At 35.8% G+C, this 72,089-nt stretch overlaps 4 protein-coding genes and 1 non-coding gene across 14 annotated transcripts; 2 read left to right on the top strand and 3 right to left on the bottom strand.

Moving 5' to 3' along the window:
- The first annotated feature begins 961 nt into the window (after positions 1-961).
- LOC112028060 (putative pentatricopeptide repeat-containing protein At5g47460) lies at positions 962-3,132 on the top strand. The gene has a single exon (XM_024060713.2). It carries the CDS (start codon positions 1,147-1,149, stop codon positions 2,911-2,913), a length of 1,767 nt encoding a protein of 588 aa, XP_023916481.1. The 5' UTR covers positions 962-1,146; the 3' UTR covers positions 2,914-3,132.
- Positions 3,133-5,674: 2,542 nt separating this feature from the next.
- On the bottom strand, positions 5,675-9,903 carry LOC112028041 (protein NONRESPONDING TO OXYLIPINS 2, mitochondrial). Of its 10 annotated transcripts, XR_002884581.2 has the most exons (5): positions 9,580-9,902; positions 9,311-9,492; positions 8,817-8,880; positions 6,415-6,456; positions 5,675-6,116 (listed from the first exon to the last, which is right to left on the bottom strand). XR_002884581.2 is itself a non-coding variant. In XM_024060690.2 (4 exons), exons 1-3 carry the CDS (start codon positions 9,729-9,731, stop codon positions 6,437-6,439), a joined length of 291 nt encoding a protein of 96 aa, XP_023916458.1. In that variant the 5' UTR covers positions 9,732-9,903; the 3' UTR covers positions 5,675-6,116; positions 6,415-6,436. The 10 variants fall into 10 exon arrangements, 5 of the variants coding, with proteins under 5 accessions (XP_023916458.1, XP_023916455.1, XP_023916457.1 ...); XR_002884580.2 differs by lacking the exon at positions 8,817-8,880 and having other exon boundaries at positions 9,580-9,903; XR_010630226.1 differs by lacking the exon at positions 6,415-6,456.
- A 21,829-nt stretch (positions 9,904-31,732) lies between these two features.
- Positions 31,733-33,315, bottom strand: LOC112028061 (metalloendoproteinase 4-MMP). The gene has a single exon (XM_024060714.2). The coding sequence runs from the start codon at positions 32,951-32,953 to the stop codon at positions 31,874-31,876; it is 1,080 nt and encodes a 359-aa protein (XP_023916482.1). The 5' UTR covers positions 32,954-33,315; the 3' UTR covers positions 31,733-31,873.
- Positions 33,316-55,372: 22,057 nt separating this feature from the next.
- On the bottom strand, positions 55,373-56,320 carry LOC136068924 (uncharacterized). Its single transcript, XM_065776783.1, has 3 exons — positions 56,153-56,320; positions 55,940-56,062; positions 55,373-55,837 (listed from the first exon to the last, which is right to left on the bottom strand). The coding sequence occupies exons 1-3, from the start codon at positions 56,318-56,320 to the stop codon at positions 55,373-55,375; spliced, it is 756 nt and encodes a 251-aa protein (XP_065632855.1).
- Positions 56,321-61,306: 4,986 nt separating this feature from the next.
- On the top strand, positions 61,307-61,396 carry TRNAY-GUA (transfer RNA tyrosine (anticodon GUA)). The gene is given in 2 exon segments: positions 61,307-61,343; positions 61,361-61,396. It is a non-coding gene; the product is annotated as a tRNA-Tyr (tRNA).
- The last annotated feature ends 10,693 nt before the right edge of the window (positions 61,397-72,089 follow it).

Raw genomic sequence — 72,089 nt, 5'->3', positions numbered from 1 at the left:
AGAGACAAATGAAAAAGAAAAACGACCTTGCCAGACTGTTGAGCTTGAGCTGCGTCTTATTATACAAGTTTTAGGCCCTTGTTCATGTTCTCTCTCTCCCACAGGCCCACCAAAAACCTTCCCTGTTTAGCTGCACCCATGATTCCAAGGCCTTTTTATTATTATTTTAAATTTATGATGTTGTTTTCGTAATAATTTTTTCATCATCACACTAAGAGCTTAACACATTAATTGATTTTTGGTATAAACAGAAGTTGAATCTTAGGTCTTTTATTTGAGACAAAAAATTTTATTACTTGAATTAACTAAAACTTGCATATTTCAACTCCCTCTTTAGTTGCTCAAAATATTTTATGAAAATTTTTCTTTAAAAAATAATAAAGGTAGAAAGTTCCAAATTATCTCATAGGTTGTAAATTGTAATATGATATATCTCAATATTTAATAAGAACAAAGTTTACCTAGAAAACTAGTTGTAACATGGGGTTACAATCTTACTTAATAAAATTAACATTATTATATACTTTTAAAATCTAACTGTTGAATTGCATATTCTTTACGTTCTTATTATACATATCAAATTTTGTGTCAATCGAATATTATTTACTATATAATCTATAAGCTTATATTTTATGTATAATTTTTAAATATAAAAACTTACATTTTAAAAAATTTATTGATGACATAACTATTGGACTTTAATTTTTTAGAAATTTTTGCAAACATGAAGTATATAAGAAGAAGATGTAATCTAATAATAGATTTTCTAAAATTCACCTCTCATAAAAAGATGGGTAAAGGTATAGTCTAATGGTACAGTGTATAATTGGTAGAGGAGTATTTATTACCCACTTTTTACACACATTAACATTCACGCGGAAAAAACTACTGAAATCATGACTTGAAATTTTGACTTAATTTTTTTACTTTAACAGTTTTTTCACCGTTGGCTGCTTCCTTTGCCAGCTGATATATGTTTCTTTGCTATTTCCAAGTTGTTTTGGTATTCTTCCAAATACCTATTTAATAAACCTTTCAAAAACGAGAAATCTTTTTTCTGGGTCCAAAATTCTTAATCATTCCCCCGCGCCTTTGTGATATTGAGCGTAAAGGTGCGGATAACGCTATGTTTACAATTACAAAGCTATGCAACAATTTCTCTTAAAGAGTATCCAAAAGTGCCTACAAAAACAAAAACATTCCCAACTACTACTAACAAAATTCATTAGTACACATTTTGACTCATGGAACAATCTCATTTTGGCACTAGCCCAAGGTAGCTCCAACACAGAGTTGGCCTTATATGAGGCCTCTTGTGAGCTCAACTATGGCACCAAACCAAATGCATATGCTCTGGTTCACCTTGTCCGAGCTTCTACGAACCTGGGCTACTACTCTTATGGAAACCAGCTCCATAGCTACATTCTACGATCTGGGTTTGTTTCCAATGTCTTTGTCTCCGCTGCCCTTGTCAGATTTTACGTAAAAGATTCATTGAGTGACGCCCACAAATTGTTCGCTGAAATTCCTCAACCAAGTGTGGTTTCTTGGAATACTTTGATTTCTGGATACGTTCACTCTGGGCGGTTTAGTAAGGCATTGGATTTGTTTATTCAGCTGGAAAGGTCTGACATTTTTGCAGACTCGTTTACATTTACGGCTGCTTTAGCTGCTTGTGGCCAATTGTGTTTGTTGCAACTAGGTAAGTCAATTCACACCAAGATAGTGAAATTTGGTGTACAATGCAGCATTTTTGTTGCCAATTGCTTGATTGATATGTATGGGAAATGTGGTGATGTTGATAGTGCAATCCTTGTGTTTAACAAGATGAAAGACAAGGATACCATTTCTTGGAATTCAGTTATAGCAGCAAGTGCTAGAAATGGATTGCTAGTTCAAGCATTTGGCTTTTTGCAGCAGATGCCTAACCCTGACACAATCTCATACAATGAGCTGATAAACGGTTTGGCTCATTTTGGTGACATAGAAGATGCTATTCATATTATGTCAACCATGCCAAGTCCAAATTCATCTTCCTGGAATTCAATAATAACAGGTTATGTAAACCGAGATAGAGCACGAGAAGCTCTGAACTTTTTCTGTAGAATGCACTCAAAGGACATAGAAATGGATCAGTTCACATTTTCAAGCATCTTAAGTGGAATTGCTGGTCTATCAGCTTTAACATGGGGGATGCTGATTCATTGTTGTACAATAAAATGCGGTTTGGGTACATCCATAGTTGTGGGAAGCGCTTTAGTTGATGTGTACTCCAAATGTGGAAGGGTAAAGAATGCTGAGTTCATGTTTCAGTCACTACCCATAAAGAACTTGGTAACATGGAATGCAATGATATCTGGCTTTGCACTAAATGGTGATTCTACAAAAGTGATCCAACTCTTTGAGCAGCTAAAAATGGAGAGGGATGTGAAACCAGATGGGATCACATTTCTTAATGTTTTATCTGCATGTTCACATAACCAAGTGTCATTAGAAATTGCTACCCAATACTTTGAATCAATGATGGAGGATTATGGGATTGAACCAACTGCTGAGCATTGTTGTTCTATGATCCGGCTTATGGGACAAAGGGGGGAGGTGTGGAGAGCAGAGAGGATGATCTTTGAGCTGGGTTTTGGGTCATGTGGATTGGTCTGGAGGGCTTTGCTTGGTGCTTGTGGGGCTTGTGGGAATCTGAAGCTTGCAAGGACTGCAGCTTCAATGGTTTTAAAGTTGGAAGGTGATGATGATTATGTATATGTTATGCTATCTAATATATATGCACTCTATGGAAAATGGGGACATGTAAGGGAAGTCAGGGAGTCAATGAGGAAGAAACAGGTGAGAAAAGAAGCTGGTCGTAGTTGGATTGTGGTGGATAATGTTAATGCAAATCTTTCCTTCTTGCGATGATAACTTTAACATTTTTTATGCAACTTAATGTTTCAAGACTGACATCAAAGATCACCACCTAGCTTTTGGACTGGCATTTGTTTGCCTTAAGGATCCAAAGCATGCCCAAGACATCGGCAAGTAAAAAGTAAAAACCATAGCAACTAGGAAAAATAATGTTCTCTAGGCAACCAAGGGTGTTGTAGAATTTATAGGTTTACTAGCCAATTTAGCATAATATAAATAAACATTGAACGGCCAATTTTATTTGTCACGGTGGTGGTCTCTAAAATGTCAACTTGGATGTGACATACCATGCTCTAAATCAACAAGGAATAGAAAGACTTACTAGATCATAAGCGCATGAAATAAATACCAGTCTGTTCAGACAGACAAAGAATACATTGAAGCATAGATGAAAGGAGTCCACCTCCCTATCAAAGCCCACGTATCACAAACCATCAATTCCAGCTCTTATCTGGAGATGCTGACCAAAATGTCACCTTGGATTTGGCAGACCAAGGTCTAAATAAACAAGGAATAGAAAGACTATTTTTTTGGATGAATAAGAATTTATTCAACTAAATGAGAAAAAAAAAAATACTACAGATACATCACAAGCAGCAAAAGCTGCAAACCACAGAGCAACTGATCGCTACGTTCTATCCTTGATCAATCAGACAACAACAACGGAGCACGTAATTCTCAAAATACAACACAACGCACCCCTTTTTGAATCGAATTTTTAACCTTCGTCCTAGCTGCCATCCTTGCCCTTACATCAACTATGGTAGATTTCAGCAACTCCACTTCATTTCTAGCTCTTCCATTCTGAATTCTTGCTTCTTATCCATCCAAACAAGATAAATGGTTGCTGCTCAAGACATCTTGCATACTGTATGCTTCAAAGCCTTCAAATGATTATCCGATTCAGCTCTTCATCCTTACTGCCGATATGCCTAAAAAAAAAAAAAAACAAAAAATAAACACTTCCTCAGCACTTGCAACTTCTCTTTCTAAAAGAGCATTCAAAGACGAATGGTCTCTTGTTTCCAATCCACTCCTGTAGAAGATACATATCACGACACCCTTATAACCCCATTTAACTAACCTTTCTCTTCTTGTTAGCCAATCCTATTCCTATATAGTCAACCAAGAAATGAAAGAATGTTTAGGAATATGGCCAGTAAAACATTTGCTTTTCACCATGCAACATTTAATAACCTCCCAAATTTGAATGCTTATCAGGTGCAGTAGGAAGTCAGATAACTTCATCTTAAATACGCCTGATCTGTACTTCATATTTCTTGCTTTGGATTAATACGAATTCTTATGATCTTGTTGGAGGCTAGAACCAACTTCCAATTATGAATGACACTCAAAAGATTAGCTATCATGGTGCTAGAAGCATATAAATATCTATGCCCAAGGTTCTGGTAGGGTGGCTCTTTTGGATGTCAATTATCATGACTCAGATAAAACTTTGAATCACCCTTGCCTATTATAAACTTCATCAGAGCTCTAACTTCATCCCTCAAACGATGCAGCTTTCTTCATGCCCATGAGCTCTCTTGATATAGAAACCACCCAAAAACTTCTTCTAAATGGAACCACCAACTTGATCAAACAGGAAACTCTATTCCAATCCCCATTCTTAAACCCAAACTACCCTCCTGCTTTGAAATAGTTGATACCTCCCAAGCAACTCAATCAAGCCCCAACTGCCTTCTCAGCTTTCCTAATCTACAAGTGTTGATTGAATCTTTGTTCAACCAATTTGATAACTCTTTTTGGCAAAATTAATAAGCCAGCCCAATACACTTGAATACTGTTAAGACTTTCTTAATCGCCAGCTACTTACAAAAGACAGCACCTCAGCATAATTAGCATTTACACTTCAATACACTTGAACTAGTACTTTCTTCTTACTATAACATGATTTTCTGCTCTACATTTTTTTTTTTTTTTTTTTTTTGTTGGCTGAACTATTATTATCTTCCTATTAGGATCCGTGTATTTCCCAGCTGTTCTCATAGAACTAAACAGCCATCTTCTTTTTTTTTATTAAATGCAATTTTGTCAATTCCATTGCCTTGAATATCATATAAACATTCAATAGTATTTCTAGCAGCTTTCATCTTCACTACTCGGAAAATATGCAGAATTCCAGTCTCGTAGATTTAGCCAATCATTCCTTGATTTCTGCTTCATGTAAGCCTTAACAGATCATGGGAAATATTAACTAATACCCTAAGGGTATTGATTTAGAAAATATTTTTAGAATCCTTTTATGTAAAAAAAAAAAAAAAAATTGTGACAGCTTTCTATATTCCCCATCAAAATGGTATTAAAACTTTTTTAAATGGTCTATTACTATTACCAAAAGTTCTGAAAGCACCGTTAACAACGTACCCATTAACTGGACCCATAGATCATAAGCACATGTGAGCCTGCTTGGATGGACAAAAAAAAATAGGTAAAGATGAAGAGCCCACTAGGCCACCACCTTGGTACTGCGCACGTCTAAAGATCCATCAATTCCATCAGGAGACATTTTCCCCATCATATGATCCATTTGGCGCATTTTGGTTTTCTTAATTTATCTTGCCCCATAAAAACGGAAAAAAGAAATGTGACCTTTTTTATTAAAAAAAAAATTTATTGGTATCTGCCTTCATTTTCATTTTATTTTATATGATAAGTAGATAGTGGGGAAGGGGGGAGAAGTATTGAACATAAACATGGAATACCACAAAGGATGTCTTATTTGAATACACGGTAATGGCTGATAAATTTCTTGAAAAACTAAGCACTGGGAACAATATAAGTTCACTTATATTGACATCAAATGTCACCACGCTGGCTTAGGACTGTATTTCTTGGCTTTGGGGATCCAAAGGAATTGCAACAAGTTTGCAAGTAAAAAGCAAGAACCAGGAAGGAAGAATACAAAATGATGCAGACGGGGAAAGCCAGGGTGTGTCATCTGGAGATACAGACTTGACAATTAAACATAATGAATAGCTACAGAACAAATATCTCTGTGCTGGGAAGAATCAAATTCAGTTTCACTGCTTTAAGGCTCAAGCAGTATCCTTTAAAATAACTGAACCTTGAAAAACAAAAACTACAAAATCTTGCTGAAAGATTTTCCATTCCTGTGTAGACAAGCTCTTGTCGTGGTGGACTGCTATATATTCACCTTGGAACCGACTGACCAAGCTCTAAACCAACAAAGAATAAAAAAAGACATCAGAAGAAACATACCAGTAAAACCGCATTATTTAAGTGGAAAATAACAGAGATGGTAGCATTCAGATCTCATCCAAGTGAAGATTCCTATGTGCTCTCATATGTAATAATTCTGCAAATATTGTAAATGATGTGCGTTTAGGGAAGAAACAGCTAAATTAGCCCCCAGATTCCCCTGTAATCAAGAATGACAAGTGACTCGTATCTTCTAATGTAGTTTATCACATTGTTTTAATTTCAATAAATCGGAGCATAGATGACAGGGCCCACCTCCAAATACGGCACACACGTCTCACGTACCATCAATTCCATCTGAGAAAAGGAGCAGCTATGTTACCACAGAATTCTTAGTCACTTGTAAATGATTCACTCTATGTGAAACAAATTCAAGCCAAAACACCTAGATTTGGAATATCATTGGATTATGCACTCTATTTACTGATCTTGCAATGTCAACTTTGAATTTCTTCAACTTGTTATGATTTCCAATTTATTGGATCTTTTCATGGTAACTGTTGATTTTGGTTTCCTTGCATTGCTTCATTAAAAAGCTATAGGCAACGGTTTACTAAAATATGTCTAGTGTAACAAATTAGGATTATAGGATACAGTGTAACTTCCACCAAAAATCTGGATGCCTAATTCTGAACTTACCATATTTCAAAAATATAAAAACTATTGTGGATGGGAGCAATAAAAAAGCTAATAAAGAACATGGCGAATTCAATGAAGTACCCGCCAAAATGTCAAGAGCAGCTTTTCACCAGAATGTATCCTCTATTTATTAGTACTGGGTAGGAAAACCTATTTAAACTTAGCAAATTCAAGAGCAACTTTTCTCCATAACACATCCTCTACCTATTGGTACTTGGTAGGAAAACCTTTTTCAACTTAGCAAAACAAATAATTTTTAATCCAATGCAGATGAAAAAAATAACATTTAGGCTGTGAGACTATGGTAGAGGTAGCTGATAACTCACAAGATGTTCTAGTGGAAGCTGTTTACTATAAGATATCGGAATAAAAGCTGTGCTGGCTTAAAAAATAAAATGGAATGAGTGAAGCACAAAAGTGAATAGAATATTATGGACAAGAAAAGGCTAGGTGTTGGCATCAAAGAACTGAATGAGTGAAGCACAAAAGCAAAGAGAATAAAAACAAAAATAATGGCCTCAATACTGAACATCATTTATGTACAATCTGTATGGGAGATTTTCTTGCAAATTTGTCTTTTTATGCCAGCCCTCATGCTCGCTCTGTATTTGGCAATGCTTTAGGAATTAGTACACTGCAAAATGTTTGCTCAAGAAACCTACTTCTGGCAAGAATTTAAGCTTCATTTTCCATAGGAAACATTGTGCCTTGGAAAAGAAAATTATCACTCACACTATGTATGCAAGTTTTAAAAGAAAGGAATAGGAAGGATACTTATCCATATGGAAAGGAAATGAATGAAAAGGATAGACAATGATCCTCTTCTTGTTTGGTTCTTCATGATGCAAAGTTGGGAAAAGGATCATCCATTCCGTGGTTAAGGAGAGATTAGGAAATGAAAGGAAAAAAGTATATTTTGATTTATACCATTAAACCTTTTATGTAAATAATTTGTGTTGGGAGAAGTATTTTCATGAATAAAGAAAATTTCTTTCCCACTCAAATCCATTTGTTTTGAGTGAAAAGAAAATCCTTCAAAAGGATGTTCAATTTTCCTTGCAAATCCCAACCTCTCCCTACTTAAGAATCCCAAAAGGAGAAAATACAATTCCGACATTATTTTCCATCCATTTTCTTTTCTTCCCATCTAAATCCTTTCTCCCAAATGTATTGTAAGGTTTCAGGAGAGGCTATAGAGTATACTACTAAATAAGTTTCACAAAAAGTTAAAACTTTTTTCCAGGAAAATTACAGGCAAATAAGATGAATTTTTAAGCAGCATGCATTAGCAAGAGAAATAATTGACACCAGATTTAGAATAATTATTTATTTACTTATTTTTCTAGGTATTATACTCACACACTTGAGGGGACTCGAAACCCCAGTCAGAGTCTCTGACCCACCACCCTATAATTATGTGGGGGGGGTGGGGGGTGTGGAGATGCCATTTGAACTAAAGGCTATTTGCTACAGTACACAACTGCTAGTGAGCAATAAGCAAATGAAGCAAGGACTGACAATCATATAAACTGATTGAACAGTGTTTTGCGTCTCATAATATGAACAGTGTTTTGCTACACAGATAAGTCTGTCCTTGCACTGGACACTACAAAGTAATGTGATTGATTGGTTCATATAAATTCCCACATAATACATGGTTAGTAGATGAGTAGAAGCTGAACACTACTCATACAAATTTTAAAGGTACAATCCAACCAAACAAACTGCAAAACTACTTTACCCATTGAGAAAATCAAAATTAACTACCAAGAATAACTAATCCAAAAGGTAGTAAGAAACTGACACATCAGAAGAAAATGCATAAATTTAAAAAAAAAAAAAAACATTAACTTGTATATGTTACAATCAAGGGCCACTTTCCCCATATAACATTTTGCGAGTATCAATACAATTCAAAGATCAAAATTCCAGATAAACCTGAAACACGAGTCTCTATCCTTGTATAACTAAAGTTCTAAATAGTCTTAATGCCACTAAGAGAGCACTCATTTTCATACTTGATTATTGGCAGGTCCCGCAAATTCCCAATTTATTTCTTTCAACCATAGTCAAGTTATGTGCCTGCAGGAACCAAAATACTCCAGTCAGATAGCGTTTTAAGATCCTCCACTGAATCACTTCCACTCCCAAACCATTGCCCAATTAATTTCCACTCACGAAATCAAGAGCACGAAACCAACAACAACAAAAATCTAATAACTATGCTGCCTCGATATCCCTCCCACCCTACTTCTAAATTACTCCGAAAAGTTTGTTATCCTAACACAACAATGACACTAAAACTTACAATGTACTAAATTACCCGTCACTTTAACCAGCCAGCATATTAGGATTTTAATTTTAAACATGTTGGTCTTTCCATTTCCATTTCCATTATTTTGTTTTATAACTCAAAGCAAACAATGGGAAATCAAAGACGGAAAAGTAGGCGAGCAATTTAAAGTGAGAGAGCAAGAAAATTAGTAGGGGAAAGCAAGCAAAATCTACTCACAGTTAAAAAGAAAGGGAAAAAATTTGTTATATTAGAGGCCTGGAGAGGTGCAGCAGAGTGTACCCTGTGAAAGCGCTCGGCAACTCCTCGATGTTGTGCTCAGGCACGACGTCATTCTCGCCGTCGCCACCGCGCTGTGAAGTGGCAACAGTGACTGTACGCCTCCCAATTCCACTGGAATTCTGCCAATATCATCATATTTATTAGTAATGTTGAAAAAAATAACATAGATTTGAAGAGAGAGAGAGAGAGAGAGAGTCTGTATTTACCGGGAGAGTGAGAATCGGCGAAGAGGAATGGAAGTGGAGGTGGAAGTGGCGGATTTGGTGAAGCTTGGAGATGTACGGACGTTGGATCTGATGGCGGATTTGATGGACGATAAAGATGTTCTGCTCACGAATCTGTTGCAAGCTGAAGCCATTATTGAATTATTGAACAGAATGGAAATGATGATGTGAAAAATGATTCGAAGGAGAAGGAAGTTTGGGTTTCACGGCGGCAGGGTTTAGGGTTTAGGGTTTTAGGCAACAGAACCGAGTGCAACTTTATCGCCTCTGACTTGTACAAGGCTTAATTCGGGTTTGGAGCTTGGACCCGCTAGTTTTTTTTTTTTTTTTTTTTTCCCTTCATTTTTTTTTTTTGTTTGATTAATTATCATTTTTGACCTCAAATTTTGATGGTCCATTTGAATTTAGAGTAAGGAGTGAGAATTTAGAGTAAAGAGTGAGAGCAAAGTAGAGTAGAGTAAATTTAGCACAAAATTAATTTATTTTTAACTAATTCTACTCTATTCTCTTCCACTCCTCCTCCTTCTCCTCTTCATCCCTCTATCCAAACAGGTTATTAATGTTTATAATTAATCTCTTGAACCTTTTAAATTGATATTAAAAAGTTAGGCATTTTTGGATATACACCACTGTAAATTTTTAAAAAAAATCTTCTAATTTCTCTCCGTGTGTGTGTTAAAAAATATTTAGTATTCTCAAAAAAAATTGAATTACTACTTTAATTCCTACATTTTCTATATAAATTTTTTTCCTAAATTTTCAAAATTTACAATTAACTCCCTGAATTTTAAAAAAATTTACTATAATTTTGGCCTACTTGAGTTTGTTTTATTTAAAAGCAAACAACATCTTAACATCATTTAGGAATAGTTAATGGAATTTGATGGGAGTCCAAATTGACATTAATTTGATAATGATGGGTTTAATAACAAGTTTTGTAATTTAAGGGATCAAAATGGTAACTACACTACAGTTAGAACAAATAAAATGTATTTTAGCCCTTCAAATATGGGTTATATTTGATTTTGGTCACTCAAATTTAAAGAGTTCTAACTAGGGGTGTGCAAAATATCCACTTAACCCGCCAACCCGCACCCGACCCGCCCGCCCCGTGCGGGTCATTAAGTTAGGCGATTTGGGTTGGGCGAGTTAGACCCCTAAAATTGCGGATTGGATTGGGTTATAGATTGAAAAATTGCCAACCCATTACAACCCGATCCACCCGTTTAATTATACATACATAAAAAATAAAATATATTAGTTCAGATTGTTAAGTATTTAAAGTTAATCAATTCACCTAATAAAATTTTTCAACTGATCAATAATCAATTCCATCCCTAAATAGAACTGGCCTTCAAAAAATTCCTTAAACAAAATTTAAAAAGTCAGCATTGAAACCTTAAACACCCCTACCTACCACCTATCCCATTTACTTTAGCCGTGTATACAGTATACACTTTGTGGCTCTAGGTGTCACTTTTTCTTCTTGCCTTTCACTTTTGGCTTTCACCTTACACCATTGTCTTTACCTTCCTCTTTCTTCTTTAACCTTTGAATTTGTTGATTTAATTTTCCCAAGTTGTAAGGCAAAGCCTACTATTTTTTAATTTCCTAAGTGTGAGGTAGAGCCTACTTTTACTAGAGATGGTATATCTCTTTTTCATTGACCCTATGTTTATATGTTAGAATTGAGATTATTCATTGAAATCTACCTTTAGTTTTTTTTTTTTTTTTTTTTTAGTGCATTAGTTATATTTTGAGATTATTTAATAAAAAATTGTAGTTTGTGATTTTTTTTTTAAATATTATTAACGTCAACCCGCCCAACCCACCTAATCCACCAAGTTGAAACCACCAAAATTTGTAACCAATCCACCGGATTTAGACTTTGGTGGGTTGGTAGCGGATTGAAATTTTCCCAACCCGCTAGTGGTGGATTGGATAGAAAAATTGGCGTTTACCCACCCAATCCAACCTACGCACACCCCTAGTTCTAACAATCATTTTTTTTTTAATTTTTTTTATAAGTTTTAACTATCCTTTATAAATTTAGAAAAGTGATTTTTTTTTTAAGAATTAAAAAAGTGATTAATTGTTTTTTTTGCAATTTAAAGGATCAAAATCAAATAAACCTTATATTTGAGGACGAAAATTGAAATTTACCCATTTGTTTCCTTTTTTGTTGTGGAATGCTCTCTATTTTTTGTTTTTTGTTTTTTTTTTTTAAAGTGAAAGTTCATATTACTTAGTTTCTTATATTATTTTTACCTTTTCAATTTAAAAAAGTAAAAAATTATGTCTTTCTTTTTTATAATTCCTAGTGTGCGAGGTTGGAACACATCTGTCCCATAGACTTTGGGCCAAAGAAGAAAGACCAAAGAGATACTCTCAAAATAAGGACTCGGCCTAAATCCAAACACAAAAAAGCCCAAGTCCAAAAAAAAGATAGACCATCTGGACCAACTATTGAGGTAATCTAAGGAACAAGTTTATCCCAAGATATGATAGACTAACTGAGAAATAATCAACGAATTCACCAAGGACGCAACTTCAGCTCCCATCCCCAAGGAACGCGAAGAAGACAACGCAGAACCCAACATAACAGTCACTTCTGCATTAATTGTGTGTTCTTACCTAATGTCAACCTCATTAAATGCTGAATGACTAGCTTGAACAGTAGAGATATCTTAAAAGTCTGCCTTAATGATCAAGAAATGGCTGAAAAAGTGTCTAATGGAACATGTATCTCCACAAATCTAGTTAAGAGATATACAACTGAAAAGGAAGAAGGGAGGAGGATAAAAGAAGGAGATAGCCAACAAGAAAGAGGATCTAGAGAAAAACCAAAAAAGAAAAACAAGAGAGAGAAAAAGGGATAGCAAGAACTTGTATTTTCTTTTGATTCATTCATTGTACCTCAAGGACACAATTTTTCTCAATCAAAGTGCTTATTTTTTATTATCTTTGCCTTCAATCATCTGTCCAATCTTCCCATTGTGAAGTTTTACCTATTTTTACCTAGAAATTACTTGTATTGATCAAAAACTCAAGCACTGTTCTTCATAGCTAGTGTTTTTGACCCCTACACCTTGTTAAAATAAAAGATATTTTTTTCAAGATTTTTACCTTTTTAATTTAAAAAAGTGAAAAATTATGTCTTTCTTTTGTATAATTCCTAGCATAAAATAGAAGATTTTTTTTTTTCAAAAATATATTTTCATATTCTCTAGTAAAATTATTTTAAACCAAAACATTTAATGAAAAGAAAGTACATATATACTTTTTGTGTTTTTTGGAAAATGAAAAGGATGATTTTGTTGTTTTCAAGACCTCGATATTATTTTAATGCTAACTAAAATACGATATATGTTCTTTAAAAATTTTGGTTGAAAGTATGATGAGATCAAGAAATAAAGAGGAACTGGGCCCTCTAGCTGATATTGGCAAGGCATTCTGAGTTGTGTATTAACTTTATTCCTTTTCTTTTTTTGTTTGATGAGTTAACTTCATTCCTTACGTCAATGTGGTATTGCACTTGCATACCTAGTTCCTTGTCTTATTATAAAGTTTAGTTTAATGATTAGTAAAGTTGACTTCATAGATTAATGGCATTATAGTTTTGGTTACATGTCCTTGCTTTAAAAAATAGAGATTTATTGTTTATCTACTTTGCTATGAAACTATCATGATGTTAACTATGTCTCATTTTTTATGTTTTCATTTTATACTCCACCAATCACAACTTGTCATCTATTATATATAACTAGTGTGTGTGGCTCTATGCATATACACTGATACAATTAAAAACAATCACAATTATTATTATTATTTTTTTTGTTAGAAGAGATTCAAATTATATATAGTATTACCTTATATATTTTTTTAAACCATACATTTTTAAAATATGTAAGGGTTTCTCGTTATATATATATATATATATGATTTAGAATTTAATTGGATTTAAACTTTTCAGTTTTTTCACCTAATAATTCATTTGCTACAAAAATTAAATAAATAAATAGACACGTGGTAGAAAATTAGACTCCAATTAAAATCCAATTTAGAATCTAATTGGATTTAGACTCTTCGATTTTTACACTCAATAATTCACTTGGCACAAAATTAAAAACTAAACAGGACACATCAAAATTGAAATTAAAATCTAATTGGATTTTTTCTGAGTTTGGCTATTAATATATATATATATATATACAGATGATGATGATGTGCAAAATCATCAGTGAGTCTCTTGTCCACATGCATAATGACTGAAGATACCTGAAGAACAAAAGGTGAAAAACCTACAGAGAGCATCGGTTAAATGTCAATCAAAGACCCTCTAAAGGTTAAGTCAGTAATAAAAGAATCTCCAATAACTCTAAAAGTATGAGAGCTAGGAAATTTCACGTACCTTGGAGAAGAATAGGCTTGACACTTATATAGTGGTGTAGGACTAAGATCCCATAAACGTAGGATCTTCCCTTGTAGGGAAGATATAGAGTTAATGTTCTGAGATCTCTAGGCTTAATTTCCCATATTTAGAGGATACAATTATGTAGAAGGATCTTTGGGCATGGTGCGCAAGTTCTTTCCATGTGGGGATGTACGAGTGGAGAACAAGTAAATGGCATGGATCTAAGTACAACGATCGTCAGTATGGTGATGATTGTCATAACATGGGGTGGTTTGATGAGTCCTTGTCAACATGGGGCTTGTGGCATGGGAGACATGAAAATCCCTTGAGAGACCAACAATGCTAATGACCTTTGATGAAGCACATAATTGCCTCATCAATATGTTCCTCATCGATGCCAATGGATGAACTTGGTTACCTGCTAAGAACAAAAGGAGTAAGAGTGGAAAACACCGGGATGGTGCCAGCCAAAGGCCCTCCGATGCTTAAGTTAAAAAATCTCTTTTGTCTCAACTAAAGAATCTAGATAATGTGTAGTGATATCAAGTGTTCATGAGATTTCTTACTTAAGCTAGTTGGCTTTATATAGCCTAGCTTTGGATTAATGTGCTTGTCTGTTGCATCTGAGTGGATTATGCATTGATGGCAATGAATTCCCTCTAATAATGGGAGTTTGTAATGTCCAGGAAACTCATCAAGGTTGTTGTAACAGTCCTTCTGTCGTTGCACATTAGTAGCTGGTTTAATGGAGTTATTTCTGCCATCAATGCGTCTGTCATCATTTTCCATAATGACGATCATAATGTGTCTATAGTCATCCATGTTAACGGATGACCATTTATTCACATATTTGTTAGTTGCCCCCTATTCCATTGTCGTCCAAGTAATGGACGAGAACTGGAATATGATCAGAGGTGATGGTTTGCAATTTTTTGATTCCCGAAGTCCTTCTGTTACAATAAATATGACTCGGCCTCTTTGCTAGATGACGAACACGTGTCTCTGTTTTATTTGCGGTGTGTACGAAATTTTCTCGGTTTTGGCGCGCCTTAATTTCAGTTTTCTCTTTTTTAGAAAAAATTGTTTCCTCTCCCTTTGTCTTATTTTTTCTATGCCTGAATCTTTCAAAGGATTTTCAAATTTCAAACTTTTTCCTGGTAAGGTCTCTCTTCTTCATGCTCACTTGATGGTTGATTTTGATTTCGTTAGATAGGAGTGCCCATCTATTTCTTTTTTCTTTGCCAGATTAGGAGTCTTTCTTGAGTATTCTTCTAGTCGGCGTCCTCAAGTAAGTTTTTTTGTGTCTCGTTTTACTGCACTTAAACCCGTTTTACTCTCCCTTTATCCATTGATTCACCATTCTTTGATTAACCACCATTTAGAGATGACCACTGTAGAATATACGAAAGATGACGTTAGGTCTAGTGAGTTAGAGATAGGGCTATCGTCAAATGTTGAATCCTTATGTAAGGAGGTTGACATGGCTGTGTCGAAATTGCCCTCGTCTTCCTCTTCAACTCCTTTGCATGCCCTTTCTGAATTTTGTTCCTTGAAAGAGAAGCACTTGAAGGGGTTTAGAAAGAGATTTCAATTTCCTAAAGGTACCACCCTTCACTTGCCCTGTTCTAACAAAAAAGCTTGTAATTTTGCCCATGGAGAAGTGTGCTTTTATGAAGCTGCTTTTCTATGTGGCCTTTGTTTCCCCATCCATCCATTCGTGATGCAACTTCTTTATAACTTCCAGATTGCCCCTAGCCAACTCGTCCTTAATGCTTAGAGGACGATCATAAGTTGTGTGTCGATTTGGGTGTCTGCCTGCGAAGGGGATATGGTAACGTTGAACGAGTTTCTGTTTTTATACCATCTAAAAGCTTCCACCCATTATGGGTATTTTAGGCTTTTACCCTGGGATAGAAAATCTAGGGTTGTCTCTAGATTTCCTTCCTCTTTTCATGACTATTTTTTTCATCTCTGGAACTAGTTGGGAAACCATGTTTGACGACCTCTGGGGTGAAGACCCAAGGTTATTGTAGAAATGGGAAGTTCCAGCACTTGGTGTGTACTTTCATCATTTTTCTTAATTTCTTCATCTAATCGTTACATGTATAATATTTTTTATCTCCTGATCTCTATAGTTTCTGATCGTCCAAAGTTAAAGAACCAGCATTGTGAACAGGTTCAAACTACCCTTGCTTTTGCTTGAGAGATTGAGGATTTTGTTGCTTGTTTAACTGCTGTCTTGGGCCTAAGCCTTCGGATTACGTGTTGGAAAAAATTCATCGAGAAGAAAAGAGTAAGTTCGTCTCTGTAAGTCTTTTCATCATTCTGTATGATCACTCACTTCCTTTTTTTTATTAACAAAAATGGCCACCAGATATAGTAAGGAGAAGTATACTCACATTAAAGGGATGAAGAATGAACCTTTGTCTCAGCTTGCTGTAGATTCAAAGAAACGAAAACTTAATGACGAGAATGGTGATACCATAGTCCCCCCCGCCGGTTCAGACTATCCCGTCTTCTCTAACTCCATCTCTTGAAGTTACAACTTTCACTCCCCCCACCACTCGCTTAAAGAGAAAGGGCAAGGCAGGGAAGAGCATTTAGGATGACCCGACTATAGCTCTTGGACAGGCTCATAATGTTTTTACTGATGATGAGCTTAGGAGTTTGGCGCCTATTCCTTCCCATAAGCTAGATAGTCATCATATCCACAAGTTGGTTCAGGTACCCTTTTTATATGGACCTTACTGTGACTATCCATCTTTCTTACTGTAACCTTCTCCCTTGTTCTTTGTAGGTCCTTGGGGAGTCTTTGCATTTAACAACGGATTACCTTGGCGCCGAAAAGAAGGTCGTGGTGACCAATTCCAAGCTAGAGTTTGTTGAAGCAGAAAGCTTAAGATTGAGGAAAGACCTGATCACTGCTATGGATGAGACAAACAAAGTGAATGAGAAAATTAAGGAACTTAAAGAAGCCTTGCGAGTGGAGAAAATGTTGGTCATCCAGAAAGATGGCGAGATTCAGGTTGCTCTTTTAAGAACCAACGTTGAGCGAGAAAAAGTCATCCAACAGTTCACGCAATCTAAACAATTTTCTAATCTCCAGTTCATTCAGTGTTTCAAGGGCTTTAAACTTCTACAAAGGTGGACGATGAAACATCATAGTCTTGCTATGGATTTTTCGAACCTTGATTTTGAAACTATAGATATAGAAATTCTTGCATACAAGGCTAAAGAGCGAGAGGAAGTAGCTGCTACTGGAGGGACTGACGCCGCTGTTACTGAAGGGACGGACCTAGGCCAAGGGGATGAGACTGTTGCTCCTTCTACTTAGTATAATTTACCATATTTTCTGAACACTGGTTGCCTCTTTGTTTTGAGGCCTCTTTAACTTTACTTAAGAACAATGGTTTCCTCTTTGTTTTGAGGTTTTATGTTGCTTTAATACGTTTCTTCTAAACATTTGATTTAGTCGAGCTTTTTGTCTATCAGTGACTTTTCACATGACTAAGGTCTTTTTGTAGGAATACTCCTTTGAGCTTGATGATCCTATGCTTGAGAATTTCATGCCTTGAACTCATCTAGATTGAGATGTTGAGTTTTTGATAAGCACAACTTTGAACCTTTTTTTTTTTTTTTAAACGAAGTTTTTCTTTTCTCGTTATTGGTAGATCTAAACTCATCATTGGTAGACGGAGTTTTTACCATGAACTTTGTGATTTTAACTTGTCTTTGGTAGACTGAGTTTTTACCATGAACTTTGTGATTTAAACTCGTCATTGGTAGACTGAGTTTTTACCATAAATTTTATGATTTAAATTCGTCACTGGTAGACGAAGTTTTTACAACGAATTTTATGATTTAAACTCGTCACTGGTAGACTGAGTTTTTAACATGAATTTTATGGTCTAGAGACTTTCACCAATATGCTTGCTTTGGATAGCCCATTAATATACTTGCAGATTGTGGACTTAGTCTTTAAAAAGAGATGGCTTAACGATTCCTTATTTGCTTTTATTCACCCTTGCTTACTAAAGTATTACAAAGGTAGAACTTTAACAAAAAGAAATGCTAACTCAATAAAGGAAAAAATAACAAAAATAGGGAATGCTTGCAAGTGAAATAAATTCTCGCTTATCTGTTAGTGATTAAAACGAGGTATTCCAGGTGTTGGAATTTATTGAATCTGGTACTTTTACTGATAATACTTCTTGAGATGCTCCACATTCCATGGACGAGGTAGGGCCTTTCCATCGAGGTCTTCTAGGTAATAACTTCCTCTTCTAGAGTAGTGGATGACCTTGTATAGACCTTTCTAATTAGGACCCAGCTTCCCCTGTGTTCGGTCTTTGGTAGCATGTGAGACTTTTTGTGATACCATATCCCCAGGATTAAACCTTCTTAGCTTCACCTTTTGATTGTGGTACTTCGTCATTCTCTAATGGTACAAAGCCATCCTTTGAGCTGCATCATCCCTAACCTCAAATAAACAATCCAAAGCAAGCTTCAACTCCTCATCGTTGTTACGGTCGTCGTAATGCGTTTGTCTAATGCTTGACATCCCAACTTCAATAGGGATCATTGCTTCAGTCCCAAATGTTAGCTTGAATGGTGTTTCTCCTGTTGGTGTCCTTGTCATTGTCCAGTAAGCCCACAGGACTCTTGAAAGCTCTTCAAGCCATGCTTACTTTTCCCCCTTAAGTCGAGCTTTGATCAGTTTGAGCAAAGTTCGATTTATGACCTTCGTCTGGCCACTAGCTTGTGGGTGTCCTAGGGAGGAATAATGGTTCTTAATCCCCAGCTTTCTACAAAAATCCACGAACTTGTTGTTGTTAAACTATCATCCATTATCAGAGATAATCACCATCGGGATTCCAAACCGACAGACGATGTTTTTCCAGATGAAATGTTGTATTTTTGCCTCTGTGATTATTGCTAAAGGTTCTGCTTCCACCAATTTTGTGAAATAATCTATAACAACAACCAAGAACTTAACTTGTTTCTAACCTTGTGGTAGTGGGCCAACAATTTCAATTCCCCATGTTGAGAAAGGCCACGAGAAGGAGATATTCGTCAGGTGCTCTGCTGGAACATATTGCACATTTCCAAACCGCTAGCACTTGTCACATCTCTAAACGACCAGGACAGCATCCTTCGTCATAGTTGACCAAAAATATCCTGCTCGGACCACCTTCCCGACCAATGATCGTGGGCCTGAATGATTTCCACAAACTCCTTCATGGATTTCTCGTAACATATACATTGCATCCTCAGAGTCCAAGCACTTCAAGTAGGGTTGGGAAAAACCCCTCTTATACAATTTGTCATTTAAGATCGTGAATTTGGACAACTTGACTCTGATCTTCCTAGCTTCCGATGGGTCAAACCGGAGTCTTCCATCTCTGATGTAGGCCAGGATTAGGTCCATCCAACTGCCTTTGGATTGGACATAAGCTACATCCAACCCTTCAATGCTTGGGATGGTTTGCACTTCCATGTATAGTCCTAACTGTCCTGTGCCATTATTGGACAAGACTAGCCTAGCTACTTCGTCAGCTTCCGAATTCTCCTCTCTTGGTATTTGACCAATCCTGACATCATCAAAGTTAGAAAGTAACTGACTGGTCAGTTTTAAGTACCTTTTCATCCTGTCTTCTTTCGCTTCATACTCGTTGGTTATTTGCCCTACCACTAACTTTGAATCTGTATTCAGCTTCAAGTTTTTGATTCCTAGAGCCTTTGCTACCCTTAAACTGGTGAGTACTGCCTCGTATTTCGCTTCATTGTTCATTGCTGGGAACTAAAGCTAAACCCCGTATTTGAGAGCATCTTTCTCAAAAGAGAGAAGAATTACACCTACACCCCCAACATCTGCAACTGACAACCCATTTGCATGTACCATCCAGTATTCTACTTTTGGGTCAAGGTCTGTCATGGTGAATTTGGCGATAAAATCAGTTAATGCCTGAGCTTTAATAGTGGTTGGAGGTTTGTACTCTATATCGAACTGGCTTAGCTCTATTGCCCATTGAACCATTCTTCCTATTGAATCGAGCCTGGACATGGCGTTCTGGATAGGTTGGTTTGTCATGACGAAGATGGTATGAGCTTGAAAATATGGACAAAGCTTTTTAGACACGAATATCAAGGAGAAAGCCATTTCTCTATCCTCGAGTGCTTTGCCTCAGCACCTTGGAAGGCCTGGCTTGTATAATAAACTAACCTTTGAATTTTGAGCTCTTCGTGGATCAATACCGAGCTAACGGCTATTTGTGACATAGCTAAATAGAGGAAAAGGTCTTCCCCTTCTATGGACAGGCTTAAGAGTGGTGGCTTGGACAAGTACTCATTGAGGCTTTGGAAAGCTGCTTCACATTCTTCTATCCACTGGAAAGCCTGCTTCAATGTTCTAAAAAAATGGGAGACACTTATCCGTGGCCTTGGAGACAAATTTGTTCAAGGTTGCTACTCGTCCAGTCAGTCTTTGCACTTCCTTCACGCTTCTTAGAAAGGTCATGTCGAGTGTGGCTTTAACTTTTTCCAGATTGGCCTCAATTCCTCGCTGGGAAACCATGAACCCAAGAAACTTTCCTGATGAAACTCCAAATACACATTTTGCCGAGTTTAGCCTCATCTGATATTTCCTCAAAGTATCAAAGGTCTCCCTGAGGTCATCTAGATGTGAGCATGCCTGCTTGCTCTTGACGAGCATATCATTCACATAAACTTCCATATTCTGTCCTATCTGTTTGCTAAAAATCTGATTTACTAGCCTTTGGCAGGTAACCCCTGCATTTTTTAGTCTGAACGACATGACCTTGTAGTAATATAGCCCTTAGCTAGTGACAAATGTTGTCTTTTCTTGGTCTTCCTTGTTCATGCGAATCTGGTTATAACCTAAAAATGCATCCATGAAAGTTAGCAATTCATGACCAGCTGTGGAGTCTACTAGTTGGTCAATCCTGGGAAGTGGGAAACTATCTTTTGGGCAGGCGTTGTTGAGGTCCGTGAAATCCACACGCACATCCGCCATTTTCCGTTGGACTTCTTGACCATGACGACATTAGCAAGCCACTCATGGTAGAAGACTTCTTGGATGAAACCAGCGGTTAAAAACTTTTATACTTCTTCCGTGACAGTCTTATTCCTCTCTGGGGCGAAAACCCGACACTTTTATTGGACGGGCTTCATTGTTAAATTGATATTCAAGTGATGCTTTATCACCTTGTAGTCTATACCTGGCATATCCTCATGGGTCCAAGCAAAGACGTTTAGGTTCTTTTTCAGGAATTCTACCATCTTCTCTTTTACTAGTGGATCAACTTCCCCCCCATCTTAGTGACTTTCGAAGGGTCTCCTTCTACTAATTCCACATCCTCCAAATCCTTTACAGGCTTTTTAGGCTCCTCCTCTACCATCCATGCGTGATTCACTTTGGAAGCGAACACCACCTGGTAGCATTCTCGAGCTAATAGCTAATCTCCACATATTTCTCTAATCCTGTTTAGGGTTGGGAATTTTACTTTAAGACGATAAGTTGAGGTTGCAGCCTTGAGTTGATTTAGTGTCGATCATCCAAGGATCACATTGTATGACGATGGGCAATTGACGACCAGAAAATCCTTTTTTTTTTTTTTTTGGTTATCTGGGCTGGATACATCCCTGCTGTAACTGAAAGCAAAATGGTCCCCTTTGGATAGATACGATCTCCACTAAAACTGACCAAGGGTGACTTGAAGGGCCAAAGCCATTTGGGGTCTAACCTCAACTGTTGGTATGCCGTTATGTACATGATATCCGCCGAACTTCCATTGTCAACTAACACCCTTCTTGTATTGAAATCTTCTATTACCAACATGATAACGAGGGGATCGTCATGTGGCTGTTTGATCCCATTGGCATCCCGTTTAGAAAAGGTGATGTCGTCATCGTCAGAATGACAATACTTTGCAGAGGGATGCCTGATGTGGATGCTATTAACCTGTCTCTGGTGTTCCCTTCTCAAGGATTTGTATGATCCTCCAAATATCGATCCGCTAGTTATCGTCCTTATTTCCCCTACTACCTGCTTTGGATGATCTCGCTCATCATCTTTATGGTCTTCGTGAGATTTGTCTTTGGCCCTTGATTGAGATCGGTGGTCTCTTTTGACGAACTTCTGAAGTTTCCCTCTCTGGATCAGTTCTTCAATCTATTCCTTCAAATCACGACACTCATCAGTGTAATGACCATGATCTTTGTGGAAGCGAGAATATTTCTTCATGTCTCGCTTTTTAGAAGACAAACTTAATGGCTTCGGCCATTTCAAGCCAGGTTCATCTTTGATCTGCATTAAGATATTATTTGCAGGCTTTACTAGCGAAAGTGAAGTTCAACTTCTTCTTTAAAGCTTCTGGGTTATTCTTACTGGACTTGATATCTAACGAATAATCCTTCCGGTCCTTCTTCTTATTTTGGGAGTCACTGGCTTCTTCCTTCTTTCGTTTGCCAGTTGTTCGGGGGCCTTTTTCAGTTGCCTAGCCACATGTGTTCCATTGGAGGGATAACCTTACTAGGCCCGGGTTCTTTTTAGGGAGTTGCCTCCGTAACTCAACATTGGGCCACATGGTCCAACGACTACCGATGTACTTTTAAGCCTACAAAACCATTAAAGCCAAAGTCTAAGAATCACGATATTTGTTGAATAAATGTGTAATACACGTTTGATATATAATAGCTTTGATTAATAGTTATAATAACAGTTGAAATAAAGTAGTATTTATTTAGAGGTAAAGTAATCATGTACTCAATGATGTAAATGTAAAGATATAGAAGCAGAGTCACTTATCTTTGTATGGTTTATAACTCCAACTGTGTAGCATCAGTGAGCTGATAAGATTCTAGCAAGATGCCAGCGATAGAGGCTAGTTAAGCTTGCTCCTCTTATTATGCATTTAAATGAGTTTAAGCCTTGGTTAGTAGTTGTAATTGTAGTTGGAATAAAGTAATATGTATTTAAATGTGAAGTAATCATGTACTCAACGATGTAAATTTGAAGATAAGGAAGTAAAGTCACTTATCTTTGTATGGTTTGTAGCTCCAGCTGTGTAACATCAGTGAGCTAATAGGATTCCAGCAGGATGCCAGCGGTAGGGGCTAGTTAAGCTTGCCTCTCTTATCATGCATTTAAATGAGTTTTAGCCTTGGTTAATAGTTGTAATAATAGTTGGAATAAAATAATATGTATTTAAATGTGAAGTAATCATGTACTCAATGATGTAAATTTGAATATAAGGAAGCAAAGTCACTTATCTTTGTATGGTTTGTAGCATCAGCTGTATAGCATTAGTGAGCTGATAGGATTCTAGTAGAATGACTCCAGTGGTAGAGAGATAGTTTGCCGTGATGACTTTAGGATTGAAGGGAAAAATGGGTGCAACTTGAGGGAGAAAGGGTATGGCTAGCTCTGTGTAGGGGCTGCTTAAGCTTGCCCCTCTTATCATGCACTTAAATGAGTTTTTCCCATTTGACAATGTTTTTTTAGTCATTGTGAAGTTATGAATAGTATTGCTTTCCATGAGAAGGGCTTTTGTATGAAGCATTTGTGCCTTCTAAAAGAAGTGTTTTATGTAAGATAGATTTGTGCATTCCATGAGAAGGGTTTTTATAAGAAATATTTGTGCCTTCTAAGAAAAGGGCTTTAATATGAGATCTAGGTGCATTCTAGGAGAAGGGCTTTAGTATTAGAAGTTTATGCGTTCCATGAAAATGGCTTTTAGTATGAGTATTTGATATCTCTTGAGAAGTGTGGTAAAAGATATAGATATTTTGTGGGATGTAGTATTTGTAATATATATGATATATGGAAGCATAAGAGATATGAATGTTAAAGATAGTAAAAATATGAGATCATAACCGTTGAAAAAGTTGTAGAGATTTCTTTTCAAGAGGAAAGATTTTGTAAGAGAATAGTATGGAGATGTGTTTAGGTATTTGGAGATAGAAGTAGTAAGATAGGTGTAAAAGAGTATTGAGATGTGTTTATGGGTAGCAAAACAATAAAATTTCAGAGTGAGAGAGTATGAGAGTGGAGCTTAGAAGAGTTGCGGTGTGTTACATGTAATGGTGTAGTAAGTGTGTATAAGATTGTGTAGGATAAGTGAAGAAAGAGATGTTTAGAGATATGGGCAGCAATATATATGTATTTTCAGAATATGAAGAGTGAGATAATGAGTATAAGAGAATAATAGTATTGTAGTGTATTTAACAAAGCTACTAGGATTTTCTGCTGGAGGATGTATGAGGGCTTATGAAGGGTATTCATGGGTTAAGGGCTGGAGAGTTTAGTTTCTAATTTGGGAACAAAAAAACTCAGAAGCCCCGAACTTCTTTAAGAGCTCAGGAAGATAATTAGAGGGAGGGAGAATAGAGAAGTTTTATGAGAGAGTTGCTCTCCATTAGTGTCCCCCTAAAGTGTTGAGAAAGGGTCCCCTTTAGAGTTGAGTTTAAGGGGGTATTTTAGCAAAGAATATTAGCCAAAATCTGTCCCAACTAGCAATGAATCTTCAAAAAATCCATCTTAAAATTTAACCAAAAATGATATGTTTAGCTTTAAGGTATTCTTGCTATTTTGGGTAAGAGTTGTTGGGGAAAGAGTAGTAGAAAATGAAAGTATTTTAGCAAGAGAAAGGTAGTTACTTTAGTTAGTTTTGGTTTTAACCAAAAGTGAAAAATCAATAATGCTCAGGCTGCTGGCGCAGCTGTCATAGTTGTTCTGAAAAGGCTGTCCCAGCTGTCAGGGAAAAATTGTGACAGCTATCCTGAGACAGTTGTCATAAGATAGCTGTTTGCTTTGGGCAGAAGCAAATGAGGTCAATTGGGTGATTTCAGACTGCTGGAGAAGTCATTTCATAGATTTAGCTGAAAATAGTAAGATTTATTTGAAAAGTATCTTGCTATTTTGGGTATAGCAACTGGTTGCTGGGATTTCAACATTAAATGACTCATGATATCACTTCCAGCCATGTGTCAAGTGCTGAATACACTGCTGGGGTTCAGTTGGAAATGTTTCCTTTTTTGGGTGTTTGTGTTTTTGGTGCAAGGTTCCATTACAACACATTTCTAACAAGCAATAGAAGGATTGGTTGAAAGTTAATGAAATTTTAGAGATTTAGTCAAGGCCTCATTGTGTTATGACATAAAATTGGTGAGCAAAAAAAGTATTTAATGTTCTGCTCTAGCAGCTGGCAGAGAAATATATGGTCTAATTGTGGCAAACAGCAACTGGATATTAGAGATATCATGAATATTTTGTATAAAGTGGGAGATTAAAGATAGCCAATCAGATTAGGCCATGTATTTGAGTTGGATTTTAGCTTAAAGTAGTAATAAGATTTATGTAGAATAATATAATAAAGTTTCTAAATTTGTATAGCAATAGCTGGGGATTGAATGAACAGTTATTTTCTCAACATTCAGATGGCTGGAGATATTGAGTATTTGTCACATGATAAATATTAAGATTTAGGAAAAGAGTAATGAGAAATTTTATCATCTAAAGTGCTATGTGATAAAAAAAAATGCTTACCATATATTACCTGTTAAAAAAAAAATGCTTACCATATATTACCTGTTACACATGGACTCGTTAGAGTTCAGGGAGTTAGAGAAGACACACCAAGCAACATGTCTCTTTTATCAACTTTAAATCATTAGAGCTTTACAAAACATACCTCTTGGCCCTCTAAACCACGACTCCCAAAGTTTCCCCAAAGAGATTTATGAGCTTGGATCATAAGCCGAAGGTGAGATGATGTACCTCAGTTTTTGTTGTCATTTTGTGTAAATATGGGCTCTTGTTGAAGAAGCCGCTTGCCATGAGTATAAGAGAGGTAATATGGGCCGTGAGCTTTGATTCATTGCTTAAGCCTAATTCATATGTTGATGTTGATAATGTTGTGGGGTTATGATCCCAATTGATAAAGAGAAAATGTGGACCCGCCTCTTGAAGTAAGGATCTCGCGGGCCATGTGAGCCCAATTCATGTAGTTGAATGAAATATGAGCTTATTTTGGGCTTTAAATAGATTTACCCACAAAATCAATAATATGTTGACGTGGCATGGGTTGACAATGAAGTAATGCCACATGGGTCGAAAAAATGGTCCTCAACACCAGTTAAACCCTTTACACTCAGAGCGTCCTCCCCATTCATGTACTTTTAAGCCTTGAACAGTAGATTCGTCATGGAAGTTAGCAGTGTTTTCCCTAGCGAGAAAACAAGATCCAAATTGCTTAGCCCAACTTGGAAGGTCGTCATGATGACCTGGTCGTTCGCTTCATCAATCTCGAGAACAGCTTTATTAAAATGTTTCACATATTCCTTCAAGCTTTCCCCTTCTTGTTGCTTTATGGTTAACAAGTAAAAGGTTGGCCTTCTGTGACGCTAACCTTCAATGAAGTGTCGAACAAATGAGTCGCTTAACTGTTTGAAATTTGAGATTGACGATGCTGGCAACTTGCTGAACTACACCCTTACAGCTCCTCTAAGGGTGGCAAGAAAAGATCTGCATATTACCTAGTCTGGTGTTTGCTGAAGATTCAAGATCATCTTGAAAGCCCCTATATGGTTAAGGGGATCCTTAGTACCATCATAAAACTCTAGCTATGGTAGGCAGAATTTGGGAGGCAAAGGGCATTCCTAAACACTGGTGGTGAAAGATAAGTCTATTCTCTTCAGCATGCCGTCAAGGTTCATGGCTGTTTTTCCCTTCATAGCGTTCTTCACCTCATCCAGCTCCCTCAAGCTTTTCATCATCTAATCATTACCATGTGTCGACTACTCAATATGTTCAGAAGTATCCCTGCCCCTATTGTTCTCGGGGCTGTTGGCTTCGTCGTTGTTTCAGCTGCGACTGTGTCGCTAGAAGGAAGTGTTGCTACCTTCAAGAAGTGCACAATGCTTCAAGTCCTCATTCTGTTTCATTAGCTCTTGCACATTAGCAGTCAATGCTTGAATTTGCTGGGCCATTACCACCGAATCTGGGGGTGCTGTCACAGTTGAATCCATCGATTTAAAGGAACTTTGTCGATAGAGGTATAGTGACTTATGTCGTTTCCCACAGACGGCACCAAACTGATGGAGCACAGAATTGCCTCGTCAGTATGTTCCTCGTCGATGCCGATGGACGAACTTGGTTACCTGCTAAGAACAAAAGGAGTAAGAGTGGAAAACATTGGGATGGTGCCAGCCAAAGGCCCTCCAACGCTTAAGCTAGAAAATCCATTTTGTCTCAACTAAAGAATCTAGATATGTGTAATGATATCAGGTGTTCATGAGATTTCTTACTTGAGCTAGTTAGCTCTATATAGCCTAGTTTTGGATTAATGTGCTTGTCCATTGCATCTGAGTGGATTATGGCATTGATGGTAATGAATTCCCTCTAATAATGGGAGTCTGTAATGTCCAGGCGGCTCATCAAGGCTGTTGTAATAGTCCTTCTGTTGTTGCCCATTATTAGCTGGTTTAATGGAGTTATTTCTTCCTTCAATGCATCTGTCATCGTCTTCCATAATGACGATCATAATGTGTCTACAGTCGTCCATGTTAACGGACGACCATTTATTCATATATTCGTCAACCTTCACGACTCAAGTGGAGCCTAACCATGCCAACATGGTGCTATCCCTTTAGTAGCAGAAGAGGCTAGAGTGACCGACGGTACTTTAGAGGCCAAAGAATGATATTAGGTCAAAGAGTCAAGAGTATTGGTAAAATATTCCCTATCATAAAACAAGACTACGATTTTTAGTGTTTTTTTAAAAAAAAAATGATGAGATTTGAATTTATAGTATCCAATCGATCATTATAATTACTCCTTACCATCTAGTTAAAACATCAATAAATTTTTTGGGTATAAATTGGTTGTTTTTCAATTAGGATATAAAAAATTGTAAGTTACAATCTTTTAAGCATTTGTGGATTCAATTGAAGCAGCAAAGTGATTGCTCCCTATTCTAATCTATTCTCATATGATGGCAATGCTGCTTTGTATCATAAGTTAATCTATAAACACAACTCTTTTATCAAGCTAAAACAAGTCTCTTCTCATATGTGTTAATGCACTTGCTCAACTAAATAACAAAAATTTGTATATATTGCATGGACTGAACATATTGTAGCTCTAAAAATTTCAATTTCCTTTTTGGTCATTTCATCTTGTACATTGTGAGGCCAATGTTCCAGCACACTCGCTTGTCAGTTCAGTTGGGTCTCCACTTATAAACATTTAGGAACCACTTTATTTCTTCAATTCTCCCTTCTATGTGTGAGTTCGTGTGAAGTAAATTGAAACGGTTCCTCACTCATTTTGCCTCTTATTAATAATTTAAGAGATGTGTTTAAATTACACCTGGTGTAACTTCACAAGAGTTACATTTTTTTGTGAACCATTGATTATTATTAAATTTAAGGGTCAAAAAACACTCATAGTAGTATCATTATTACTTCCTAAAAATTAGGTGATTTAGGCATTAAATCTTCTTATTAAAGGAAAAAAAAAACATTAACTTCTTCTTCTTCTTTTTCGTTCATATCATCATCTTCTTCCCCTTGTCTTTCTTTTTGAACTATACTTTCAAGCCTCCACCATTCATATATATATATATATATTAACATTAAGAGTTCATTCCGAAGAACAAAAAATAAGATACGATCTACACCATTGGTTCTGTAGCATTTATTTCTTATTATCTAAGTTTTCAGTTTTCATTCACTTAACATTTAGTAAGTAATCTAAGAGTCCAAAAATAATCTTAACATAAAATAAGAGGAAGAAAAGGAGAAAATGATCTATCTAACTTAAAAAGGACCCATTTTTTTAATCTTATTTTTTGTTCTTCGGAATGAACTCTTAATGTTAATATATATATATATATATATGAATGGTGGAGGCCTGAAAGGATAGTGCAAAAGAGAAAGACAAGAGGAAGAAGATGATGATATGGATGAAAAAAAAGTACTTTTTTTTTCTTTTAATAAAAAGAGTTAATGCCTAAATCACTAATTTCTAGGGAGTAATAATGATACTACTATGAGTATTTTTTTACTCTTAGATCTAATAGTAATTAATGGTTCACAAAATGTATAACTTGAATCCATCTCGTAATTTAATATACGTCTTTTTTAGCTTTTTCATAGGCACACCAAAAAAACAACAAAAAAATCAAAAGCAAAAACGAAAAAGAAAAAGAAAACTCTAAAGATTTTGATTACAATGAAACGACCCATCTCTCTAGAGATGATCATAGAGGTATGGTAACTTTTTGACGGGCCTACTTGTAATTTAGGAAGGAAAACCTCTACCTGCTAGAGAATCAATGTAGTGTTTGGTACAAAACAATGTGATTTTAGTTATCTTTCAAAACTGTAAAGTTGACTATGTTAATCCACAGTTTAAGACCACAAAGAAATCACACACTTCCCATAAAATTTTTTATCGCTTAAAATACATTTTATTTCCTCTTGAGCTCACTTTTTAATCAGTCATTCAACTTAAACTTTTAAAACGTAAAATTTATATCATCCACTTTTTGACTTTTACAATTTAAATCCTCGTCAATTGCAGAGATCAATTTTCTAGACAAAGATTATTACTTTTTTTCATGCGCGTTTTCGACAATTCCGACTGATTAAAGCGATTAGGGTCCTTCTTATGAGTTTCATGCCGTGCCAATTGGTGGGTTGGTAGAGCTACATAATGTCGACTTAATTGCTGAGTCATTTCACTCCTTTCATTTGGCCAATGAGGACCGAGTTAAGTCTTACAAAGTGAATTCTCCATTAACTCCGAGAGAACAATGATATTGTGGCTTAAATTATATTTTTAATTTTATTTTTATCAGAGGTGGCTTGACGGCCCTTGACCTAAAATTGGTTATTGATGGATTTGTGTCGCTGTTATTATTCATAGTTTTGACTTCAGCAGAGTCTGCTGAAATGAGCGCTTTCTTTTCCATTTCTTTTTCTTCACTTTTCTTTGTTGGAAGGGTGACAATACTACCAAATAAATCATTCTTACGCTTAGAGCATCCACATTAGTTGGTGGATACTCTTTTATAATACAAAAACTTCTTCATTTTATATATTTTGGCCAAAAAAGCTCCCACATCAGCTCGTGTAAAATTGTGTAAAGTCTTCTAAAAATTTCCATGAGCTACAGTAACCGTGCATATATACACGGTTATTGTAGCTCGTCTATACATTATTTTAATAATTTCTAATTTTGCTTCTTCTTTTTCTCTCTCTTCTCCATTTGCACACCCAACACCCTCATCATCTACTTCTTCCTCTGATACACACACTCCTACAGACAATCAAAAATCAATCACAAAAATCAAAAATCAACCACAAAATCGACAACAAAATCACCCACAGACACCACAAAACCAAACACACCCACACACAGACACACCAACAAAGATAGAGAGAGTGGATCGGTGTGCTTGGATCGGAGTGCTTGGAGCGGCGTTCTTCTTGTCGTGCTTGGATCGGAGTTCTTCTTGCCATGCTTGGATCAGAGTTTTAGATCGGCATCGTGTTGGGATCGGAGTTTCAAATGGAAATTTTAGATCGGCGTTTGAATTTCATATGGAAATTTCAGCTTGGATCGGAGTTTCAGAGACAGTGGATCGGCGCTTATGGCGGATCAGCGTGCTTGGATCGGAGTGCTTGGATCGACGTTCTTCTCGTCGTGCTTGGATCAGAGTTCTTCTCGTCATGCTTTGATCGAAGTTTTAGATCAACGCCGTGCTTCCTGCTTGGATTGAAATTTCAGAGAGTTTGGAATAGAGAGGAGTTTCAGAGAAGACTCTAGAACAGAGTCTCGTGAGTGGAGAGAGAGGGTTTGAGATAAAATAATAAATAGAAAAGTAAGAAAATGATTATTTAAATAAAACAGATGATAAAATAGATAAACTGATGTAAGTGGTTTGTAAAAATTGGTGTGTAAAATAGAAAAAGTAGGTTTTTAGTGTAAAAATGGGTGTGTATAATACACAAGTTGATGTGGTTGCTCTAAATTTCAAAACCTATTAACGTGTGATTGTGAGTAATCGACAAAAAGTTATGGGTTTCACAAATCAATATTGGATAAAAAAATATTTACCACTCATAATTGCACAATTAACAAGTTATGAAATTAGGTGTATCTTTAAAATTATTCATATCTCACTTTTTTTTTTTTTTTTTTGAAGTGTATAGTTTTTGGCTGTTAGAGAAGGAAAATTTATTTTCGCATGTGGATCTCAAATAACTAAATGCAATGCAACCCCTTCTTTGGGGAGGCTTCCTTGGAGGAAAACTTGAATCTGATTTGTATGTCAGATATTGTACAATTTTATACCTTGAATATTAAGTGATACTTTAGTTCAATCCCTGTATGAGGTTAGGTATATGCTTTGCAATGCCAATGAATTGCCACATTGGGTAGGAGTCTCAGCCCGAACCACTAGAAGATTTTCAAATTTCATTGGCCTCTCCTCTCATGCCGACTTTTAAACATTAACCTTTACGCTTTCCCCCTTTTTGAGGGTATATGTGTCTCTCTGTTGATTTGTTGTGATGTCCCAGCCTCCCCAGGTCCACAAAAATCTATATCTTTTAGGTTTTTATATCAATATTATCATATTTACATAAGCACATGCCTCTCATGAAAATAAAATCTTAAACCACAAACATATAGTATAAAAAGAAAGAATTTTCGGTTGTTTCTAAGCTTTCTTTTGACTTTTGAGTGTGATATACAATTTTACAAAGCATAAAAATGTGTAAAATTCACCTACAAGTATAAGGTAAAAAAAAAAAAAAAAAAAGTAAAAAATAGGTTCATGTATGCAAAAACAATAATAAAAATACCATTGTCAAGGAAATTGTCCAACTAGAGAATGTTCTCTCTAGGCCAATGGCCGCATGATTAGAAGAATTTTCAGACTCCAACAAAGAGCTAAACTTGAAATTTGGGTTTGACCCGTATAGAGCTTGAACTCCCTCCACGTCGTCTATCTTGAGGTCCACCTTCTTTGTCCTAGGACTCAAGCTTGGGTACATAACAGCTTGCTTGACCGAAGAATGAGCCAAACCAAGTACATGCCCAATCTCATGGGTAGCCACTGATTCCAAATCAACGGCCACTTTTGACTTGACCGTATTGAAATCAACGGCCCAAGTCTCCGCTTCATCAAGGTGGAGCCTCCCATTTTGTGGCGAGAAAGCATGAGCTAAAACTCCCAACACCCCATCAAACGGCTCTCCGTCCCCGTGATCGCCCCGGTAAAACCCGATTCGGATATCGGCCGATAAGTAGTTCCCGGTCTCTGTAAAATTCACCGGAATAACCGACGCCCACCGCGAAAAGGCTCGCCCGAAAACCATCCGAATTTCCGATGAGCTGAGGTAATCAATCATGTCATCCGGCGAGAAAGCGTATGTTAGAGTCATCGGCGTCGAGTTGACCCAGCGGGGCTCGCCGGAAAAGTAGGCGTAGCGACGTGTGGTGTGGAAGCCATGGGAGGTGTTGGTGACACTGTCACTCATGCCACACCTCGGTGACATGATAGAGGATATGGTATCGGTGTCGAGCTTTCCCGAGAGGGGCAGGCCGAGATTCTTCTGGTAAAGAATAACGGCCGATTCGAATTGGGCGTCGAAGGTGTCGGTGAAGTTCGTGTCGTTGGAGGATATCGGGAGATAACCGAAACGGTTGAAGTAAGTCTTGAGTTCGGACATGCCGCTGACGTGGCTTCCCTTCCCGGCGTCTAGGAATTTCATGAACTCGTGCCACGTGGCGTTGTGGGAAGCGACGGTTACGACAGTTGATTTGTCTGGTAGGATTCTGGCGGGAAAGCAAGGGCGGGAAAGAGAGAGGAGGAAGGAGAAGAAGATGAAGTGACTGAGAAACGGAAACATAGTTTATTTTTTTTGGGGGATTTGGAGCTTTGAATTTGCGGGAAAGAAAGAAAAAGATCTTATGATTGAAAATTTTTTTATTGTATAAATAAATAAATATTTATAAAAAAATTAAATAGGAATTATTGGAGCTTGGCTTAGACTATATGGGAGTGAACCACAAGAAAATGATGGGAAAGTTAAGAAGATTCTGCCGTGCGAGCCTTTTCAAAGGCGATTCTGACTTTGTTGGTGCCATGGTGGGTTAACCACTGAATCTGTCTTTATTAATCTTAATTTTCTTCATTTGTTTTTTTGTTTTTTTTTGTTTTTGGGTTAGTAAATGACATATGAATGAATATGGGCATCAGTGTTGTATTAATATGTCTCTCTTATTTTTAAAGTGGAAACATGAGGGACACGTTTAAAAATTAGTAATAAGCTAGGTTTGATTTGTTCAAGTTTAGTTGAAGCCGCTAACTCTGTTGGTTGGCCAAATTTGTTGATTTAATGATTTTAGCATCATCTTCTTAAATCGTTTTCTAGGGAGGGTTTATTACTTTTATTTTATTAGTTATTGTAGAAGACCCTTGTTCATGTTAGGCACACATTCACGCAATGTTTGAACCAATCTTAGATAGCTAAACCATTCTTTTCTTTTTTTTTGGGGGTTTACAATAAATGGATTATAGGAATTCAAACCTAGAGTCTTTCTAGAGAGAAAATTGAGTAACACCATTTACTTATCATTGGAGAGGATGTTGTTCCTGTGATACAACCGCATAATTACGAATAGCTACTTTTCATCTATAAGGGCAGGAAGAGAAGATATGGAAATTTGTGGTGGTTTGTTCAGCCAAATTTTTTTTTATTACTACTAGTACTTACGTATGGGATAGTACATGAATATCCCCTATAAGAAATAACATCCGCGTTTCCATTTAAACGACCAATTTCCAAAGTCAGATGTAAAATTGGAATAAAAAAGTAACCTGGATATTCTTGTGTTCAATTATTAGTATATGTAAGATTATTTTGGGTTAAATTATTAATTTAATCTTTTAATTATTGAGAAAGTAATGCCTCAAAAAATTATTGAGATTTGAGAAAGTGTTTATTTTCTAGAAATTATTTTTATTGGTTAAGCCAAATAAGTTAAATAAGTGGAAAATAAACTTTCCCAAACGAAAATATCCTAAGTTAGTCCCATAACTATCAATGGCTAAGGTAAGATGAGAACATATAACATAAGGTAATAATATTCCCTCAAAAAAAAAAAAAAACATAAGGTAATAATAATAGTAAACCGTTTACCTAGGCTTTCAACGCAATAATTAAAGGACAAAGTTTCTCCAAAAAAAAAAAAAAAAACAGTTTAGATACAAACTTGATTGTAAAGTCAATAACTACAATTTGACTCAATATTTTTTTATTATATTGGATGTGAATTTTGATAAATTCACTGTTGATAATATTTTTGGCTTATATCTTCAATGCTTACAAAATTTTCAGAAGATAAAAAATCAATAATTATATCATTAAACAAAAGCTTAAATTTTAAGATTTTTGTAATATAAAACTATGAAATAAGCTTATGGATCAAATAGTAAATAACTTCCAATTAGCATGAAATTTGAGATACGTATTAAGAACATAAAGATCATTCAATCCAACGATTAGATTTTCAAAATATATAGTTATGTTAAATTTTTTTAGTGGAATTCATAACCATTGACTAAAATCAAAGTAAACTTTATCCGTAATAAAATTAGGACAAAATTTATGTACAATACCTTAGGTGCAGTTCCTTAGGTTTCTCTCTTAAAATTATGACATGTGATACTTAATTAAAAATAAAGTTCTATCCCATGAAAAAAAAAATCCATATGGCAGAATCTTAAGAAAAGAACTTAACGAATAGCATCTAAATACTATACCTAAGTCTTGCCCATAAAATTATATCCTAAGTATTTGTTATAATTTTTTTAATAGAAAAAATGTGTTGTTATGCGTGCATTGATTTGTATTGCTTGTGTGTATCTGTATCTTCTTCTCCATAAGCAGTCTAAAGGATTTGCATTAAGTTCAAGGATGAAACTAGGATTATCTTTAATTTCGGAGTCAAAGCATGAATAACAATTTCTTTTTCAGTATATATTTTTTATTAAAAGATTGAAAATTTATTTTCTTTTGGTAAATGACACTAACTTCTCTTGAAATTTATCAAAATAAAATTTCCTCTCTAATGTTTCTACAAATGACACTCTCTCTTTGAGGTTTCTAAAAATATAATATATAAGTCAATGCCTAATTATGGACGAAATGTTAGTCACTTCCCTTGAGATTTTTACAAATAAATTGATATTTTAAAAACTATATATATATATATATATGGGTTCGAGTTACACATGGTGTAACTTTACAAGACTTACACCTGTGAACCATTGATTACTATTAGAGCTAAAGATCAAAAAACACTTATAGTAGTATCATTATTACTCCCTAGAAATTAGTGATTTAGGCATTAACTATTCTTATTAAAGGAGAAAAAAAAAATCAAAGCATTAACTCTTTTTTTTTTTTTTTCTTCGTCCATATCATCATCATCTTCCTCTTGTCTCCATCATGAATGGTGTTTGGAACAATTTTGAAAATAACATCTCAAGTCTTTTCTTCTTCTTAGACTCGTTGTTGGAAAAAATTCTGAAAATAACTTTCAAGTCCTTTTCTTCTTGCTAGGCTTGCTATTGAAAGAATTCTGAATATAACATCTCTATATATAAACAAAATATTTTAGTCAAGATTCTCTCTTAAAGTTAATGAGAAAGTTTTTCTCATGGTTCCTCCACAAAGAAATTTCTTCAACAGAAAACGCGTCATCCGCTTAAAAAATCCTTTATAGTTACAAGACTATTATTAATGGTGGTAATGGAAATCCAAATTTAAGAAATATCTTTTCACTGCAATAGTTTTAGAGCACATGTTGTCTCCTCAGCGTCAACTATGAAATTACCTAGTAACACCAGATGAATAAACAAAAGAGAAGCTCAATCTGTGGCTACTTTTCCAACCCAACTATGAGAATTTTATGAATGGTGGAGGCCTGAAAGTATAGTGCAAAAAGAAAGACGAGGAAGAAGATGATGATATGGACGAGAAAAAATAATTAAAGCTTTTTTTTTTTTCCCTTTAATAAGAAGAATTAATGCCTAAATCACTAATTTCTAGGTAATAATAATGATACTACTATGAGTGTTTTTTGACCCTTAGATCTAATAGTAATCATTGGTTCACAAAAGATGTAACTCTTGTGAAGTTACACCAGGTGTAACTTAAACCCATCTTATATATATATATATATATATTGTTATTAATGAAGCAACACCGTAAGAGGATGTGGACACATATATGTTGCATTTATAAAAACCTTAATATGGATTGTCATTTACACAACATTTGAGGTGAATGTCATTTTGATGAGAAATTATTATATACTCTCAGAGTATCATAAATGCGTACTCGGTACTCCTTCCTCTCACATGAATGATGAATTTCACTAATTAAATTTATAATAGGACTCACCATTTATGTAAGATGGGAAAGTACGCATTTATGGTATTCCGGAAGTACTTAATAATTTTTCCATTTTAATAAACTCAAAGAAAGGATGTGTAATTTATCTAGTAAAAAAATTACAATTCATGAAGGGTCTGTTTGGATGCTGCTTATTTTGTTGAAAACTAAAACTTATTACTAAAAACACTGTAGCAAAATAATTTTTAAGTTATGAATAGTACCGTGGGACCCAGTATTTACCTAAAAATCCGCATTTAACGTGTTTGGCTGGGTCGTGAACAATGCCGTAGGACCCATCCGAAAACACAAAATGCAACTTCACTCCTAGGCAAATGCACGTGAATAAGAAATATATTAAATTCCATAATTTTAACATATGGTGTTTACTTCTAACAATAGTTCTTTATTATCAAATCAAAACACTAATTGATTTTTAGTGTAATCAGAAATTGAACTCCAAAATCTCTTATTTAACCATCAGAAATTTTACCAATTGTATTAACTGAAACCCAATTTTTATAGTTATTAATATATATTTTAGTTTTACTTTCAAACGTTTAAGGTATTAAGGTGTCCGTCTTCCAAGGTTTCGCTTTCAAGGCACAGTGAATTTATCTGGGTGACGCAATGCCACTATCTTGTTACGAATGATTTCTTTCATTGCCATTGCACAATGGCCAAGAGTCCTAATTCGCCTCCGTCACTTTCATTTGCTGCTTTCTTGTGACAACTTAGTGAAATGAAATTGTGATTTCAATCACTGTATATATCCAGCTACCTTTCTCAAGAAAGCTCCTTTTCAATACCTCATCACCTTGCCTCTCTAACTAGTTAGGCTATAGGATGCCAGAAGTGACTCTCTTATATAAACACTATCAGTTTAGGGAAATCTTTGGCATCTCTGTGGTGTGTGTTTATTAACTCTAGGCATAGATAGTTTCATGGAAGAGGACTACCCTGTCTTTTCCCATCAATCTAAATTTTCAGTTAAATTATATAAATTAAAAATAAAATAGAATAAAATTTGAATGGACCCAATTTTAAATACAACCTATTAAGCAAGTCTATGGATAAAGATGGGAAAAAAAAAATCAGACACGCTTCAGCATATGTCATATGGTTTCAAAATTCCAACTAATATGTATAGTTTATGCTTTATATTTATAGATATGGTTGACTCTATAACAATGATTAGAAAAAAAAACACGTGAATTTTGAATTTTATATGGTTTAATAGTGTTAAGAGTATATAGTTGGTTTCAGTTAATTCATTTGGTAAAATTTATTGTTATCGAAAAAGAGGTCTTGTTTGAACCCCTACTTATACCAAAGACCAATTAGAGTTTTAGTCTTATAAAAAAGATTAATTATGATAAACCGAATGTCATTGGTTAAAAAATGAAGTAGGAATAAAAAAAAATGGTGTTAAGGGTATATTTTTGAAGCATCAAGAAAAGGCCCAAGGCCTGCAGCCCATGAGAAATACAAATCAGTTTATGAATTTAGTCTAGCTTGGAACCACAAAGTTACGCAAAAAAAAAAAAAAACCGTTCACTCAGCCCATGGAATCCGTGTGGCTAAAGCATTAGAAAATAACCAAACTTGGACTCACAAGGTCCACCATTAATGAGCAAGTAATTTCGGCCAGGCCCAAGTTACTAATACCTTCATTCTAACCGTATGGAATAGCTACAAAATACAATTTCTCAAAATTCTGGGAACAAGGTAGGCAGTCCAACAAAATAAGAAAGGAAGATGAACAACTTCAACACGAAAAGAAATAGGTATGAATGGATGGGACATTATTAGCCGTACCGTAAAGGAAAATTATAAGATGGCAGAAAGTGTGTGTTGAGCAGTGTAGTAGGTTGTAGGTTCACTAACTCTAACAAAGGACTGGACAAATTATTACACTTATCGCCGTGGCAAATCTCATATTAATTTTTTTTTCAAGAAGGAATCTCATATTAATTTGGAAAGCCGAATGAAAATCTATTAAAGTATGAGGATGCCATTATAAATTGCACATCCCTAATGATAATGATAACATGGTAGACTTTCCCTTGCCTAGCTCAATCACTCGAGCTTCTGGCTCAAGTGGGAGTGATGGGGCCAATGATAAATTGCAAGGAAGTGATGGTGCACTTGTGCTTAGTGCATTTAGTCTAAATTATTGACCTTCCCATGAATTCCCCAACATTATGAACTTTTCTATGCCAATCCTAGTCCATAAACCATGCATTTTTCAAGATTATAAGTGGAAGTGGAAGTGGAAGTGGAAGTCTCACATAAAAGAAAAATGTTTAATTTCAATATTTGGTACTTAATCCTTCTCCTATATTTTACAATTCCCCTTAATTTTTCAAATATTTCAATTTAGTCCTCAATCTTTTAAATGCTTGTTTAAAAAAAAAAAAAAAAAGTCTCTCACATGTTCTTTTTAGAATAGTTGATATATTTTAAAAAATAGAAAATAAAAAGTTTTCACTTGAGCTTCACGTTAACATCAATACTTGATTTTAATATTTTTGCTTGTTATTTTAATATTTCTACTTGTCAAATCATACTTTTTGCCCGCGAGATGACAATATAAACCTATTTGACATACATTTAAAATATTAAGACTAAAATAAAATATTGGAAGCGTTAATGACCATTTTGAAATATGGGTAAATGTTTAAAACCAAATATGCAATTAAACCAAAGAAAAACAAAGAAATTAATGTAACATAGTTTGACCAAAACCTATAGGCTATAGGACTTAAGTTTTTGGAGTAAGTGTTGTCTCAATGCTTTATATTAAAAGTCTTTAATTGAAGTCTTTGTGTTATCTCTCTCAATAAGTTGTATTAGAGTTAACGATGTTGTTTGGCAAAGCTCATAATTTTTTATTTTTTATTTAGAAATTGATAAGAGAGAGACTTTATAAATGAACATAATAAACAAGACTCATAGCACGCACTTTGCACGTGCAATGATGCTTTTTTTTTTTTTTTGAGTTTAGTGTCATAATATTTAAAAGTAAGATAAAGATAGTGTCTTAATTCTTAAAATCTTTCTCTAAGTGTGTGTGTGTGTGTGTGTGTGTGTGTGTGTTTTTCTAATCAGAGTGAGATAGAGTTGATAAAAGTTTGAAATTTTGAATTTAAAATAAAAAGTGGTTTTTTTTATAGGAAAAAAAAGTAGTAATTCAAATTGTAGAAGATAAAGGAAAAATCCTACAACTTAGGAACTTTTTGAAAAATAGTAAATTACTCTTTTAACCAGTTTATGTTTTTAAATTTAAAATTATTTAACTAAAAAGTATGGGTATTTTAAAGAGTTTAAGAATTTGTGTGAGAATATTTTAGTATGCAAAATAATGAAACCCAAATAGAGAATCATGTTATCTATATATTCTATAAAACCGAAGTCTTTGATTTTCTATTGACTTCATAATATGCTGCTACATCAGCTTTACTAACTCCACAATTTTTCACATCATTATTATTATTATTATTATTTATAAAACTTGTACGTGCAAGTTAGATTTGTAAGACTATGTGAGAGAATGGATGATGCATCAAACAATACATTTAAGTATAAAGTATAAGAACAATAAAAATGAAAACTTTAATACTTTAACATCAAGAGAAATGGAAAGCATAACATAGAAAGTAAAGAAGGCATGGGAAAATATGTGGAAAACCCTTTGGAAGGGATGAAAAACTACAAGTGAGCAAGGGAAGAATGTCCCTTACTCTTTAGAGCTCTCTATTATGTGAAAATGAAAGCCTTTGTACAGAGGTGATATTCTTCCCAAAGAAAGCCTACACAAAATTTCTGCTATTTCTCTTGTTTTTCCCTAGGTTCTTGCCCTAATTGTTCAACAACATGTTCCTCTTATAGTACGAGGAATGTTGTGAGGTACATCAAGACAGGTGTCAAAACCTCATTCGCCCATTTCAAACCCTAATACAGCTACGGTACTATACTAAGGTTGGAGGAGAGAGAAAGCACGCCAATGTCAAGGTAGTGGAACAAAAGGTGGCCTTGCTACTACTTAGGGAGCAAACCTTGGACAAGGAAAGGGACATCAAGGATACTAGGAGTGATACAAGTGTCTTCAACAATGGTCCAACACAAGCTCAGTCAAGAAATGAATGAAAGGAATACTGTTAGAATATTCTTTCCTCCCCTTGTTTGGGAGTTTTAACAAAGGGAATGGAATGTCCATTCTCTTGTTTGGGAGTTTAAGTAAAAGGGAATGGAATTGTTAGAAGAGAACACTCATTCCTCCATTTTTCCTTAAAACTTCGAATTTTTGTTCCCCTCAAAATTGAGAGGAATGGGAGGGAATGGATTTAGGTTTAATGAAATTTTTGTTAAAACCCCTAAAATGCCCCTTTAATATCAGCCCTTTTTTTCTCAATCAGCCATAAAAAAAAAAATATATATATATATATATATATAAAATAAAATAAAAAGCTATCATTATATATATATATATATATATATATATATATATAATATAAAATAAAATAAAAAGCTATCATTCTTGCACGTTATTGCCTGTTCTCTGCAAAGTGAAGCTACTGCTATTCATCAAATTTTTGTGAGACACCATTGTTCGCTGGTGTTCTTTTTCTTTGTCTGCTGCAATTTTCGGTTAATGCTCACAAGTATGTCTTTCTTTTTCTTTTTCTTTATCTGCTAGTCATTTATATTGTCTCCAAAGAGTGATAGCTATGGTGTCTTTCAAGTCTCTAGGTGGGTCTTTCAAGTCTTATAAATGATAGCTATGGGGACCATGGATGAAAGAGTGACATATAAATGATAGTTGTTGCTATACGGTCAGATTCTTTGTTGCTAATTAATCACTTCCTGAACTTCTAGATGAATTGTGTTGCAAAATATAGTATATCACTTTCTGTAGTATAAATGTGGTGATGTAGGTTATAAAAATTACACAAAATTGAAGTAAAACTTTGTTCTTATGGATAGTTTCATAATTATATTGGTTATTCATCATACAATGTCATCACCAATGTTTTTATTTATTTTTAATGAAAAGTAGGACCTTACTGTCTTTGATTTGATATGAGGAATAGGACATGGTAGTCTATATGCTATTAGATTCTGAAAATAAGATTTGAACCATGAAATTGACATAATGGATAGATTTTGAAATGGAAAAACAAACTTCTCTTTTCATTTTGATATTGCTCTCTATCTTTTGATAATTAATATTAATATTTACAAAATATTTTATATGTGTTTTTTGTCCTATTAATTATAGCATGGGTAAGATATCAAAGAAGAATGGTAGAGATCCAAGTAAAGAAGTACAATGAAGTAGTGTTATGGATGATGCTTTAGTGGATGCTTTTTTACATCAAGTGATCATAGGTGGTAGAGTTAATGGAACTTTTACCTCTAAGACATATGATGACATAGTGAAAGAATTGGTTGAAAAATTTCACATGGAGATCAACAAGGATAAGGTGAAAAATCAACAAAAGACACTAAAGAAGAATTTTCATAAATGTGACATATTTAAAGATGGATTGAGTAGTTTTGGATGGAATGATTTTTTAAATATATGGACAACTGAACCAAAAGTTTGGGAGCCACTCATAGCGGTAAATTACCATTTATTGTGAGTTTAATTTGTATTACATAATTATATCTGTTGTATAACCATTTTTCTTAATTTGTAACAGTCTAAACCTGCGGCCAAGAAGTGGATGACAACACCTATGTCTAACTACTCTAAGATGGCACAACTTTGGGCTAAAGATAGAGCAAAAGGTGATCATGCTGAAACTACAAAAGAGAAACGTGCTAGGTATACTGCATCGACCACTATTGATGAGATTGATAATTTAGTATCTCAAAATGAAGTTTCTTTAGAGAACTTTGAAGTGGAAGATGATCAAAAGTCACCGGAAATTAATGTTGTATGTTCTCGAGTGTCATCACAAGATGCAATGTCTTCTAAAAGCAAGAAAAGATGATTGGCAAAAGATGATGAACTTGGGAATGTAATTTCCCAGTCATTTGATAATGTATCAATGGCAATTGATAGGGCAATTGAGGTTATGATAAAGTGTTTTTCAAAGTCATATAGAGCAGAAGTTCACGCAGCTTTAGGCGTATTAGACTTGGATCCAATATCAACGACTGAGGCCTACATATTTTTGATGGAAAATCCAACATATAAGGAGATGTTCTTTGGTTGCCTAGATCATGAGTGCAAATATGTCCTATTGACACTAATGTCTAGGCCTAAAAATTAAAAAGTATGGGATTTCTTGGCCAACTTTAGTTTTGGAATGGATTTTGTTTTGTTTTGGCAAGACTCATTACAAGAGTTTTTTAAAAAGATATTTGTTTGCATTTTTAGACAATATTTATTTTGTTGAAAATAAATATGTGATGCGTGAATTGCTTTACAACATTGAAATATACATAGCTTGATTTTTAGCTATAATAAATTTTTATTTTTCCATAAACTAGAATCATTTTTAATGTTCTTTAAAATGAGGGGTATAATAGTAATGTTATTATAAAATAATTTCATTCAATTCCTTCCAATGTCACTTCTAAATCATGTTACTTACATTCTATTCCATTCCTTTATTTTATAATATCCTAGCAAGATTTTTAAATTCCATTCCATTCATTTCCCTACTAAATCCATTCCATTCCTTTAATGATCATTGTATTCCCTTATAAACTCCCAAACGGACCCTAAGGGGTCACTATCTCCCTTTTGTGCAAGTGCTGGGCGTCCATGTTAGGTGCGAATCTCACTCTTCCCCAAGATGGTCATGTCGTTGGCACAGGCCAAATATCCTCTTCTTCAGCCAACGTTTCTTTTCCTTTGCTCAGAGCCATTCCACATGCATGCTCGGATCCAACCACGTCAGCATTCTCACATGCCTTAGCTGGTGTAATGTACAAAACTCTATTAGAATCTGAAACTGTTCAGCCACAAAAGACTACTACTCTCACTCTATTATTGAGAATTACAATCGAAAACAAAAACCCAACCATTCACTTCCCTTATAAGAACAATTTTAGCCTCTCTTCTCCAAGGATTTATTCAGCCACAGAGCCGATTATATTAAATAGTTCTCATCTATCATTCTCTCTCCAGTTTGATTGATCTACTTCTCATGAAATTCTCTCTCTCCGATTTTCTCTTACTCTTGTTTTTAAAGTTTGGGTTGCAGGGAATGATGATGATGTCAATTATTCAGTCCCACCGCCAATTGAATCCTAGCAGAGGGTGTGACTGTTGTCAATATAATCAATAAATTTATTGTTTTTGTGAGTTGTTGTTTTCCGTTAAGCATGGTTTTGCTTCTTTGCTTCTACATCCATTTTTTCTTGGATCAAATTCAAAATTTTAAATAGTAAAACTTCTCCTAAATTTAGTAGCGACTCCAGGAGTTATTTTTAGGATGGCCACTAAGAAACTTAAATTATATACAATTTAATAAGAAATAACTTGAATATATCAATATCAACAAAAAAAAAAAAGGTGAAAATACATGACGTGTTACCATTTTTTTCAACTAACAAAGACAAACAAAATGATTAATAAGATATAAAGTGAGAATTGGGAATGCTAAGATCAAAGAAATGAAGTAAGAGAATTGAAATAATAATAAAGAATAGAAAGAAAAACGTATGAAATCTGCTACAACTATGAGCTAAGTTGCTAAGAAAAGAAAAATTATTATCATTGCAAAGACAAAAAGAGCAAAACTGTCGGCACTATTAAGGAAAACTCATGAATACAATATATTTCTTGAAGGGGCCGAATTATTTTTGAAGTAATGCTACATTTACAACAATTTTTTTTTTTTTAAATCTTATATAATAATTCATTAATAGTAGTTTCAAAAGTAATGTCAATATTGGGCCCAAATTAAAAATAGTAATCGATTTCCGCTTATCACATCAAATTTCTTATGAAATTATTGTAAAAATGTTGTGAATGTAGCATTATTCTTATTTTTATTGAATAAAATTCTTATAATTCTCAAATTAGGGTGGTCAATATTTTTGTTACAGTGGTCAAAATAGATTAGTTTAGTATATACATATTTTTTGCAAGCATATATATATATATATATACAAAAAAAAAAATTTGGGAAGTCAGAGTGGTCTTATGACCACCCTGAGATACATGTAGAGCCACACTTGCCTAAATTATAACCCTACACACAGTCAACAACTTTGGCGTTTGTTTATTTTTTTTCATAAATGAGTATTCGGTCTATTGTAGGTGAGTCTTATGGTAACTTTTTTTCCCCTTTTTTGGTTTATTTAGAGAAGTCTCCTTCCCGGTGAAAGTTTGCTTAAGTAATTTTGGTAGCTCTATTTTTTTCTATTCCCCCCTTGGTGCATGCTACTATGTAACTGTATTGCATATTTGTGCCTTTATAAGAAAAAAATAGACTATATTGCAACTTTTGCATTGTTTAAATTTCTACCTCTAATTTCATAATTTAGGTTTGTATCTTGAAAAATAAATAACTAAACTTTTGAGAATCAAAAATAAATAAGGGAAATGTTTTACTACGTATTTGTATGCAACAATTGCCATATAATGGGTTATGTGGCAGCAAAAGAAAGTGACATGTATCTAAGGATTCACCTAGTCATGTGCATTGCACATGACCTTAAGACACATGTTGCTTTCTTTTTGTTGACACATAACCCATTATGCAGTAATTGCCGCATTCCCAATAAATAATTATTGATGTTATTTAATGGTACCCTAATTTTAGGTTAATTAATATAAGTATCAATTTCTTTCGAATTGTATGTACTTAGCCGGTTTTTGGACCAAGCTTTGCCCTTGAAATTAGGTTGTTTATGTGATTCATATTTGACAACATTTTTAATTGAAATTTCAGTCACAATAGGTTTGGTATAGGTTGGATTCACCTGATCATGTGCAATGCACATGACCCTTGGACACATGTTGCTTTCTTTTTGTTGACACATAACCTATTATGTAGCAATTGCTTCATTCCCAATAAATAATTATTGTCATTATTTAATGGTGCCCTGATTTTAGGTTAATTAATATAAGTATTTATCTCTTTTAACTTGTATGTTCTCAGCCGATTTGGACCAAGCTTTGCCCTTGAAATTTGGTTGTTTATGCGATTCATATTAGACAAAAGTTTTAGTTGAAATTTCATTCACAATAGGTTTGGAATAGATTGGATTATGCGTTCTTACGTAAATTTTTAGCCCATAGATATCCGATTTCGTTTAACAAGTCCTCTATCTCTTTGTCCAATTAGTTTTTGTATTATTTTAACTCTTTAATTTTGATTGTATTTCTTTTTGTTATTATTTATAATTAATATTTGAATAACTAACTTTGTATTTATTTCTAATTATATCTTTACCTCCCTTTATTAAGTATTGATTTGATTATCATTTGGTTTTAACTAATTGTAGTATTGAAAAAAAGTATTGTAGGGACTCAAATTGGATCGGACCCAGAATAGGGATGGGTTTCTATCCCAACAAGCCCAAACAATAAATTTTTAGAGAGTTGGTAAAAGAACTAGTTCCATTCGATAGAAAAGGTCATGAGCATTATGCAGCAAAGGATGCTTCAAACTAATCAAATGATAAAAACTCTCCTCGGCTAGGTCTTAGGGGATATCTTTCTGGGTTCTATGTTTTTTTCTCTTTTTTCCCCTCTTTCTAATGTCATCCATTTTCAGGTTATATACCACATTCCTCACCCCATTCTCACCGTACACATGTAGGTTCTATTCTGGGAACTCCTTTCTGTCCCATCCAGCACCTCCCGAAACCTTTGCTCAACAGCCATAAGGCTGCTTGGTTACTGTTCAGGTATCACCTCCACATTAATGTGGCCAGAGAGTTAGTTCGAAAGCATTTAATGTGGAAGTAGCAGCTTTAAAAGATATTTGTTATCTCTTCCGGTTCCTCCTTTGTTCTATATTCACTTTCCAGTTCTAATACAACTTTGCGGAGTACCCTAAATAGTGAGATAGTTACATCCACCTTGGACTATGGTATCGAAGGTGGATCTTATCCTCGGACGCGTTTTGGGCTGTTATATATGACTTCCATCCCTTTTTCTTATACTACTCACACAATATCTCTCTTTAACCATCCTCGGCCAAGCGAATGTCCTCGGACTGGGCTGTTGGGCCACAAGCCCATTTTCTACGATTTCCACATCATCTTTTTGGATAACTGGCCCCACAATAGCCCTTCAAAATCTCGTTTTTTGTCACCTCGAAAAAATGGAGATTTTGATATCTTGCCCTCACCCCTTTCGTGGACTCTCCCAATCTTCAGAACACCTTTCTACCTGCCCGAGGCACGCTCCTGACGCTTCGGCATCAGGAGCACGCCATTATTAAATGATGACGGCTTCTTTGTCCCCCATGTTCAACAGTAAGATATAAATCTAACAGTGGAGGATCTTTAATATTTATGAGCGAGACTTTTCCCGTTTATAATTTCTGCGCCACTATAAAGAGCTTTTCAAATCAACTCTCTTTTCAGTTACAAAAATCACACTAGCGTGTATTCACTGAACCTGTCTCTCTTTCTCACTTCTCCACGCTCTCATAAATACTGAGTATGTCCGAGGACCTGCTTTTCTAAACCTGTAAGTTTCCTTAACCCTTCTTAGCCTTCAATCCTTTTTACTAATTTTTCTTCACGACTTTTAGAAAATGGGTAGGTTCAAGAGTTTGGTTGAGTCCGAAGAGGATATAGAGATATTTAGAGCTAAGTATAGGATTCCCCCAACAGTGGGCATGAGATATGCTTCCCCAGAAACGTGGGTAAACAATAGGAAAACGGGAGAAGTGGTCATCCCTATGATCACTTTTATAGAAGGAAGGATGACTATTCCTATGGGTAATCTCACTAGAAGTTATCTTAGATTCTTTAGGTTATCTCCCACACAATGTGCCCCAAATATGTTCAGGGTGCTAGGGAGAATAGAAGCCCTAAATGAGAGGATGAACTTAGGTCTGACCCATCACGATGTGAACTGGATGTACAATCTTAATCATCTAAAGGGTCAGGGTTACTATCTTAAGTCTAGGCATCCTGAAGTAAGGTTAGTCCAATGCCTCCCTACATCGAATAAGGGATTAAAAGATGACTTTTTAATCTTTTCTGGGGAGTGGCATGATGGTTTACCTTGTCCGACTAGAGAGGGAAAACTAGGTAAGGTTTCTGGCTATAAGCCTATATAGTTTGGATTGTATTCTTTAATTCATGTTATCTCTATTTCTAACAAAATTTTCCTCCTGTTTTAATGATTTTGCAGACAAGCACGCTACCAGACCTCAGTTCAGTCTAGTCAACAGGGAGAGTTTAGACAGAATCTTGCGATCTGAGGTGTATATGAACCCATCTGACAGCCAACTGAGAGCAGCACACGTAATCCCTAGGTATAAACCTATTTCCAAAGCATTTCAAGCTCCCAAGTGCATGATAAAGGCCAAAGATCCTTGGCTTCACCGCATCAGTATAGCTTTTGAAGGATTTATTGTTCCCGAAGGTGTTCCGATTCCTGAAGGTATCCCTTTTACTCAGCCGTTATTTATTGCTACTCCTTCTGGAGGAGCTTCATTGTCGCGCTCCATTCCTCAAGAAGGGAAGGAAGAAGAAGAAGAAAAAGAAGAAGAAGAAAAAGAAGAAAAAGAAGAAGAAGAAAAAGAAGAAAAAGAAGAACAGACTTCAGAAGGAGTTGTAGAGTTGTTGGATTCTGCAGACGAGTTTGAAGTATTCAATCAACTCCTATCTCCCGAGGTGATTTCTGATGAAATGGGCATCTAGAGAAAGAGTCAGAGGAGTTTGATGGACTTGATCGAAGGCCAGCCTGGAAAGGGTGCGCCAGGGAAGTCAACTCAACCCAAACTCCCTCCTCCCCCTCCTCCCAAATCCCCTCTTCACCCTCCTCAATCATTCCAACCAACTGGGGTCGAACCTAATGATCCGAAGAGGAGGAAGAGCCAAAAGATAAGGAAGTGATGAAGACTAGGAGATCTTGTCCGATTCGGGAAGACGAGGCTCAACGGGCGACGAAGTAGCAAAAGGTTAGTTATGGGCCTCAACAAGTGGTAGAAAGGACAACCACTCAGTGCTTGGAACTCGAGTCTTGGCTCCCTACACCCATACTCCATGGCGAGCCCTTGAGGGAAGATGCCTCGATTAGGGACTTCAACGGAGGAATTGGGTGCCAAGTAGCCTCGACCTTAGAGGAAACTCTCCTACTTCCCAAGGATATGGCTGAGTTGAGAGGCATAAAGAGGAACGAGATTTTTCTGAATGCTAAAAGATATTTAGGCATGGTATGATACCTTTCTTGCTTTGTTTCTTTAATTATAAATGTCACACACACAATTTTGTTTATTGCATCCCTAATTTTTTAAAGTAAAAAAAAAAATTTTTTTTTTAGGCTGTTCAAGCCACTTTCAGGCTGGAGGAGTTAACCAATTCTTACTACCAGCAATTAGCCGAGGAGAGGAAGAGGCGAGCAACAGCTGTGCAAACACTCATCATTGCTGAACAAAGCAACGCACAGCTGAAGAAAAAGTTAGCCGAGGAAGAACATGCTCGGAAGAGTGCTGACTCAGCCTTGGAGAGCACCCAAAGGGGAAACGTCTGCGTGATGCTAATGACTAGTTGGCAGCTTCCAAGGAACATGTATCAACTTTGAAGAAGCAACTAGAGGAAGCCCAGAGGCTGAGAGATCAGGCTGAAAAAGCAAAGGCTGAGGCGGAGAAAGCAAAGGCAGAAGCTGAAAAAGAAAAAGACCAAGCCGAACAGCATGGGTACGACATCGGCGTTACTAAGACTGAGAATAACTTCCGAGCTGAGGTGCCCGTCGTATGTCAGGCATACTGTGCCCAGACCTGGGAAGAAGCTCTCAACCGAGCTGGGGTTGAATCCTCTTTCGAATTATGAAGGCCAGAAAACATTTATTTCCCTCCAGCTATACGAGCCTCAAGCCCTTCTTCTCAACAAGAAGAGACATCCTCCATAGTCGCTGATTCGTCCAAAGCAGCACAAACTCAGAATCCTCCCATTCTCAACCAGCAAAAGCACCCTAAAGTGCCTGAAGCTGCAAAAAATATTTCTTCAGACAAGGCAGTAGAGGGACCTAAGGATGGAACAGCTTCTCAAAGTTTTGAACAGGCTTTGGCTTCTACCATCTTACCTGCTGGAGAAGTTCCAAAGGAAAAAGAGAAAGATGTTCCTCCTGAGGCAACTGGCAGAGCCCCCCAACCCAAGCTCCAAATAAAATTAAGACCTTAGTTAGCGTAGTTAAACTCTTCTTATTTTCCCTTTCACCTTTTTTTTTATTATTTTTTTTTATTGGAGGATATTTTTAATTGTGATGTATATTTCCTTTTCCAAATTTATATGAGATATTGTTGCTCTCTCTATCACTTGTATAATTTTCTGCACGAATATTTTTTTTGTTTTTACATGATCCCAGGCAACAGAAGGATAAAATCGAATACTATAAGGGAAAACTTGTATGATAACTAGAAACCAAAGCAGACTATAATAGCGAACTCCACAGCCCCACAAAGGCTTGCTTTTAATTCATTAAAAAGTATCCACATTTGAGAAAGTGTTCTAAGTGTTTAACCCAGGGAGTTACTGAACACCTTAAAATGTTTTAAGTGATACTCATGGAATTTGCTTTGATACACAATTTTAGTTACACGAACCATATTTAAAAAGCATTGACTCCTGCTAAGTTTGTTGTCTAGACAATCTATCATATCTTAGTTTCTGTTTAATTTTCACTAAGTTTGTGGTCTGAGGACCTGACATAACTTAATTTCTGTTTAATACTTCAATAGATGTCATAGTGTATTAATTTCCATTAAGTTTGTGGTCCAAGGACCTGTCATAAGTTAGTTTCTGTTTAATACTTCAATAGATGTCATAGTGTATTAATTTCCACTAAGTTTGTGGTCCGAGGACCTGTCATAACTTAGTTTCTGTTTAATACTTCAATAGATGTCATAGTGTATTAATTTCCACTAAGTTTGTGGTCCGAGGACCTGTCATAACTTAGTTTCTGTTTAATACTTGAATAGATGTCATAGTGTATTAATTTATACTAAGTTTGTGGTCCGAGGACCTGTCATAACTTAGTTTCTGTTTAATACTTCAATAGATGTCATAGTGTATTAATTTTCACTAAGTTTGTGGTTCGAGGACCTGTCATAACTTAGTTTCTGTTTAATACTTTAATAGATGTCATAGTGTATTAATTTTCACTAAGTTTGTGGTCCGAGGACCTGTCATAACTTAGTTTCTGTTTAATACTTCAATAGATGTCATAGTGTATTAATTTTCACTTCTGTTTAATACTTCAATAGATGTCATAGTGTATTAATTTTTACTAAGTTTGTGGTTCGAGAACCTGTCATAACTTAGTTTCTGTTTAATATTTCAATAGATGTCATAGTGTATTAATTTCCACTAAGTTTATGGTCCGAGGACCTGACATAACTTAGTTTCTGTTTAATACTTCAATAGATGTCATAGTGTATTTCTGTTTAATATTTCAATAGATGTTATAGCGTATTAATTTTCACTAAGTTTGTGGTTCAAGGACCTATCATAACTTAGTTTCTGTTTAATACTTCAATAGATGTCATAGTGTATTAATTTCCTCATAACTTAGTTTTTGTTTAATACTTCAATAAATGTCATAGTGTATTAATTTCCACTAAGTTTGTAATCTGAAGACCTGACATAATTTAGTTTCTGTTTAATACTTCAATAGATGTCATAGTGTATTAATTTCCACTAAGTTTATGGTCCGAGGACCTGTCATAACTTAGTTTCTGTTTAATACTTCAATAGATGTCATAGTGTATTAATTTCCACTAAGTTTGTGGTCCGAGGACCTTTCATAACTTAGTTTCTGTTTAATACTTCAATAGATGTCATAGTGTATTAATTTCCACTAAGTTTGTAGTCTGAGGACCTGTCATAACTTAGTTTCTGTTTAAGACTTCAATAGATGTCATAGTGTATTAATTTCCACTAAGTTTGTGGTCTGAGGACCTGACATAACTTAATTTTTGTTTAATACTTCAATAGACTGAGAAACACAAGTTGCGGAATTAGAATAAATTGTAAAATGAGGTAAAACAGAACTGTTTTTATTACTAATAATACCTCTTTAGGTTGCTTATATTCCAGGGATGGAGTACAATTTTTTCATCCAAATCCTCTAAGTAATAAGCACCTATTCCTGCTACAGATGTGATACGATACGTTCCTTCCCACTTAGGCCCTAACTTTCCCCAGGCTGGATTTTTGGTAGTTCCCAAGACTTTTCTCAATACCAAATCTCCTGGGGCCAACAACCTCAACTTGACATTTGCATCATAATTCATAACCTTGGTTTAGCTTGTGTTGGTAGAAGGCCAATTAAACCATCGCATTCTCTCGTCTTTCGTCTATCAAGTCTAGATTCTTCTTCAACAGTTCATCATTTCCATCCGAGGTGAAAGTACTGGTCCTTAGTGTGGGAAAACCCGTTTCAAGAGGAATCACAGCCTCAGCCCCATACGTCATTGAAAATGGGGTTTCACCTGTTGACCGTCGAGGCGTTGTTCGATACGTCCAGAGGACATGCAGCAGTTCCTCCACCCATTTTCCTTTTGCATCATCCAATCTTTTTTTAAGCCCACCCACTATGACCTTGTTGATAGCCTCGATCTGCCCATTTTCTTATGGATAGGCCGGAGTGGAATATTTGTTCTTTATCCCCAAATCAGAACAATACTTTCTAAAAGTCTTGCTGTCAAATTGAAGGCCATTATCTGAGATGAGAGCTTGAGGAACCCCGAATCGAGTAATGATATTTTTCCAGACAAACCTCTTGACATTCACATCCCTGATATTGGCCAGAGGCTCAGCTTTGACCCACTTCGTAAAATAGTCTATGCCAACTAGCTGATATTTTCTATTTCCTACCACTTTAGGGAAATGGCCAACGATATCCAAGCCCCACTGAGCAAAAGTCCAAGGACTAGAAAGAGGATTAAGAACTCCCCCCGGCTGATGGATGTTCGATGCGAACCTTTGACATTGATCACACTTCCTAACATATTTCTGTGCTTCTTTTTGCATGCCTGGCCACCAATACCCCTAAGTAATTACCCGGTGAGATAGAGACCTTCCTCTAGTGTGACTCCCACAAATCCCTTCATGTAGCTCTTCTAGAAGTGCCTCTGAGGTTTCGAGGTGTACACAAAGTAGATATGGCCCAGAGAAAAAGTGTTTGTATAACTTTTTGTCCTCGGACAGCCAAAACCGAGAAGCTTTTCGTCATATCTTTTCAGCTTCTGATTTGTCCTCGAGCAGTATATCCTTCTCAAGGAACAACAATATAGGATCCATCCAACTACGCGCCGAATTGATTTGATTGACCTGAAGCGAGTCCCTCGTTACTGGGGTGGGTGCGTTTAAGTCTCCAACCATTATCACTCGGGGCAAGTTTTACGCCAAGGAGGTAGTAAGGGTAGCCAAAGAGTCTGCATGGGCATTTCTGCTCCTAGGGACATGAGTTACTTCAAAAAATTCAAAATTTACTTGCATATGCCTAACTTGGCCCAAGTACTCCTACATTCTTGTGTCTCGAGCTTCCAACTCCCCTCTAACCTGGCCCATAACCAGTCTCGAGTCCGAGAAAATCTCCACTGTTTTTCCACCTAGTTTCTTGACCATCGCCATCCCCATTAATAGAGATTCATACTCTGCTTCGTTGTTAGTAGCTGAGAATCCCAACCTCAAAGACTTCTTGATAGTGACCTTTACAGGAGATATCAGAACCAGCCCCACTCTTGACCCCTGCTGGTTTGTTGCTCCATCCACATACACTTTCCAAGATGAGGTATGTTGCATGGAGATAAGGCCAACTGATTTTTCATCCATGCCATGTGGGCTTGCTTCTATTTCTTCTTCAAGGCCTTCAGCAAATTCAGCTACCAGGTTGGCGAGAACTTGACCCTTCACAGAGGTACGAGGCATATACTTAATATCAAAAGCCCCTAAAATTGTGCCCTACTTGGTAATCTTGCCAGTGTAGTCTGCACTCCGAAGTATCGCTTTGAGCGGATACTGAGTTAGGACAACCACAGTGTATGCCTGGAAATAATGGGGAAGTTTCCTTGTAGTGTGCACCACTACCAAAATGGCATTTTCTAATGGCAAATAACGTACCTCAGCCTCATGAAGCGACTTGCTCACGTACTAAACTGGTACGCCATTATCTACTTGTATCAGAACAAAACTGATTGCATAGGTAGCTATCGCCAAGTAGGAAAAAAAGGACTTCATCCACCTAAGGACTAGACATAATGGGTGGCCGAGATAGATATTCTTTAAGCTGCTGAAATGCCAAGGTGCACTCCTCGGTCCATTCGAATCCTTTCCACTTGTGAAGTAAAAGGAAAAAAGGTCTGCACCTATCCGCCGACCTGGATATGAATCTATTCAAAGTAGCGGTCATCCCAGTCAACCTCTGGACCTCCTTGGGATTCCGAGGTGGTTGCAAGCTACTTATGGCTCTAATTTGGTCGGGGTTCACTTCAATTCCTCGGTGAGTCACCATGTAGCCCAAAAACTTTCCTAAACTTACCCCGAATGGGCACTTAGACGCGTTCAATCGCAGTTTGTGCTTCCTTAAAATCTCAAAAATGTTGGTGAGGTCTATCACATGCTCGACCACTTCCCTACTTTTCACCACCATATCATCAATATAGACTTCGATGCTCCTGCCCAACTGTGGCTCAAACATCTTCGTCATCATCCGTTGGTAAGTAGACCCCGCATTCTTCAAGCCAAAAAGCATTACCTTGTAGTGATAATTTCTAGTGGAAGTGAGAAAAGCGGTCTTTTCTTGATCATCCAATGCCAGTGGGATCTAATGATAGCCCTGAAAGGCATCTAGGAAGCTCAGCCGAGGGTGGCCTACTGTTGCATCCACCAACTGGTCTATACGGGGCATAGGAAAAAGGTCTTTTGGACAAGCTCTATTAAGGTCCGTGAAATCAACACACATGCACCATTTTCCATTTTTATTTTTCACCATGACCGTATTAGCCAACCATTGAGGGTAAAACACCTCTTTGATAACCCCTGCCTATTTGAGCTTGGTCACCTCGTCTCTGATAGCCTCGACATGTACTTTGGACAAATGCCGAGGTGGCTGTTTCTTCAAAATAACAGAGGGATTGACATTCAAATGATGACAAATGAAGTCTGGATCCACCCCTAGGCTTTGTAGGCATTCCATACAAACACATCAATATTTCTCCTAAGGACCTCAACCAATTGCTCCTTCTCCAACAAAGGCAACTGTGCTCCAACCTGAAAGTACTTATCTAGATCATCCCCAACACTCACCCTCTCCAAATTCTCACACTCTGCTTCATCGGTGGATGTGCTGAGGAGGGTTGCCAGAGTCTTTGATTACTATAAGTCATTCTCGGCTGTGGCCGAAGTATTTGCCTCTGGCCGATGTTGAATGGCCGTTATCAGGCATTGCCTGGCCATGGCTTGATTTCCCAATATTTCTAACACCTGGCCTCCTGATGGATATTTCACCTTTTGATGAAGAGTAGAAGAAACAGCCTCTAAGGTATGCAGCCAGAGCCTACCCAAAATAGCCGTATACGGAGAAAAAACATCTACCACAATGAAATCTACCTCCACCACATCTGAGCTAGTCTGCACAGGTAATCTAATCATACCTATCGGAATGACCGATTTACCTTCAAAACTCACCAACGGGGAGCTATAGGCTGTCAGATCCTAGGGTCTCAAATTTAGCCCCCTAAACAGGTTAGGATACATCATCTCAGCTGCACTTCCCTCATCAACCATCACCCTTCTCACATCATACCCCCCGATCCTAAGTGTAACCACCAAAGCGTCATCATGTGGTTGTATAGTTCCTCTCTTGTCTTCATCCGAAAAGCCCAACACCAGTGAGGTATCCAGCCTGGCTCTTTTCGGCATTGAACTGGAGCCCTTATCCAAACAATGAGACACAGACATTACCTTGGAGGGGCAAGACCTGGTTCTTCTTGGGGTGGCAAATATAACGTTTATCGTGCCTAAGGGGGGTCCTGAAGAAGCATCTCCCCGAAATGTCAAACCTGCCTGACTTCCTCGGCCACTGGAATGATGCAGAAGCTGGGTCAATTTCCCTTCTCGGACCAACTGATCCAAATGGTCCCATAAATTTCTACAATCTTCAGTAGTATGTCTATGATCCTAGTGATATTGGCAGTAAAGGTTTTGATTACGTTTCTCAGGATCCCCTGCCATCCTATTAGGCCATCTGAAAAATGGCTCATTTTTTATCTTCTCCAGAACCTGTTGTACTGGTTCTCGGAACACGGCGTTAACCACCTGAGAATTAGCAGATCCTAGTTGCCCCCCAAAGTCCTTCTGAGGTCGGTTATTGTTGTACCTGTCCGACCTGAAATCCCTCCTCTCCTAAGGGATTACCTTGGACTTTCCTTTACCCTATATCTGATCCTCCTCTACTCTTCTATATTTGTTAATCCGATCCATAAGCTAACGCACGTTGGTAACAAGTTTACCAGTCAGAGATTTCCTCAGACCATGCTCGGTTGAAAGGCCAACCTTAAAAGTATTAATAGCGACATCATCATAGGCTCCATCTACTTCGTTGAACATTTCCCAGTATCTATCAGAATAGGCCTTCAAGGTTTCCCCCTCCCACATAGACATGGATAATAACAATCCCAAAGGCTAAAGCGGGCACCAAAAGCTTGGGTGAGCTTCTCAAAGGAGCCAATGGAATTCGCTCTTAGCCCGTGAACCATCTCATCGCCACTGGACTCAGGCTAGATGGGAAGACCTTACACATCAAGGCCTTATCCTTAGCATGAACAGCCATTCTCTGACTGAAATGGATAACATGTTCCACTGGATCTGTTCAACCATTATAAATGGTGAACGCGGGTTGATGGAATCGCCGAGGAAGATCTGCATCCTCAATACGTCGCGTGAAGGGCGACTTGGAAACTTGACTCAAAGCTTTGTTCAGGGCGTTATTCCCTACACCCTTGCGAGGCGAACTCTTATACTCTCGTCTACGGTGGTATTCCTCATCATAGGAAAAAGATTCACTGGGCGGAGTTCTTGACTTTTGCCTATAACTGGTGTCATCTGACTCCTCAGAAGATTGCCTAGAGTTGTGAGACCTACGCCTTCATCACTCGTGTCGCAATTCCCTTTTCAATTTGTTAATCTCACATTGCATGTCCCCATCGTTCTTTACATGGGAAATATGGCTTTTCCCCCGAGAATGACTTCCATTAGTGTGGAAGGTTCGCATGCTTCCCTCACGATCCCCTCCTTGTTCAAGGACTACCAACGGATTACCATGCTGAAACCCCCTGGACTCTGCCTGGTGTGGATTAACATCCATCTGCTGTGGGTCCACTACTGGCTGTTGCAGTGCTCCCCCTTCTATCACAACCGCTGCACTTGCCTTTCCCTACAAATAGATCAAGCTCTTCCCACAGACGACGCCAATTGTAGGGACTCAAATTGGATCAGACCTAGAATAGGGATAGGTTTCTATCCCAACAAGCCCAAATAATAAAATTTTAGAGAATGGGTAAAAGAACTAGTTCCATTCAATAGAAAAGGTCATGATCATTATGCAGCAAAGGATGCTTTAAACTAATCAAATGATAAAAACTCTCCTCGGCTAGGTCTTAGGGGATATCTTTCTGGGTTCTATTTTTTTTTTTCTCTCTCTTCCTCCTCTTTCTAATGTCTTCCATTTTCAGGTTATATACCACGTTCCTCACCCCATTCGTACCGTACACGTGTAGGTTCTATTCTGGGAATTCCTTTTTGTCCCATCCAGCACCTCCCAGAACCTTTGCTCAGCAGCTATAAGGCTGCTTGGTTACTGTTCAGGTATCACCTCCACATTAATGCGGCCAGAGAGTTAGTTGGGAAGCATTTAATGTGGAGGTAGCAGCTTTAGAAGATATTTGTTATCTCTCCCAATTCCTCCTTTGTTCTACATTCACTTTCCAATTCTAATACAACTTTGCGGAGTACCTTGAATAGTGAAATAGTTACATCCACCTCGGACTATGGTATTCGAGGTGGATCTTATCCTCGGACGCGTTTTGGGCCACTATATATGACTTCCATCCCTTTTTCTTATACTACTCCCACAATATCTTTCTTTAACCATCCTCAGCCAAGCGAATGTCCTCGAACTGGGCCGTTGGACCACAAGCCCATTTTCTACGATTTCCACATCATCTTTTTGGATAATCGACCCCACAAGTATATATATATATATATATATATATATTTAACATTTGGTAACTATTCCGTGCATCGCACAGACTAGTTAATAATATAAATAAGCATTTGAGATAGGCATTATTCTCATAAATGGTATGCAAGGCCATGTATGACTGGTATATGGATTTTTTTAGGGCCCACAATTTTATTTTTTATTTTTCTTGAGAATGAAGACTAATCCGTTTATTATCAAAGACTGAGTAAATCAGCCATGAGTACAGGTTCAACGTCTAGTGGAATATCTTCCATCTAGACTAACAAAGGAGGAGAAAGAGGTACCCGTCTCGCAAGTGAGTAGGCTGCCTTGTTACATTGACGACGTACATGAGAGAATTGCACATCAGTAAAATGTGAGGCTAGGAATAGGATGTCACTTGCTAAATGGCTGAACTGAGCAAGAGAGCTGGTATCGTTCCTCAAATTCTGCATCAAGACTACTAAGTCCCTTCTAAAACAACTCTATTGATCCCAATTTCCACCGCTAGTTCTAGTGCCCTTCTTGTTGCCAAAGTCTTGACCTTAACCACTAAATAAGGTAAAAGTACCAATTGTGAGAGCGATACCATGACCAAAACTTCAGAGTTTCAAATGACAACCCCAAGTCCTGCATTATCCTCCTTTTCAAATATCGCCCCATCAAAGTTAATTTTGTACCACTGCCTTCTCCAGGACCTTGACAAGATTATATGTAGGTATCCCCAATCTTAGGTTGTTCCTACGGTTCCACAAATCCCATACAACCCAACAAAACAATTCTGGTTCAGCCTTCTCTGCAAGTATGATTTTGAAGAAATCAGTGAAGGTTGTGGCCTGTTTCAAAGTGCTGCGATTCCATTGTGTTTTTGTATTCCACAAATGTACAAGCTTTGGGCAGCCATATAAAGCATGCAACACGTCTTCCTAATGGGATTTGCATTGCTCACACAGGTTTTCCTTAAGTGCCTTTCTCTGCATTAGATTGGTCTTAGTTGGAAGAGAGTTTTTGCATGATCACCACACAAAATTACGGACCTTGCCAGGGATATCAAGGCTCCAAATTGTTGTCCATAAGGGCTTCATCGAATCCGTGTTAGAGGGACCAGGTTGCTGCTGCAAAGTCTCATTCTACAAGAACTTATATCCTGACTTAATCGTGTAATCACCATCAGGGGTAAAAGGCCAGGTTAAGACATCTCTCTGTTGGGACTTGCATAAAGGAATTTTCTTGATCATTGTTGCTTCAAACTCATAGAATGTAATCTAGAATATCTTCATTCCAAAGTCACTGTTGTTGGTCAATCAGATAGCTCACCTTGGCCTCTGCTTGCCTGTGCATAATAGGCGAGATAATCTTGGGGTTTTTTTTTGCAGGAATCCAACTATCACCCCAGATTCTGACCGAGTGCCCATCACCAATCCTCCACCTGGCCCCCTTCCTTATCACTTCCCTGCCTCTGACAATGCTCTTCCACATGTAAGAAGCAGTACTTGGAACCTTTGCCTACATCACAGAACAATCTAGAAAGAATTTTGGCTTGAAAACTTGATAAAATTAAGAGTGCTCATCATGCAGTAATCTCCAAGTTTGTTTAGCCAAAAGCGCATCGTTGAACAAAGATAAATCCTTAAACCTCATACCCCCTTGTGCTTTTGGTTTGCACAGCTCCTACCACTTAATCCAGTGGATTTTACGGCTGTCTCCACTCTGCCCCTAGAAGAATTTGCGAATAAGCGCCTCAATTTCATGGCATAGGGTCACAGGTAACTTGAAGCATGACATTGTATAAGTGGGGAGTGCTTGAACCACGGCTTTAATCAAGATTTCACAGGTAACTTGAAGCATGACATCGTATAAGTGTGATAAAATTTTACCTTCCCACCCCCTGCAATTTTTTCTAGATCTGCTGTTTTATCTTTGCAAAGCTATCTTTCTTCCATCTGCCAATAAAAAGAGGGTAAGCCCAAGTAACTCTCATACTAGTGGATGACCGGCACACCAACGGTTTGTTTGATCACATCTTGCATGTCTTGGGGTGTTGATTTACTAAAAAAGAGGCTTGTCTTGGACCTATTTATTTTTTGGCCTGATGCTCTTTCATAGCTCGCTAGCAAGTCTAACAGCTTTTGGCATTCTTCTTCCTTAGCCCTGTAGAAAATTAGGTTATCATTTGCAAAAAAGAAATGTGTTAGTCGAGGTCCAGCTTTGCAAATAGATACACCCCTAATTTCATTATCCCTTGCAGCTGTGCTAATCAGCCCATGTAGGCCTTCGATACACATTAGGAAGAGGTAAAGGGACAGAGGGTCGCCTTGTTGAAGACCTCCAGTGGGGATAATGTGTCCATGAGGTTCGCCATTTATCAGGACTGAATATGTAGCCGATGTAATGCACTCCATCATAAGTTTAACCCATCGTTCATGAAACGCCGTCTTCACCAAGACTTGTTGCATATAGCCCCATTCAACCCTATTGTAGGCTCTGCTCATATCTAGTTTCAAAGTCATATATCCTGTCTTCCAAGTCTAGTGGTTTCTTATATAGTGAAGAGTCTCAAAAGCAGCTAAAACGTTATTTGAAATCAACATTTCTAACATGAAAACACTTTGCAGTTTGGATATTCCACAAAAAATAATTAATTAAAATTCTCAAATCCCACAAAAGGTCAATAGCTCTACTACTAACGGGTATTCCATCTAAACAACAGGCCTACCCTTTTGAGAATTAACTACAAAGGTTCGATAAATGCCTTTTTTTTTTTTTTCTTTTTTCTTTTTTAAGGAAATCGTAAATTTGCAGAATGAGTTATGGACTTAACTTAAGGTACATTTTCTATATTTCTTGAGAAAGTAGTTTTGTGCCATGTCTTAACTTTACTCTCTTTGTTCCATCCAAAAAAAAAAAAAAAGCAACTTTACTCTCTGGGTTATGGGACTTCGAGAATGAAAACGAATACCAACCTCGCGCAGAAAAGCCATGGATCTACAAGCTCATGAGTCAGTCATGACGGTCACTGGGTAGTCTTGCTTCAAATATTAGCGACCAAAAGCCCAAAAAGCCCATCTTATTGCCTGCGAGTCGTGTTAATATATAAACTTTGTTTGCACGGACTACAAGGACCCTTAGCTTGAGGCTTTGTCGCTTTGAGATAGTCTTTTGGTTTTTTTGGGTGGAGAATCAGAGGCTTTGAGATAGTCCAATCTTGGAAGTGGGTTCATCTTCTTCGGTTTATATTAATGGGCTTGTTCAGATTCTGAATTTATAAAGTTTAAGGGAGGTACAAAGAGCCTGACCCACAAAACCACTACGTTTGGCAATTGGATCGTTGTCCAATCCAATGGAGCAAATTATTATTAGTATTAGTTATAACATAATAATAGAACAACATAACAAAAGAATAACAACCGACCTTAGCTCAGTTGGTAGAGCGGAGGACTGTAGTGGAAAATACCTTAGATATCCTTAGGTCGCTGGTTCGAATCCGGCAGGTCGGATTTTTTTTTTTTATGAATTTAAATTTTACCTCTAATCTATATACCCAATCCCTTTGTGCTTCTTCTTTTTATTTTTTTGGTTTCTCAGTCTAGAAAATCTAAAAGATTGAGCAACTTTTCAACCATTATTTAAAGGAAGTATTTATCAAAATCATAATTATAGAAAAAGTTGGTGATATTAACTACAAAAATTGATTATTAAATTTCAGGCATTACCCTCTCATTTCCTGTGAAAGAGGAAGCACGTCTACATGTTATGAATCTTATGGTGGATGACCTAATGAACAAATCTACATAAATTTTTCATTGATAACCCTACACATTATTTCTGATCTGAATGTGATAAATTTGTTATAAATTTTGCCAACTCAAAAATTAAACTTACCGCTTTGATTTGGAAGCCAGATGGGTGTAGCAAATTGAGGAGAAATGCTCTTCCACATGTTTCAGGGAATATGCCTTTCTTATCTCAATCTCCTAGCTTGGATTTGAATCCAGTCAGTAAAAGCTCATGAAAGCTTTTCTTGAATACCCTTAAATACAAGTCACCACGATAATGCAGCTGCTATCTCCCACATGGCTTCTCCTACTCCTAGCAAAAGAAAATGAAAACTCTTTAAAAGATCCCCTTGTGGGCTTTGTCCCACATTACTAAGGAGGGAATTGGATGTTGGTGTTAATAAGAGCCTAAACTACTTTGGAAGTTAGTTTAAGAGTCATCATCAATTCTAGCAATAGGTGATGATTTGTTGAAGCATTTGGCATGTCTTTTATGGTTTGTACAAAATAAGATAGGGACAATATCATCATACTTTAGTTGCTTTTGCTAACTTTTCTCTCGCATTATTCAACTTTTGCAACTAGTTTAGGTGCGTGAGTTGAGGAAGTCATCGTCTCTTTTGTATTCTGTATAAGCTTCCCATCCATTGCAAGAGTATACAAGTGCAAGGGACATAAGAAGTAAGAATGATATTGTGGTGTGTGTTAAAATGTTTGTATAATGTTTTAATATCAATAAAATTATTATCTTTTATTGGGAAATTCTATTTGTATTCTTAATGAGTGTGGTGAGACTAATTATAAAAAAAAAAATTCAATAAAATTCTTTCTTTATGAGAGTAGATTTATTATTCAGATAAAACTTCTGCAAAGAGTAATCTTAATAGTTTAGAGTACTCCTTTTAGGGTATATTTGGGATTTACACTAATAAGTTCTTCATCAATTCCCCTCTTTCTCATTGATTACTTAAAAAAAAAAAAAAATTGATTGCTGAGTCCTGTTTTCATTTTTCCCATATGTTCCTTCTCTTGGGCATTGCAATCAAGTGAGAGAGGGTAAGGAACAAAGCATAGAAAAAAATCATAAAAAATTGATTGAATCTTCTGCAATTGTTATTCAAGGCAAAACAATCATCATCTCATAAATTCCAAATTTTATTTTTAATAATCCATGTGTGTGGGGCTGTGATTTGCACGTATTCTTCTACTTTTGCAAGTGGTGTGCATGCACGATGGGCTTACCCGAGATTAAGGGCATGCCCGGTGTGATTTGAGCATACGTTTCCATGTATTTTAAGATGAATTTTAGATGCTACTTATTTTATTTTAAATAATAAAATGAGAAATAATCCTATATCTTAAAATGCTTTTTTTTTTTCAAATATTTTAAAATATATTTGTATGCGTAAGAAAGAAAAATAAGGTTAGACATGAATAAATCCATTTAAAGATGGGACTTGGGAGTAGCCTCAATTGATGAAAAGATGAGAGAGAGTCACTAAGTCACTTGTTGAGATGGTTTGGTTATGCTCAAATGCGAGCGAGTAATTAACTGATAAAAAAGAGTGAATTGATTCAAATAGAGGGGAACGAAAAAAAAAAAAGTAGAAAAATACCAAAAATAATATTAGTAATAGTAATTAAAAAAAAAGGACATATCAAATAGGAGAGTAACAAAAGGTATAACTTTAGATAGAAAAAAATGATAGAAAATAATTCCATCTAATTTGTCAAAGAACCATTGCCAACCTTAAATTTTAAGACTAAGACCTTGTTGTTATTGTTGTTGTTCTTGCATGAAAGAAGGACACTACCATATTTTCCACTTACATCTCTTGTGGCGTTTCTTCTTTCTTTCTCTTAGTTTTCCTTGTCACCATAAATTCTCAATCTTTCAATTTCAAGCTTGCATATCTCTTTATTGTAAGTATTTCAAAGTGTTAGACTTATGGTTAAGCGATTAAATTCACCATTTCCTGATAGCTTAAGTTTTTAGGACAATCGATAATTTAACATGGTATCAGAACAGGAGATCCTAAGTTCGTTCCATGGCTTTACTCTACCTCCCATTTAAAATGTTAAATTCCCACTTGTTAGGTTCTCACTTATTAAGGGGAAGTTTAGGCCCACAAGTGAGAGGAAGTGTTAGACTTATGGTTAAGTGATTAAATTCACAATTTCCTAACAGTTTAAGCTTTTGAAACAATTGGTAACTTAACACAAAGTTCAAATAATATTATTTCAAATTTTAAATTTATAACTATGCTCTATCTTTTAAAGTTTATGTTGTATGTGTTTTATGTTTCTATTATTATTATCCCCTGTTTAAATTATATTATTCTCTAATTTTATATAATGCTCTTTATATTTTAAGGTTATTATCTTTTACTATATATATATATATATATCACATTTTCTTTTACACTACTTGATGTTCACTAGTTTACACAATGTCTACAATTTGTAAAGCTAGGTATATCCACATTTTATAAAGGATGTCTACGCTTTACATTGAGTGTGTATTCAGGGGTTGCTTGATGTATTTGGGGGCCTAAGAGCATCCACATCAGTGGATGCAAAGTCTTGCAAAATACAAAAGACCTTTCATTTTACACATTTTGACCAAAAAAACACCCACATCTGTAAGTGTAAAATTGTGCATAGATGCACAAGTGCTATAGTAACTGTACACATCTATGCACAATTTTACACCTATTGATGTGGGTGCTTTTTTAGTAAAAATGTGTAAAATGAAGGGTTTTTTGTATTTTGCAAAACTTTGCATCTACTGATGTAAATGCTCTTATGCCCTCAAATACATCAAGAAACCCCTAAATACACACTCAATGTAAAGCGTAGATATCCTTTATAAAATGTGGATATATGCACGGTTACTGTAGCACTTGCATTTAATATTTTAGTAATTTTCTCTCTCTCCTTTTCTCTGGTTGCTCTCACTCTCACTCTCACTCTCCTTTTTTCTCATTTGATCAAATCATCAAACCACTACCACCGATCAAATCATCACCTGATCAAATCATCTCTCACCACCGCCACCAATCGCCACCGCCCTGATCTCTCGACGATCATCGATCGCCCTAATCTTTCACCAATCGCCTAATCAAATCATTTCTCATTGTTTGATCAGTGGGTTTTCTGGTAGAGGGGTTGATCTCACTGCAGCTCACGCCGATCACCATTGCTATCTTTTTTCTATGTTTGATGGTTTTGGGATTTTGATGGTTTTGATTAGTGGGTTTGGTGATTGTGATTAGTGGGTTTTGATGATTTTGATCAGTGGGTTTTGGTTAGTGGGTTTTGATGAATTAGATTAGTGGTTTTGGGATTTTGATGGGTGGTTTGATAATGGAGGGCGGCTTGATGATGGTGGTTGTGTGGGTTGATAATGGAGGTTGGGTTGATGATCACTGCTACTCTAATCATTGATGGTGGCTGGGTATTGAGTCAAGAATGAATATTTTATTAAATAAATGTATAGAATAAACAATCTAATGTGAGTATTTTGTAAAAGCGGGTTTGTAAAATAGAAAAAACATATTTTTTCTTGCAAAATGGACAGAAATTATACAACTACTAATGCGGATACTCTAAGGCGAAAATTGAAATTGAGGTCTTTTATATATTTAAATATGACTTTTAAAAAATTAAATATTATTTAAATTCTATTATCTTGTTGTAAATGCAAAATTATTACTAATCAATATTCATGAACTATGTAGAATTTATTTTTTAGAAAGTCTATAGATACAAAAAATTTGACAAACTTTTCACACATGTTGATGCGATAGAATGATAGTGATAAGTAAAAGCGTGATGTTGGTGGTGAACCTAGGTAAAAACTAGTTAAAATTTGCCAACTCAACTATTATGAAATTAAAATGTTGTGAATTTTTTTTTGGGAGAAATGCTACATTCACATTATTTTTCACAATAAGTCCTAGGTGTTAATTTATTACTAGTTCTAATTTGAACTCATCATTAAAATTATTTTTTTTCCATTAATAATAACCTGCTATTTAGAATTTGTTGTAAATGTAGCATTTCTATTTCTAAAGAACCATTGCCAACCTTAAATTTTAAGACTAAGACCTTGTTGTTATTGTTGTTGTTCTTGCATGAAAGAAGGACACTACCATATTTTCCACTTACATCTCTTGTGGCGTTTCTTCTTTCTTTCTCTTAGTTTTCCTTGTCACCATAAATTCTCAATCTTTCAATTTCAAGCTTGCATATCTCTTTATTGTAAGTATTTCAAAGTGTTAGACTTATGGTTAAGCGATTAAATTCACCATTTCCTGATAGCTTAAGTTTTTAGGACAATCGATAATTTAACATGGTATCAGAACAGGAGATCCTAAGTTCGTTCCATGGCTTTACTCTACCTCCCATTTAAAATGTTAAATTCCCACTTGTTAGGTTCTCACTTATTAAGGGGAAGTTTAGGCCCACAAGTGAGAGGAAGTGTTAGACTTATGGTTAAGTGATTAAATTCACAATTTCCTAACAGTTTAAGCTTTTGAAACAATTGGTAACTTAACACAAAGTTCAAATAATATTATTTCAAATTTTAAATTTATAACTATGCTCTATCTTTTAAAGTTTATGTTGTATGTGTTTTATGTTTCTATTATTATTATCCCCTGTTTAAATTATATTATTCTCTAATTTTATATAATGCTCTTTATATTTTAAGGTTATTATCTTTTACTATATATATATATATATATCACATTTTCTTTTACACTACTTGATGTTCACTAGTTTACACAATGTCTACAATTTGTAAAGCTAGGTATATCCACATTTTATAAAGGATGTCTACGCTTTACATTGAGTGTGTATTCAGGGGTTGCTTGATGTATTTGGGGGCCTAAGAGCATCCACATCAGTGGATGCAAAGTCTTGCAAAATACAAAAGACCTTTCATTTTACACATTTTGACCAAAAAAACACCCACATCTGTAAGTGTAAAATTGTGCATAGATGCACAAGTGCTATAGTAACTGTACACATCTATGCACAATTTTACACCTATTGATGTGGGTGCTTTTTTAGTAAAAATGTGTAAAATGAAGGGTTTTTTGTATTTTGCAAAACTTTGCATCTACTGATGTAAATGCTCTTATGCCCTCAAATACATCAAGAAACCCCTAAATACACACTCAATGTAAAGCGTAGATATCCTTTATAAAATGTGGATATATGCACGGTTACTGTAGCACTTGCATTTAATATTTTAGTAATTTTCTCTCTCTCCTTTTCTCTGGTTGCTCTCACTCTCACTCTCACTCTCCTTTTTTCTCATTTGATCAAATCATCAAACCACTACCACCGATCAAATCATCACCTGATCAAATCATCTCTCACCACCGCCACCAATCGCCACCGCCCTGATCTCTCGACGATCATCGATCGCCCTAATCTTTCACCAATCGCCTAATCAAATCATTTCTCATTGTTTGATCAGTGGGTTTTCTGGTAGAGGGGTTGATCTCACTGCAGCTCACGCCGATCACCATTGCTATCTTTTTTCTATGTTTGATGGTTTTGGGATTTTGATGGTTTTGATTAGTGGGTTTGGTGATTGTGATTAGTGGGTTTTGATGATTTTGATCAGTGGGTTTTGGTTAGTGGGTTTTGATGAATTAGATTAGTGGTTTTGGGATTTTGATGGGTGGTTTGATAATGGAGGGCGGCTTGATGATGGTGGTTGTGTGGGTTGATAATGGAGGTTGGGTTGATGATCACTGCTACTCTAATCATTGATGGTGGCTGGGTATTGAGTCAAGAATGAATATTTTATTAAATAAATGTATAGAATAAACAATCTAATGTGAGTATTTTGTAAAAGCGGGTTTGTAAAATAGAAAAAACATATTTTTTCTTGCAAAATGGACAGAAATTATACAACTACTAATGCGGATACTCTAAGGCGAAAATTGAAATTGAGGTCTTTTATATATTTAAATATGACTTTTAAAAAATTAAATATTATTTAAATTCTATTATCTTGTTGTAAATGCAAAATTATTACTAATCAATATTCATGAACTATGTAGAATTTATTTTTTAGAAAGTCTATAGATACAAAAAATTTGACAAACTTTTCACACATGTTGATGCGGTAGAATGATAGTGATAAGTAAAAGCGTGATGTTGGTGGTGAACCTAGGTAAAAACTAGTTAAAATTTGCCAACTCAACTATTATGAAATTAAAATGTTGTGAATTTTTTTTTTTTTTGGAGAAATGCTACATTCACATTATTTTTCACAATAAGTCCTAGGTGTTAATTTATTACTAGTTCTAATTTGAACTCATCATTGAAATTATTTTCTTGCCATTAATAATAACCTGCTATTTAGAGTTTGTTGTAAATGTAGCATTTCTATTTCTCTTGTTTTCTTGTTTTTTATTTGAATATATATATATATATATATATATATATATAATTTTATTTATGGGCTTTTTTGTAAAAGCGGGTTTGTAAAATAGAAAAAACATATTTTTTCTTGCAAAATGGACAGAAATTATACAACTACTAATGCGGATACTCTAAGGCGAAAATTGAAATTGAGGTCTTTTATATATTTAAATATGACTTTTAAAAAATTAAATATTATTTAAATTCTATTATCTTGTTGTAAATGCAAAATTATTACTAATCAATATTCATGAACTATGTAGAATTTATTTTTTAGAAAGTCTATAGATACAAAAAATTTGACAAACTTTTCACACATGTTGATGCGATAGAATGATAGTGATAAGTAAAAGCGTGATGTTGGTGGTGAACCTAGGTAAAAACTAGTTAAAATTTGCCAACTCAACTATTATGAAATTAAAATGTTGTGAATTTTTTTTTGGGAGAAATGCTACATTCACATTATTTTTCACAATAAGTCCTAGGTGTTAATTTATTACTAGTTCTAATTTGAACTCATCATTAAAATTATTTTTTTTCCATTAATAATAACCTGCTATTTAGAATTTGTTGTAAATGTAGCATTTCTATTTCTCTTGTTTTCTTGTTTTTTATTTGAATATATATATATATATATAATTTTATTTATGGGCTAATATTTGGGTTTAATTAAATTAAAATTTGGAGTCCTTTTTATACTTGGGGCCTTAGGCGACTGCATCAATGGCTTATACCATTAAGTGTCTGTTTGACTAGCTTATTTTTTGCTAACTTATTTTATTATTTAACTTATTTTTGCAACTATTCATGGGTCTCACTACACTTTTTGGTACTATTCATAAGTCTCATTGTACTATTTCAACTAATATTTAACTTTATCTATAGTACTTTCAACAAAAAAAAAATTTCAATTTAAGTAAAATAAATGAATCTCAAACGGACCCTAAGTCGGCATCATGTGTACTATGTATTAGTACATAGTATTAGCCTAATAGGTCGGCACAAGGCAGTGTGTGTGTGTGTATATATATATATATATATTTCAGATAGTCAATGCTATTGAGCCTTTCAAAATCTAATATTTCTATAATCCATTATCCCGAAAACATCATTATGAAAACCATCTTTTCTCTTTTGAAAACCATGTTTAAGATGATGGTATCTTCTTTATCATCATTGCACTAAATAATTCAAAATTCTGATTTTTCTTTTTTCGTTTTATTTTGTTGGTGTGTGTGTTTCACTTATATCTCTTCACTATTCCTTCAGTTATCTTTCCTCTTTCGGCTAATTTATCCATCTGTTTAATCAAACCCTAATTGCCATTTTCGGATGGCATTAATGCATTATATAGCCTTTGAGTTTGCTAGTAGTGTCTCTTTTGTGTACAACTGCCTATTAATATTGGTAAGTGTAACATTAAATATTGGCACTTACACTCTTGGGACCTCACTCTTTTAAGCACTGTCCACACAATAAATTGACTAATATAGACTGACAACGGGATCTCAGACATTCAGGAATTTTTTCCCTTTTTTAGCTCAGTAAAAAACTCATTAAAGTTCATTTTGTTGAACTCCAATGCTGCCAGTATGTTCCTTAATTAGCGAGATACTTTCATGAACTTCATCACTTACAGTCCCTCAAGTCTTCAATTGCGGCGTAATTTACTGGGTTTTCTTTTTTGAATAGAAAAGACTCTCCTTGACTCCACATGAATGGTTATCCTATTTTATAATAGCGTGTCACATTGTAATCCATAAGAAAACAAAATTGTCCACTATCCATTGATCATAATCCAATCAATAAATATTGGCATGGCATTTTTGGAGTTGGAAGTACGTATCTTAATGGACACTTTTAGACAATTAATAAATTAACTCCATGAAGCTTTACTAAGATTGGTGAGGAAAATTCATTAAGGAAAAAAAAAAAAAAAAATAGACATGGCATGGGATTTGGGGAATGCATGGCAGACATCGATTCGTCCCTACTAACAAAATAGGAATCCACGATGACGAAGCCGAAGATCCATATCCAAGCTTGCCGCCAGATAATTTTTTCTGGCTCTGTCACTGTGCATCAATATTATTCAATTTAGGTTACTTGATAATCATTTTATGACCCTACCAAGTTTAGCGGTATCAGAAAATCATCAACAAAGAAATTATGTATTATTAAAACATTGGTTCAGAAATTTAAAAAGTCATATACTATACGTGGTGGTAATTGAATAAATCGTCGACCGCTGTCTCCCCTTACCAACAGAAGAGGAAAGTCTAGTCTAGGACCAGTGGACCACCATTTTCCTACCAAATAAGAGAGAGACACATTCAATGGTTGAGAAAACAATTGTGGCAAGGTATCTCATCTAAATGACACAACACAAACAAACAGTCCTACTCAATCAACTTGAAAGATTCATCCCATTAACATCACTGCTAATTGTGGGTTCCACTGTTTTGTATCCTTTGTGTCTGCCTAATTTCCTTGGTTGGAACTTGGGAGTCCTCTGATTTAGAGTGAAAGGGAGGTAAGAGGTTTTTCATTCTTCTTTTAAACGAAAATTAGTAGAGTATTCCTTGCGGTCCAACAGCTAATTAGAAAATAGTTTAATAATTATGAGAAAAATACTTTACTAATGTTTGAGCTTGAGCTCATGGGAAATCCAAAAAGTTAGAACTTATCTTGGTTTGGCTTGATTAATTAGTCATGCTAAGCTCGAACTTCATATCAAGCTCAAACTCAAACTCGGATCAAGCTTTTGAGCTTGAAATCTAACAAAATTATATTATCAAATGCTTAAAGCTCCAAAAATCAATTAAAAAAGAAGAAGAAAATAGCATACTCATGTTATCAAACTTATCATGCTTATAGTCCAACCTATGATTAGCCATTGTTCAAATTGCAACTTTACATAATTAAATCCATCCATTCATCTTTTCTTGTCTATAGTTTCAGTAATTCTGCAAAATATAGTTTTTATATCCATGTTAGATGAAAAAATAAAAATAAAACCTTATTTGTAACTATTATTAATGGGAAATGACTAACATTTTTCATAAATTTACAATAGATGGTTGATGGAGAAGGGCCATACATGGCCCACATAATATATATATATATATATATTTTTAAGTAACTAAAATCTAAAGTGTTGTTTGGTCAATTTAAAGGGAGGGGAAAAATTAAAGTAATGAGTAGTGGTCCCATGTTGGTCGTGTCATCATTAAAATATGTGTGTAAAGAGTTTATTTAACAAACACATTCAAGCCTATAATTGAGTCTATGCTCGACTTGTCCTGTATCAAGCCTCATGAACAAATATTTTTGCTTGAGATTGACTTGTTTATTAAGCAGGCCTAAAACAAAGGCTCAAACTTAACTTATTTATTAATTGTTAAATTATGGTTTTTCACGTAACATTTGTGTTAGCTTTATTCCATGACAAAAGGTGTTGTAATTGCATTAATTTATTTCCTTGATTTTATGGCATTTATTTGTAATGGGTTTAGTATTAAGTTGGTGAAGATTGCTCAAGAAGTTGGTCTTGTGATTTGTCCCACGAGTAGTGCAACCTATGAAAGTCACATGAGAAGCACAAGAGTCAAGTGTCAGGTTGTATTTCGTGAGTCACTTAGTGACTCAGGCCAAGTTGTGAGTGACCCGTGAAGCTCTCTACCTGGAAGATTTTAAGTGTAGCTTTTATACCCTTCACCCATTATATATATCGTCATTACCCACAAAATTGTAAGGAGGCTATTTAGAAGAAAAAAAAATCCTAGAGAGGTTTCTACAACACACCCACCTTGTTAGAGAGAGCTACTCATCCTCAATAGAGAAATCATTGTAGTCTCTTCTCTTTTTCCTCTTCTATTGTTTTACATTAAGAGGAAATTTGTACACAAACACAACCCACACTTATTCAGAGTGTAGAAAGTGTTTTGGAGCTTGGGAAGCATTTGGGATT

This window comes from Quercus suber, unplaced genomic scaffold (assembly GCF_002906115.3).
Source record: "Quercus suber isolate HL8 unplaced genomic scaffold, Cork oak 2.0 scaffold_142, whole genome shotgun sequence".
Lineage (NCBI taxonomy): Eukaryota > Viridiplantae > Streptophyta > Magnoliopsida > Fagales > Fagaceae > Quercus > Quercus suber.
This window is presented reverse-complemented; position numbering and strand designations above follow the sequence as displayed.

What these genes read in the sequence shown, in the direction of transcription:
- LOC136068924 (XM_065776783.1), bottom strand. Translation starts at nt 56,320, where the DNA reads ATGTCTATGTGGGAGGGGGAAACCTTGAAGGCCTATTCTGATAGATAC. An exon ending in CTGGTAAACTTGTTACCAAC is followed by an intron (nt 56,063 to 56,152) that starts GTGCGTTAGCTT and finishes GTAATCCCTTAG; the next exon opens with GAGAGGAGGGATTTCAGGTC. An exon ending in TCCGAGAACCAGTACAACAG is followed by an intron (nt 55,838 to 55,939) that starts GTTCTGGAGAAG and finishes CAATATCACTAG; the next exon opens with GATCATAGACATACTACTGA.
- LOC112028060 (XM_024060713.2), top strand. Translation starts at nt 1,147, where the DNA reads ATGCAACAATTTCTCTTAAAGAGTATCCAAAAGTGCCTACAAAAACAA.
- LOC112028041 (XM_024060687.2), bottom strand. Translation starts at nt 9,731, where the DNA reads ATGGCTTCAGCTTGCAACAGATTCGTGAGCAGAACATCTTTATCGTCC. An exon ending in CGCCGATTCTCACTCTCCCG is followed by an intron (nt 9,493 to 9,579) that starts GTAAATACAGAC and finishes TGATATTGGCAG; the next exon opens with AATTCCAGTGGAATTGGGAG.
- LOC112028061 (XM_024060714.2), bottom strand. Translation starts at nt 32,953, where the DNA reads ATGTTTCCGTTTCTCAGTCACTTCATCTTCTTCTCCTTCCTCCTCTCT.